At 45.4% G+C, this 72,089-nt stretch overlaps 2 protein-coding genes and 2 pseudogenes across 2 annotated transcripts in view; 2 read left to right on the top strand and 2 right to left on the bottom strand.

Moving 5' to 3' along the window:
- Positions 1 to 112, top strand: part of LOC136489021 (nuclear transport factor 2-like) — a 6,172-nt gene extending 6,060 nt beyond the window's left edge. Inside the window, exon 2 of the mRNA XM_066485771.1 lies at positions 1 to 112. This exon is cut by the window's left edge and continues 206 nt beyond it. Within this exon, the coding sequence (XP_066341868.1) occupies positions 1 to 112 (112 nt within the window).
- Positions 113 to 33,477: 33,365 nt separating this feature from the next.
- Positions 33,478 to 34,932, top strand: LOC136485081 (protein ALP1-like; annotated as a pseudogene).
- A 343-nt stretch (positions 34,933 to 35,275) lies between these two features.
- LOC136485080 (glutathione S-transferase T3-like) lies at positions 35,276 to 37,187 on the bottom strand. The gene is made up of 3 exons (XM_066482023.1): positions 36,972 to 37,187; positions 36,013 to 36,529; positions 35,276 to 35,939 (listed from the first exon to the last, which is right to left on the bottom strand). The coding sequence occupies exons 2-3, from the start codon at positions 36,517 to 36,519 to the stop codon at positions 35,358 to 35,360; spliced, it is 1,089 nt and encodes a 362-aa protein (XP_066338120.1). The 5' UTR covers positions 36,520 to 36,529; positions 36,972 to 37,187; the 3' UTR covers positions 35,276 to 35,357.
- A 2,031-nt stretch (positions 37,188 to 39,218) lies between these two features.
- Positions 39,219 to 46,082, bottom strand: LOC136489020 (coniferyl alcohol acyltransferase-like; annotated as a pseudogene).
- Between the last annotated feature and the right edge of the window lie 26,007 nt (positions 46,083 to 72,089).

Genomic DNA, 72,089 nt, shown 5'->3' with positions numbered 1-72,089 from the left:
CTTCTCCCAGTCCTTCATCCTCGCCCCACAGGTGCGTGGCTACTTCGTGCTCGAGGACACGCTCCGCTACGTCGGGGAGAGTTGCGCTGCCCCAGGTGCCGTGGCTGTGTGAGGCGAAGGCAATATGGCGTCGCTCTGATGTCAAATTAAAGTTGCAGAGATACCAAGCGTGTGTCATAACCGTAATTGTTTTTAAAATAATTTTTTGTACAAGGATTGCAGAATATATAATTTGAACCAATGCGCTCCTCCTATACAGTGAACAGGGTGTTGCTCAAGCCCAGACATGATGCTTAATTGCAAAGCACTTCACGAGGGCAGCCATATACGTGGATCTTGATTTGATTAGAAAATTGTGGTGCAACAAAGGGATGGACGATTGGGGCTATCAAGCTAGCTAGGGAGGGGGGTAACGAGTGGTCTAGATTGGATCTTGAAAGCACCAAGCAATGGTAAGGGACTTGTTGAAGGAGGATGAAACCGATCATCTTATTAGCGTGGTGGCGGCAACCTAATATGGTACGAGATCATCCTATTAGCGTGATAGCAATGGTAAGAGACTAGTTGAAAGAGGATGAAAATGACCATCTTATTAGTGTGATGGTGGCAACCTAATACCAGTGGCGGAGCTTGACCCCAGGATTAGAGGGGGCCAATCTATATAATTGAGCATTAAACACAAATGAACAATATAAAAATTATTGTTTAGACGATGGAGATTACATTGAGCAGGGGTGGCCATGGCCCAGCTTGGTCTTAACCAAGCTCTGCCCCTACTTGCTAATATGGTATGAGATGAGATGGATGTGAGAGGAGTGGGCCAGTGTTTGGAGGAAAGAAACAGGTTGTGGCCGCTCAGAAGTTTTTTGTGCATGCCTGACCAATTAAGTTCTTGTTAGTCCTACTTATGGTATGAGATCATCTTATTAGCGTGACTAGATAGCGTGCCCGTGCGTTGCTACGGGACAACTACTTTTGCACTAAAAACACATAGATCGTACGATTGTGGGGGTATTAACCGCTATACCCTTACGGCTAGGATTGGGCCGGCCCGGACCAGGGGGTCCGGCCCACTAGAAGACGACGTGCGGCCCAGCCGATCTGCTCGGAGTCTCGCGCAAGGAATCAAGGCAGACTCGGAGATCAAGCAAGATCCTGGTCGGTTGGAATAGGAATCCTTATCCGGCCACCTATGGCAATTATAACTGGTTAGGATTAGTTTCCAGATCTGTAACCCTGCCCCCCAGACTATATAAGGTGGGCAGGGGACCCCCTCAAAAATCATCTCATTGACATACAGCAATACAATCAGACGCAGGACGTAGGTATTACGCCTTCACGGCGGCTGAACCTGAATAAAACCTCATGTCTGTCTTGCGTCACCATCTCGTTCGTAGCTTGCGCACCTGTCGGCCGATAATCTACTACCTTGGGCATACCCCTAGGTAGACTGCCGACCATATTTCGTCGACAGTGACGTGCCAGGTAGGGGGTGTGCGTACTGCTCCTCAGACGAACAAGATGGTCATCATCCCCGGTTCCATGGCTACGCCGAACGGCCTCACATTCACCATCGGCCAGATCACCTGGACCACTGGCTCCGACAACTTCATCGCCATGACCATGGAGGAGGCGCGGATCCAATCTGCGTCGACCACTGCTTCACCAGCATTAGCTACGGCTCCAACCACGTTGGATCTGGCTCTGGCCACACCAGCATCGTCTTCAGCCGCGCCGACAACCCGTCGTTCGCTTCCTCGCTACAAAGGGAACCAGATCGACAACACCGACATGCTCAACTCCATCAATCGGGTCGGCACCAAGCTTGCTGAAACCGTAGCTCTGGTAGATTTGATTCAAAATCAACCTACCGAGCAGGTAACCACTACCCACAACAGATCTACCCAACCAGCTCAGGCCAGTCGTCCTGCACGACTCGGTACGGATCTCGTGGTCACGTCTACTCCTGAAGGGCGCTCCGTTCGTCGCCGACCAGCCCCCGCAACGGGTCTCCGGCTCTTCGAGTGCGAAGCCTTGATGGAGAATTACCAGGCTCAGCCCTACGGCCTGCGAAACACTGCTTCCAACTACGCGTACAATATACAACGCTGCTCGGATCTGTGTTTTATACATCGACCTCGGCCAAAGCCACGCAACTTCGTCAACATGGTTCAGATTGAGGAGTATCAAGAAGGATCGGTCCACACAGTTCAAGAGGGCGGTTCAAGCTCCCCGTACAGCATCGCATCTATTGGCTCCGTCCACACTGAGCTTCAGCATCGTGACAATGAAGAAGTTGAATACGATCTGGATATCCTAGACCACTCCCCGGGTTTCCCACGATTCCCATCCTTTCCACCAAGGCGAGGAGACTTGATCAATGTCGTTAGTAATGACGAGCCACCGGCAGTTGGCGAAACAGAACAAGAAAGGCTAGCACGCGAAGCACGCAATATTGACCGGTTTAATCGCAGACAAGCTGAAGCCAAGGCAGAAGAGGAGGCACGATGCATAAGGTTCCAGCCACGCGATCTCAACAATGCCTTTGATAGGGTAGGGAAAAAGCAGGTCTTCAGGACTCCAAGCGCCAACGTAGCTGTTGCTATGGCGACAATGCAACGACTACCCAATACCCCGGAAATCCAGGCAATTCGTGATGATGTACAAGCTTACCTGACGGCTGCTATAGCCCAAACCACAGAGATTGCAAACCAAGCCCGGGCTCCGTCCGTCTCAGTCGAATCAAGCCACAGCCGCCAGTACTTAAGTCGCTCACAGCCACCCAACCAACGTGGCTCACGCAACAACGACCCATCAGACAACCATCAAGGCGGAAACGGTGGTCATAATGGTGGTTGGGACGACAACCACCGCGACTATCGGGATGACAACCGCCGAGACAACCGCGACAATCGCCGTGATAACCGCGGTCGCGGGGTCAACCAGGGTGGCAATCGGGATCGCCGTGATGGCAATAATGATCTCCGCCATTACCTCGGAGAATGCGATCTGCGCGATCGCATTAATCAAAGAGCCAACGATCGTGCATCCCACGAAAGCTATCGCCGTATGGAATATGATACTACCCACGGCCCTCTGGGTTTGAAGCAGTTTACTCGTCACCTTCGCCAAGTCGTGTGGCCTCGTGCATCCCACGAAAGCTATCGCCGTATGGAATATGATATTACCCACGGCCGTCTGGGTTTGAAGCAGTTTACTCCTCACCTTCGCCAAGTCGTGTGGCCAAAAAACTTCAAGCTCGAAAAACTCCAGAAGTACGACGGCAAGGAGAACCTCGAGTTATGGGTCATGCTCTACGAAACCGTATGTAGATCAGCCATGGCTGATGAGCACGTCATGTCTAATTACTTCCCAGTCGCCGTCGGCCATGCAGGCCACCAATGGCTGGTCAGCTTGCCGGCAAACTACTTTGATTCTTGGCAAGAGCTCAAGCAAGCATTCATCGATAACTTCATTGCTACTTGCGAACAACCCGGCAACAAATATGATCTGCAGCGGATTCGAGATCGCAAAGATGAGCCACTGCGCGAATACGTCCGACGCTTCTTGGAGATGCGCATCAAGGTCCCATCAATCTCCTACAACGAGGCAATCGAGTCTTTCATCACTGGTCTCCGCTTCCACGATGCCCTAAGGGACAAGCTCCTCCGCAAAAGACCTGAATCGGTCACGGCGCTCCTAGCTACTACTAAAAAAATATGCGGACGCCGATGATGCTAAAAAGATAATCATCGAAGAAGCAGCAAGGGTTCCACGCTCCGACCACCCCCACACCGCGACGACCACCGCGGCAACCATGGTCGGAACGACAATTTTGATCGCCGCAACCAGTGCAACGATTTTCGCGACCACCACGACCAGCGTAATCAGCGACGTAATCGCCGTGACGATTACAGGGGCAAGCGTGCTCGGGAAGATGACGGTGAAGTCAACATCGTTAAAAAAGGTGGCGGACGTCGCAACTACGAAGAAGACTACGCCAAAGCATTGAAAGGACCCTGCCAGCTCCATCCCTAGTCAAACCATACCATGGAGAATTGTCGTGTTCTCAAATCCATCTACATGTGCCAAAAGGCTCCGAATAAATCCGACAAGCCTAACGACGCAGGGGAGCAGCGTAACGAGGACAATGATGATGAGGACGTAGATCCCCGTCACAAGTACGTCAAGCCAACCGACCGCATCCACACCATCATTGGGGGCAGAGTGTCCTTCGAGACCAAACGAGAGCGTAAGCTGCTCGCCCGCGCTTGCTTGAACGTGGCCAATCCCGACAACCTCATCGCCGATCCGCGGCTCCCTCCTTGGTCTCACCGCGAGATCTCCTTCAGCAGAAAGGACCAATGGGCTACAATACCTGAGCCAAGGCGTTTTCCTCTGGTTCTCGATCCTTGTATCAACAAGGTTCAGTTCGATAGAGTGCTGATTGACGGCGGCAGTTCCATCGATATACTGTTCAAGAACAGTTTGCCAGCCCTGAAGATAACCCTGGCTGATCTCAAGCCATACGAGGCACAGTTCTGGGGTGTTCTCCCCAGACAGAGCTCCACACCTCTCAGGCAGATCACGCTACCTGTGCAATTTGGTACCCTAGACCACTTCCGCACCGACTACGTCAACTTCGTGGTCGCCAACTTCGAAGGCACCTACCATGCTATCCTTGGCCGACCAGCGCTCACCAAGTTCATGGCCATACCTCACTATAGGTATTTGGTGCTCAAGATGCCTACTGAGAAGGGGGTTCTAACTCTCAGGGGCAACGTATATGCAGCTTACACCTACGAGGATGACAGCTTCAAAATAGCAGAGGCTCACGACCTCTCTATTCGCATGGTCGAGACCACACTTGATGCCAAGAAGACCCTAGCCGATCACCTAGAGATCCTAGAGCTCGAGGCCCCACGCAAGAACATCAAGTCCAAAGAGCACAAAGAGATCCAGCTGGTCGACGGTGATCCTAGCAAAATGGCCCTTATCGGGGCCAACCTGGATCCTAAATAGGAAGACGCGCTCGTCAGGTTCTTGAGAAGCAACGTGAGTGTGTTCGCATGGAAACCCGCTGACATGCCCGGTGTACCTCGGAACTTGATCGAGCACTCCTTAAATGTCGATGACAAGGCCAAACCCATCAAGCAGAAGCTACGACGGTTCGCTCACGACAAAAAGGAGGCTATTAGGGTAGAAGTTACATGGCTTTTTTCAGCTGGATTTATCAAAGAAGTGTATCATCCAGAGTGGTTAGCCAACCCGGTTCTTGTACGCAAAAAGAATAAGGAATGGAGAATGTGCGTTGATTACACTGATCTCAACAAACACTGCCCTAAAGACCCCTTCGGCTTACCTCGCATAGACAAGGTCGTAGATTCAACTGCCAGTTGCGAGCTGCTTTCCTTTCTCGATTGCTACTCTGGTTATCACCAGATCGCTCTCAAAAAGGACGACCAGATCAAGACATCCTTCATCACGCCCTTCGGCGCCTACTGCTACACGACCATGTCATTCGGGCTCAAGAACACTGGGGCTACCTACCAATGCGCCATACAGGCCTGCCTCAAAGATGAGATAAAAGACGACCTCGTTGAGGCTTATGTTGATGATGTAGTTGTTAAAACCAAGGAAGCATACACCCTTGTCAACAACCTAGAACGTACCTTTGCAGCCCTTAACACATTCCAATGGAAATTAAACCCAAAGAAGTGCATCTTTGGTGTTCCATCTGGTATACTGCTCGGCAACGTCGTCAGTCACGATGGCATATGCCCTAACCCAGAGAAAGTAAAAGTTGTCTTGGACATGAAGCCGCCCAAAAAGGTAAAGGATGTTCAGAAGCTTACCAGATGCATGGCTGCCTCAGTCGTTTCATATCCAGATTAGGTGAAAAAGGACTACCGTTTTTCTAGCTGCTCAAAGCATCCGAGAAGTTTGAGTGGTCGGAAGAAGCAGACATTGCCTTTACACAGCTGAAACAATTCCTTACATCACCTCCGGTCCTCACTGCTCCTAGAGAAGACGAAACCCTCCTACTTTACATTGCAGCAACTAATCGAGTGGTCTCCACTACCATGGTGGTCGAGCACGAGGAGCCCGATCACGTCTACAAGGTACAACGACCAATTTATTTTGTCAGTGAGGTGCTCAATGAATCCAAGACCAGGTACCCACAGATTCAGAAACTGATCTACGCCATACTAATTACATCCTGAAAGTTGAAACACTACTTCGACGGATATCGTGTGGTGGTCATGACCGAGTACCCTCTGGGAGACATCATTCGCAACAAGGATGCAAACGGGCGCATCATCAAATGGGCAATGGAGCTATGCCCTTTCTCCTTGGAATTTGCAAGCCGTACTACAATCAAGTCTCAAGCACTTGTCGATTTCATCATCGAGTGGACAGACTTAAGCACACCTGCCTCTCAGGGGCCCACTGAATATTGGAAGATGTACTTCGACGGCTCTCTCAACATCGATGGTGCAGGAGCAGGAGTCCTTTTCGTATCACCATCTAGGGAGCAGCTCCGATATGTCCTCAGGATTTATTTCCCGGCGTCTAATAACGCCGCCGAATACGAAGCATGCCTACACGGTTTGCGCATTGCGGTCGAGCTCGGTGTCAAGCGTCTCTATGTTTACGGAGATTCGGCTCTGGTCATCAACCAACTCAACAAGGACTAGGATACGACCAGCAAAAAGATGGACGCATACTGCAAAGCTATCAGAAAGCTGGAAGGCAAGTTCTATGACATCGAGTACACACATGTGGTCCGGGACAAAACTCAAGCAGCAGATGCGCTGTCAAAGTTAGGATCATCTCGAGCCAAAGTCCCACATGGCGTATTTGTTCAAGACCTGCTCACGCCCTCCATCAAAGAAGAAGATCCCGTGGTCAACAAGCCTCCAGACCAGCCATTGGTGGCTACGGTTCCAGCGTCGAACACCACCAAACCCCTCCGACCACTAAGAAGCCCGATTGGAGAGTACCTTTCATCAAGTACATGATAGATGGTAGCGGTTACACTGATCAGACAGAAAACAAACACCTGATGCGTCGTAGTAAGCAGTATCTGCTCGTCGATGGCAAATTGTGGCGCAAGAACGCGAAGGAGGAAATCTTGATGAAGTGTATAACCCAGGAGGATGGTGAGCATCTCCTAGACAAAATCCACTCTGGCTCCTGCAGCAACCATGCGGCCTCGAGAACGCTAGTCGGCAAGGCTTTCCAAGCAGGGTTCTATTGGCCGTCAGCCGTAGCCGATGCAGAGAAGCTAGTCCGCTATTGTGAAGGTTGTCAGTTTTTTGCCAAGAGAATCCATGTACCAGCACACGAGATTCAGACTATACCAGCCTCTTGGCCCTTCGCATGCTGGGGACTGGATATGATCGGGCCTTTCAAACCGGCCCCTAGAAAATTTACATGCGTCTTTGTGTTGATCGACAAATTCTCCAAGTGGATAGAGTACATGCCCCTGGTCAAGGCATCTTCAGAAAGGCTATTGCGTTCCTCAACCAAGTCATCCACCGCTTCTGCATACCCAACAGCATCATCACTGATCTAGGTACTCAGTTCACCGAGAACGCTTTTTTGGGACTTCTGCAATGAAAGGAGCATAGTAGTAAAATACGTCTCGGTGGCACACCCTAGAGTTAATGGACAGGTCGAGCGGGCAAATGGTATGATCCTGGACGCACTTAAGAAGAGGATGTATAGAGAGAATGACCCAAGCTCCTGGAAGATGGCTCAAAGACTTACCAGCCGTGGTCTGGGGGTCTCAGAACCCAGCCCAGTCGCAATACCAGTGTATCACCGTACTTTATGGTTTATGGCACTGAGGCAGTGCTCCCAGCAGATATAGCCTTTAGATCAGCACGGGTAGAGAACTTCGACGAAGAAAAGGCAATGAAGACGTCGCAACTACGAAGAAGACTACGCCAAAGCATTGAAAGGACCCTGCCAGCTCCATCCCAAGTCAAACCATACCATGGAGAATTGTCGTGTTCTCAAATCCATCTACACGCGCCAACAGGCTCCGGATAAATCCGACAAGCCTAACGACGCAGGGGCAGCGTAACGAGGACAACGATGATGAAGACGTAGATCCCCGTCACAAGTACGTCAAGCCAACCGACCGTCCACACCATCATTGGGGGCAGAGTGTCCATCGAGACCAAACGAGAGCAAGCTGCTCGCCCGCGCTTGCTTGAACGTGGCCAATGCCGACAACCTCATCGCCGATCCGCGGCTCCCTCCTTGGTCTCACCGCGATATCTCCTTCAGCAGAAAGGACCAATGGGCTGCAATACCTGAGCCAGGGCATTTTCCTCTGGTTCTCGATCCTTGTATCAACAAGGTTCAGTTCGATAGAGTGCTGATTGACGGCGGCAGTTCCATCGATATACTGTTCAAGAACAGTTTGCCAGCCCTGAAGATAACCCAGGCTGATCTCAAGCCATACGAGGCACAGTTCTGGGGTGTTCTCCCCGACAGAGCTCCACACCTCTCGGGCAGATCACGCGTATACCTGTGCAAATTTGGTACCCTAGACCACTTCCGCACCGACTACGTCAACTTCGTGGTCGCCAACTTCGAAGGCACCTACCATGCATCCTTGGCCCGACCAGCGCTCACCAAGTTCATGGCCATACCTACTATAGGTATTTGGTGCTCAAGATGCCTACTGAGAAGGGGGTTCTAACTCTCAGGGGCAACGTATATGCAGCTTACACCTACGAGGATGACAGCTTCAAAATAGCAGAGGCTCACGACCTCTCTATTCGCATGGTCGAGACCACACTTGATGCCAAGAAGACCCTAGCCGATCACCTAGAGATCCTAGAGCTCGAGGCCCCACGCAAGAACATCAAGTCCAAAGAGCACAAAGAGATCCAGCTGGTCGACGGTGATCCTAGCAAATGGCCCTTATCGGGGCCACCTGGATCCTAAATAGGAAGACGCGCTCGTCAGGTTCTTGAGAAGCAACGTGAGTGTGTTCGCATGGAAACCCGCTGACATGCCCGGTGTACCTCGGAACTTGATCGAGCACTCCTTAAATGTCGATGACAAGGCCAAACCCATCAAGCAGAAGCTACGACGGTTCGCTCACGACAAAAAGGAGGCTATTAGGGTAGAAGTTACATGGCTTTTTTCAGCTGGATTTATCAAAGAAGTGTATCATCCAGAGTGGTTAGCCAACCCGGTTCTTGTACGCAAAAAGAATAAGGAATGGAGAATGTGCGTTGATTACACTGATCTCAACAAACACTGCCCTAAAGACCCCTTCGGCTTACCTCGCATAGACAAGGTCGTAGATTCAACTGCCAGTTGCGAGCTGCTTTCCTTTCTCGATTGCTACTCTGGTTATCACCAGATCGCTCTCAAAAAGGACGACCAGATCAAGACATCCTTCATCACGCCCTTCGGCGCCTACTGCTACACGACCATGTCATTCGGGCTCAAGAACACTGGGGCTACCTACCAATGCGCCATACAGGCCTGCCTCAAAGATGAGATAAAAGACGACCTCGTTGAGGCTTATGTTGATGATGTAGTTGTTAAAACCAAGGAAGCATACACCCTTGTCAACAACCTAGAACGTACCTTTGCAGCCCTTAACACATTCCAATGGAAATTAAACCCAAAGAAGTGCATCTTTGGTGTTCCATCTGGTATACTGCTCGGCAACGTCGTCAGTCACGATGGCATATGCCCTAACCCAGAGAAAGTAAAAGTTGTCTTGGACATGAAGCCGCCCAAAAAGGTAAAGGATGTTCAGAAGCTTACCAGATGCATGGCTGCCTCAGTCGTTTCATATCCAGATTAGGTGAAAAAGGACTACCGTTTTTCTAGCTGCTCAAAGCATCCGAGAAGTTTGAGTGGTCGGAAGAAGCAGACATTGCCTTTACACAGCTGAAACAATTCCTTACATCACCTCCGGTCCTCACTGCTCCTAGAGAAGACGAAACCCTCCTACTTTACATTGCAGCAACTAATCGAGTGGTCTCCACTACCATGGTGGTCGAGCACGAGGAGCCCGATCACGTCTACAAGGTACAACGACCAATTTATTTTGTCAGTGAGGTGCTCAATGAATCCAAGACCAGGTACCCACAGATTCAGAAACTGATCTACGCCATACTAATTACATCCTGAAAGTTGAAACACTACTTCGACGGATATCGTGTGGTGGTCATGACCGAGTACCCTCTGGGAGACATCATTCGCAACAAGGATGCAAACGGGCGCATCATCAAATGGGCAATGGAGCTATGCCCTTTCTCCTTGGAATTTGCAAGCCGTACTACAATCAAGTCTCAAGCACTTGTCGATTTCATCATCGAGTGGACAGACTTAAGCACACCTGCCTCTCAGGGGCCCACTGAATATTGGAAGATGTACTTCGACGGCTCTCTCAACATCGATGGTGCAGGAGCAGGAGTCCTTTTCGTATCACCATCTAGGGAGCAGCTCCGATATGTCCTCAGGATTTATTTCCCGGCGTCTAATAACGCCGCCGAATACGAAGCATGCCTACACGGTTTGCGCATTGCGGTCGAGCTCGGTGTCAAGCGTCTCTATGTTTACGGAGATTCGGCTCTGGTCATCAACCAACTCAACAAGGACTAGGATACGACCAGCAAAAAGATGGACGCATACTGCAAAGCTATCAGAAAGCTGGAAGGCAAGTTCTATGACATCGAGTACACACATGTGGTCCGGGACAAAACTCAAGCAGCAGATGCGCTGTCAAAGTTAGGATCATCTCGAGCCAAAGTCCCACATGGCGTATTTGTTCAAGACCTGCTCACGCCCTCCATCAAAGAAGAAGATCCCGTGGTCAACAAGCCTCCAGACCAGCCATTGGTGGCTACGGTTCCAGCGTCGAACACCACCAAACCCCTCCGACCACTAAGAAGCCCGATTGGAGAGTACCTTTCATCAAGTACATGATAGATGGTAGCGGTTACACTGATCAGACAGAAAACAAACACCTGATGCGTCGTAGTAAGCAGTATCTGCTCGTCGATGGCAAATTGTGGCGCAAGAACGCGAAGGAGGAAATCTTGATGAAGTGTATAACCCAGGAGGATGGTGAGCATCTCCTAGACAAAATCCACTCTGGCTCCTGCAGCAACCATGCGGCCTCGAGAACGCTAGTCGGCAAGGCTTTCCAAGCAGGGTTCTATTGGCCGTCAGCCGTAGCCGATGCAGAGAAGCTAGTCCGCTATTGTGAAGGTTGTCAGTTTTTTGCCAAGAGAATCCATGTACCAGCACACGAGATTCAGACTATACCAGCCTCTTGGCCCTTCGCATGCTGGGGACTGGATATGATCGGGCCTTTCAAACCGGCCCCTAGAAAATTTACATGCGTCTTTGTGTTGATCGACAAATTCTCCAAGTGGATAGAGTACATGCCCCTGGTCAAGGCATCTTCAGAAAAGGCTATTGCGTTCCTCAACCAAGTCATCCACCGCTTCTGCATACCCAACAGCATCATCACTGATCTAGGTACTCAGTTCACCGAGAACGCTTTTTTGGGACTTCTGCAATGAAAGGAGCATAGTAGTAAAATACGTCTCGGTGGCACACCCTAGAGTTAATGGACAGGTCGAGCGGGCAAATGGTATGATCCTGGACGCACTTAAGAAGAGGATGTATAGAGAGAATGACCAAGCTCCTGGAAGATGGCTCAAAGACTTACCAGCCGTGGTCTGGGGTCTCAGAACCCAGCCCAGTCGCAATACCAGTGTATCACCGTACTTTATGGTTTATGGCACTGAGGCAGTGCTCCCAGCAGATATAGCCTTTAGATCAGCACGGGTAGAGAACTTCGACGAAGACAAGGCCAATGAAGTGCGGGAGCTAGAAGTGAATAGTGCAGAAGAGAAGCGGCTCGATTCTTGCGTACGTACAGCCAAATACCTTGTTGTTTTGCGCAGGTACTACAACAAGAACGTCAAGGAGCGGTTCTTCGGGGTCGGGGACCTGGTCCTGAAGTGGAAGACGAATCAGGCTGGTGTCCACAAACTCGCAACCCCATGGGAAGGACCCTTCATGATCAAGGAGGTTACACGCCCTACATCTTACAGGTTAGCTCGCCTAGACGACACAGACGTACCCAATTCCTGGCACATCGACAAGCTTAGGCGTTTCTATGCTTAGCTACTAAGATATGTACCCCTCTTGTACTTTTGATTTATTTCAATAAAGCTATTATGATTTCTCCGATCACTCTAATGTGTCACTTCGAAGTCTATTGTTATTCTAACTTTACCGACCACCATTCCTTCTCAGGTTCTCGGAGCAGGCCCTGTCTCCGGTTCCTCCCAACACGTGCATGGGATCCGCTCTCTACGCTATGGGTGATCGGCAGGTGCTCTCTGGTTTGACTTGTGTGTTTCTACGTGTGCACAAGCTACGCACCCCACACCCTGACCGCAAGACAAACCAGGGCCATACAAACCTTTTAGGATGACGTGTCGACTAAACTGGTACAACTAAACAGAACACCAACACGTTCTAACTTAGTTACATCAACACGATATCCGAGCTTAAACACATTTTCTACCAAACAAACAAGCTTATGTTGATATACAGTTACGTTATTACAAGCTTGCCGAAAAAGGTCCAAGTTTACAATAACCCAACTACATCTTCTTCTATAGCTATAGCCTACACTATTGGCTGGTCGGGGCACGCGGCACCTGCTGCTCGCTGGGCCTGACATCGTGCAAGGGTCTCGGGGACTCTAGCATTGATCGAGCTCTACGATAGCCTCGGCGTACTCGATGCACTCGACATCGTAGTCGTATGCATGCTCGTACATGCACTCGACAGTGATGACGCCGTTGGGGCCCGGCATCTTGAGCTTGAGGTACGTGTAGTTGGGGACCGCCATGAACTTGGCGTAGCATGGCCGCCCCAACATGGCGTGGTAGGTTCCCTTGAACCCAACCACCTCGAAGGTGAGGACCTCCTTATGATAGTTGGAGGGAGTACCAAAGCAGATGGGCAAGTCGATGCGCCCGAGGGCCGCGTACGTTTCCCCGACACAATGCCATGGAAAGGCGCAGCACCACCCCGAAGCTGCGACCGGTCGAGCTCTAGAAGCTCCAGGGTGTTGGCATAGAGGATGTTGAGGCCGCTGCCTCTGTCCATCAATACCTTAGTGAGCCAGGTATTGCTGATGATGGGGTCGACGACAAGTGGGTACTGCCCGGGGTTCGGGACATAATTGGGATGGTCGTCCCGGTCAAAGGTGATTGCCTCCCGAGACTAGTTGAGGTACCGGGGAGTAGCCACCTTCACCGAGAAGACCTCCTAGCACTCCCTCTTCTGTTTTCATGCCGAGAGGCATGCCGAAGGCCCGCCGAAGATCATGAAGGCATTGTGCACCTTAGGGAATCCGTCGTCCTTATCGTCGTCCTTGTCACCGGCGTCCCTCCTCTTGGCATCGTCGTCGAGGAGCCCGAGCTTGGCGTAGTAATGCCGTAGCATGGTGCATTCTTCAAGGGCATGCTTCACCGGGCCCTGATGGTAAGGGCAGGGTTTCTTGAGCATGTCGTCGAAGAGCCCGGGGCCTCTGGGGCCTCGGGGGTTTTTGCGCTCTGCAGCCGTGACTAGGCCGGCCTCGAGGACTTCCTGCTTCCCCTGGCGACCCTTCTTCTTTTTCTTGGGGAGGTGGGGAGTCGAGGCCCCAGGGGTCTCGTCCCTCCGCTTCCCCTTGGCGTCGTCGTCGGGGAAGATGGCCCCAACGGCCTCTTCGCCTGAGGCGAAGTTGGCGGCGATGTCGAGCAGTGCGGCCACCGAGGTTGGCACGTTCCGCCCCAACTCTCGGACCAGGTCTCGGCAGGTGGTACCAGAGAGGAAGGCTTGGACAATTTCTGAGTCGCCGACGCTTGGCAACTCGATGCATTTCTTGGAGAAGCGCCGAATGAAGTCTCGGAGAGACTCATCCGGTGCCTGGCGACAACTCTTGAGGTCCCAAGAGTTCCCAGGGCGCATGTATGTGCCCTAAAAATTCCTGACGAATACCCTTACCAAGTTGCGCCAGTCGTGGATCTGCGAGGGAGGGAGATGTTCAAGCCAGGCTCATGCCGAGTCTGACAGGAACAACAGGAGATTGCGGATGATGAGCAGGTCATCGTCCACGCCGCCCAGCTGACAAGCCAGGCGGTAATCGACCAGCCAAAGTTCGGGGTTGGTTTCACCGCTGTACTTCGTGAGGTTGGCCGGTTGCCAAAACCGGGCCGGGAAATGAGCAACGCGGATAGCTCTGCTAAAAACTCGAGGGCCAGGCAGCTCAAGAAAAGGACTGCGGTCCTTCTCGCTGTCGTAGCAGCCACCCCGGTGCGGATGGTAGCCCCAGGCGGGCCCCTCATCGTCGTGGCGCCGTCGTCGGCCGACCACATCATGGTCCCCTTGCGCCTCGCATCGGTTGTCGAGGCGGTCGCGGACCGAGGGGACCTGTTGGCTGTCGATACCTGAGCAGGCTCAGGACAAACTGAGGCCCCCTATCCTACTGAGGTGGTGCCGTGGGAAGTTCTGAAGCGCCTCCGCGCTGTCGGGAGGCAGAACTCTCGGCCTGCTGCACCGCGGCGGTCTCGAGGAGATCCCGGAGCTCGCCGTGGACCCGTCGCCTCTCCGTGGTAGAGGGTTCGGGCATCGCCCGGACTAGCATCACCGCTGCCACGATGTTCTGGCTAGCGCAATTGAAGATTGGGGGTTGCTCACCCCCTTCGTCGTCGTTGATGCGGTGGTGGACGTCGCGGGCCCTCCGCCGGGCCCCTCTACCATCATCGTGAACTCGTGGCTCCTGTTCGAGAGTGTCTCGGAGCTGCTGCAGGAGGAGTCGGTCCTGTTCGACCTTGGCCTAAAGCTCTCGGAGCTGTTCCAGGTCCGGGCGTCGAAGTTGTCCGGGGGCAAGGCCCTCGTTCTGCGCTACCGGTAGGACAACGTGTGAAGGTGTGGCATCGCCGGCTCCCTAGTGAAGCGGGGAACGGTTGCCTACCCCCTCATCCTCATCGCCCATGCTTGGCATTCCGAGTCCGACATGGAAGCATTCTCGAGTGGGATCGTAAGTGCCTTCGTCGTCAGAGTCGGAGTAGCCGAAGCAATAGTCGCTCGCGGCTAGGAAGCGACGCATAGCCTCAGGGTCGCGAAGTCCAGAGAAGTCCGCTTTGGCCCGCGCCTCGTCCTCCTCCGAGGATTCAGCGTGGGTGTGAGTCGGAGTCATGGTGCCGAAGTCAAGGGTAAAGCATTGGTGGCGTCCTGAGGGCTCGGCGTGAGCAGAAGCATAGGCGGCAACATAGGTGGCGGCGGCATTCCTCAAACCGAAGGGGTACGGGGATGGTGCCATCGCCAGGCTTCGCTCCACCGAAGTCGACTCCTCAGGAGGTGGCGGGACAGAGCTTGATGACGGGGCGCCACCGCACGCTACCGGCGTCCTTCCCATGCCCAAGCTCAGGCTAGACAGGTCCCCAACTAGGGACCTTGTGCCAACAGCTGGGCGTGGGATACCGGTGGAGAGCGGCGGGTCACCCTGAGTTCGCGTGGTGTCAAGGTGGCCCCGCTCGTGTCGTGCCTGGCAAACGCAACGAGAGCGGCCGCCCGGGCGCCGCCTGCGCCTGGGCTATGGGTGCGTGACGTCATCATCCATCGGTGGGGCTTGGGGTGTGAGAAGTACCATATCGTACTCACATCCTAGAGACATGAACTCTAGGCTCCCGACCAGATCACCGTGCCGAGGCGCAGTGGTCGTACAGGATCTGCCATCCGGAACTTGTTAGGGAGATGAAGCTGACACACAGAACCCCTACCTGGCGCGCCAACTGTCGGTGTTTTGGATCGGCGGGCCCTCAGCCAACTAGTAAAAACGTGCTGCGTGCCCCTAATCCCGGATGGTGATGCAAAGAGACACAAGGTTTATACTGGTTCGGGCAATGGGTGCCCTACGTCCAGTCTGAGAGATCGATCTTGTATTCCTTGCACTGAAATGCTCGTAGTAGGGGGTGACAAGCAGGGCGAGAGAGGGAACTAGTCCTAGGTCTCTGTGCGGAGCGGCGTGGATTGCTTGAGATGTTGATCTCAGGCGGCGGATAAGCGTGCGTGTTACAGAAAGTCGAGTGTGTATTCGTCTACCTCGTGAACCCGTGAGCCTCCCCCCTCCTCCCTGAAACGGCCCAAACCCCTCCCTTTTATAGTTGAAGGGGGGGACAGGGGTGATACATGTGTTAGCTATGCAGCGCTGTGCGTACAGAGGCGGCATATCCGAGCCCTATAGCCTATTATTATGGCGGTATGGTTGATGGAGTGATCCTGCCCTTGAAGCGCTGGAGCGACGTGCCGGTCACATCCGAACTTGTGCGATGTGGGAGCTCCAGTGATGGCGGGACGCAGGGCCTAGCGAGCGACGTGCTGGTCACTGTATGTTGATCACATGAAGAGCCGAGGCTCAGTTGGTGCCGAGGCCGAGCCGTTGTGGGGGGGCTCAGTAGGCGTGAATCACGAGGTTGCCGAGACCCTGAAGTAGATTGTCGAGGCGTGGAGGGAGCAGTTGGTCCTGTACACAAATTCCGAGGCTATAGTAACCCAGACTTGACTCCGCACGCCGCATTGTTTCTGGAGCAGGGGTTAGGTAGCACAGTGCAGTATGGGCGCTGGTCGTGGGCACAGTACCGAGCACAGTGCCCGGTAACCCCTGTCCTGTCCTAGATGGCGTGGCTTCGACGTGACTGGCGTCCAGTCGGCCACGCCGCTGTGTCGAGCCATCGTTCGGCTGATATCGCGGGAGCGGTCAACCGCGCTGGTCGGACGTGACGTCTTGTCTGAGAAGTTGGTCGAGGCGGAGGCGATGGGGTTATTTTGCCGAGCCAGCCTTGAGCAAGGCGGAGAATCGGCGTCTCGTCTAGGGCTATACGCGTGGGGCCTTGGGCGAGACGGAGAATTGGTTCCTCGGCCGAGACCTTTCACGCGAGGCCTCGAGCGAGACAGAAAACTGGTAGGCCGTCCGAGGCCTTCCGCGCGAGGCCTCTAGCGAGGCAGAGATTAGCTAAACCTCGGACATGTCTGGTGGTTAGCTAATAGTTGTTCCTTGGCTTCGATTTTGATGGGTTCTAAGCGATCTTTTCTATTGTTGCTTAGGGGACCCCTTTTTGTGGTACCTGACAAGTTGTTTCCTCCTTTTTCGAGGGACAAGTTGAAAGGTGTCTGCATCTTCTCCCTCCTCTGCGTCATCGTCCGACCAAGCAAAAATTGCCTGCCGACGCTTGCTGGCCGGGTTCTCCTCTGGGCCCTCCTCGGGCTCATTGATATTTAGCGCTCCACTGGTGAGCAGGGTGGTTACTGATATCTTCTTCGACTGTTTGGGGGCAACCGGTTGCTTACCAGCAGCTTTGGCTGCTGCCTCCTCTCTAGCTCCGAGCTCCGCCCAGTCAACGTCCTCGTCCTCGATCTCGACGCTGGTCTGGGTGGTGGGATTAGCTCCTTGTGGCCACTCTACTCCAGGGGGTGGCGACACAAACACTGTCGCTCTATCCCGACCATTAACCTTGGTAACAAAAGGGAGTGAACACAGTAAGTTTCCACTTACCCTACCACAATATAAGACTACGGGTACGCGGCAAGACGAGTTACCTTTGGGGGAGGTCGGGCAAGCTTGAAAGCATGCCCGATGTCGTTCAATTTGGCATAATTTGGATTGGCTAAGTTAAATAGCTCTCCAATTCTAGCTTTGACTTCGATTTTGTCAAGCGCCCTCTGCCTTGTCCTCGTCGGGTCTGCACTCCCTTGATACTCATAGCCAGGATGTACCCTCCTCTGGCAGGGCTGGACCCGTTGGCTGATGAAACTCCCGACTACGCTCGGACCATCTAGTTTTTTCCATGGGATCATTCCAAATATTTCTGGGATCTGTCCAAGATGCTCGGGCTTCTCCGACTAGCTTGTCTTCTTCTCCGGAATGTAGCCCGCGTCGCACAGCGTGATCGTGTTCGGCTCTTCGTGGATGTAGAACCATTTTTTGTACCAGTCGTCGAGTGACATGTTCCATGGGCAGTGCAAGTACTGGGCTTTCATGCCGTCATAGAGGTTCAGGTATACACCCCCGGCTATCTTCGAACCACCGCTTCCTTTCTTCCGCAGACAGAAAAGATGGCGGAAAAATCGAAATGGGGCTGGAAGCCGCCATACGCTTTGCACAGATGAATGAAAGTGGCGACAAGGAGGATCGAGTTGGGATGCAGATTGTAAATCCCAATCTCATAGTAAAGACAGAGCCCCTGAAGAAACGGATGTATCGGAACCCCAAATCCCCGTTTAAAGAAATCCTCGAACACCACGATCTCACCTGGTTGTGGATCGGGGTACCTCTCGCCCTTCGGCGCATGCCATCCTGCGAGTTCCTTGTTGTGGAGTACCCCCATGGTGACAAGGTCTTCAATGGTCTACTCATTGCTTCTCGACTTCCACCATTCCTTCACCATGACCCATGTTTTCTTCTGCGCATCACTTTTCACCATTTCCTTTTGTTTTCCGCTTCTGACTCTGGCCTTGCTGCTGAACGGGGAGTGTTCTAATCTTCAACTGCAGCGGGGGATTAGCAGAGGTGGCAGTCAAAGCAGCGGTGGATTGATTGGTGGCGATTTCGGGTGTGTTAGGGTTGGTTGGCGAGAGGAAAATGAAAGCTGCGGTTGCGAATGGCAATGGGGTTCAGTAAATAGTAACTGGCCTATCATATACCATATTTAACCCAAGAGTTATGCCGTTTCGTCTGCCCAAGATTCTTGGGAGACATGCGCATGCGCCATAGACGGTTGTTTTCATAGCCTCGAGATCTACGCCAATATATGCACCTCTTCATTGCCAGTGTGGGAGGGCCCACGCTGACGCACCTACTGACAGGTGCCACGCAACTGTTTGCTTGACAAGACAAAAAGGTAGTATGACGTGCTATACCCGTCTACTTTTTTGACCAGACGTGTCAGACCGGACTTGTCAGAGCAAATAAATAAATAAATACATAAAATAATAGTAAAAGTGGCATATGGTTTTTTGCCACACTTTTTGTGCTTGGGGATTGTCCCGACCACCCTCGTGCTCGGGGACTGTCGCGACTATCCTTGTGCTCGGGGACTGTCCTGACCACCATCGTGCTCGGGGACTGTTTCGACCACCCTCGTGCTCGGGACTATCTCGACCACCCTCATGCTCGGGGACTGTCCTGATTACTTTTGTGCTCGGGGACTGCCCCGACCACTCTCCGACCATTGCTCGGGGACTGCTCTCCTCGGGTACATGTGATTTGTACTCACATACAGTTGAGAGGCATCTTTTTTTTCTCACTTAGACCTTGCTACAAGGCTGACACCTCACCTTCCAGCAAGCTCGGGGACTACATCGGTATGATGCACCTACCGGTGCAGCTCGTATCGCCTATACGACGATTGGATTCTCAACTTAACTAGGAATTCTTTTTAGACCCTGGCACCACGTGCCTACATCACCTACTACCAGGCTCGGGGACTAAGTGGGCACACTTCACCTTGCGGTGAACGTGCTTATTTTATCAACCCCTACGCTCTGACTGTCGGCCATAACTACTACTGCACAAGGGTCACTTAAATTTCTTATCAGAAATACAAGTGGGCACACTTGATCAGGAAAGAAATCTTTTTCTTTTTTCTTTAGAGAACCATGCATTCTTCGGACAACCGGAATCTTTGGCTATAATCGTGGTCTACTGCTCTCTGTGCTGACTGGAATACTGGCACATTTGCTTGGTCAATGTTTCAACCAGTTGGAGATGACATGAAGACAGACCGCATTAGCCGAAGGAGATCAAATGATGTGTCGCAACATAATACATGGTGCTCGGGGACTAGCTGTGGGGGTATTAACCCCTATACCCTTACGGCTAGGATTGGGCCGGCCTAGACCAGGGGGGTCTGGCCCACTAGAAGATGATGCGCGGCCCAGCCGATCTGCTCGGAGTCCCGTGCAAGGAATCAAGGCAGACTTGGAGATCAAGCAAGATCTTGGTCGGTTAGAATAGGAATCCTTATCCGGCCACCTATGGCAATTGTAACTGGTTATGATTAGTTTCCAGATCTGTAACCCTACCCCCTAGACTATATAAGGTGGGCAGGGGACCCCCTCAAAAATCATCTCATTGACATACAGCAATACAATCAGACGCAGGACGTATGTATTACGCCTTCACGGCGGCCGAACCTGGATAAAACCCTGTGTCTGTCTTGCGTCACCATCTCGTTCGTAGCTTGCGCACCTGTCTGCCAATAATCTACTACCTTGGGCATACCCCTAGGTAGACTGCCGACCATATTTCATCAACAACGATAAGATAACAATACTGTAAAATTAAATACTGACATTAAAGTGATATTTAATCCAAAAAAGCAAAGTTTATGATATTAGCAGTCTTGAAGAGCGCAGCGTCGCATGCTCACCAACTCTACATTCCGTGCATTGCAACGGCCAACGGGAACAAATAATGCAGTAGCTCACAGAGTAGGATCATGTCCGTGCAATGCAACGGGTAAAAGATAATGTCACGATAATTCAAATTGTAGTCCATATTTTGGTGCAAAGTAAAGTTATACAACAATTTTATCGTACTCTTAACTCTCTTATCACCAACTTAAAGTAACTTTTGCATTGATAGGTAATGGACAGCTGCTAGCACAATGCTATTGTATTGATACTCAATATTGTTTCGTGATTCATATTATGCCATAAAAGAAGGAACCCCGACGGATGGCAACCAAATTACGTTAGAAAGTGTTTGACACGTGCCAGTGGAATATTCCACATGGTAATAGCGGTGCATACTCTACCATTGACCATCGAGCAAAGGCATAAAAAGATTTATGATGACACAAGTAGTCATTGGCTAACATCGCGAGGCCAATCAACATTCTATCACTATACCTCAAATAAATCAAATCACTAAATAGATACTACCACAGAACCACAGCTTTCGCTTCACCCGTTGAGCTTAGTAGTCAGTATTACATGTAGACAATGATAACAAAAAGATTCAGGGAAATTTCATCAAACATATTACCTGTAGAAAAGAAAAATCGATCTGCAAGGTGGAGCTGCAAGGGCATAATATATCAGATCAAAAAATTTAATACAAAAAAATGGTTAAAGAGCAATGTCTGTCGATATTGTCATCACTTATGTTGCCAACACACTACATGAGCTTGGTTTTGTTCTCTATTATTGAATCCAACTTACCCCCACTTATTGTCAATGTTTGTAAGATCAGTACCAAATGCCCAATCATTGGGCATTGCCTTCCTAGGTGGAGTTACGGCAACAATATTGACATTGTTCTGAGACAACGAAGATAGCACACTGGCAATGCCATATAGTCAAACTTTGGCTACAATGTTAGTAGCAGAATTAGTATAAGCTGTACTTGTATAGGAAAATATTTGCTAGAAGCATGCAACTATAAAAAAATAAGAAATACATGTACTAACTTCCCATGTTGCTCTCTGCACCGTCCATCTCCAAGAGTCCAAGGAGAAACCTTGAAGCTTCATAAAGTGATATCGTCTCAACCTACACCAGATATAAATCCCATTACCTCTTTTGACCAAATTGTGGAAGGTATTCTGCACATTCATTAAGAAGGAAGCAAATGATATAATGTACAAAGAAAGAGAGAACTAACAAAGAAAATTTGTTCTAGGAACAACAACATGCATCCCTCTATAGCACCCGGTTTTAAGAACAAAACTAGATACACACCATATGTGAGCCCAGGAAGTCAAATCTCACATATAGCTACAAATAAGGGTAATATCATAACACAATGCTCAAAATATAACGTACTTAGTATAAAGGATATAACCTTAGACAGCAAACAACGGAAAGACAACTCCAATCTTCGGGTGAAGTCTCTAATTCCTCAGGGACAACTGACTGGTTGATCACAAGCCTAATTCCTCCAAACTCTAGCAATCTGGTACCCATCCAGGATTTTTATCCAAATAATTAAAAAATAAAGCAAGCGTAAGTACATATCGTACTCAACAAATATAACATGGGGTTCATGAGGCTCAAAAGGCTGACACTGGTTTAACTGCGATTAGCATTTAATGAGTCATCTTTTACCAATTGGGTGGCAACAAGTTTATTCACAAGCCCATATAAACACATGATTAGGTAAACATGAATAATGAATAGCATAAACAGTAATCAATAGTGAGCATCTTCATTATCAGTATCATCAGTGTTCATCATCTATTCCGTAAGGATCCAAGGCCACTCGTGACCGTGAGCACGGCTGATAAACTAGTTTTACACTCTGCAGAGGTTGTATAGTTTCACTGTGAGTCATGATTTACCCTTTCGCCCGAGGTAGCTAATCTCTTGACCCACTTCCAAGGAAGATCGGCAGGGTTCACTATAAAACCTTTCAAAGGTTCATCTAACAAGTTAGGGCCACTAGATTCACTCAACAAACAGATGTAGAGCCCCCTTCCCGATGGCACAATGACGCGTAGCCTATACTCAAGGGGACAGAGGCCGCACTATACCTGATTCGTCAAGCCATTCTTACGCCAATAAAGGTAACCACTAATAAGCTAGAAAAGGTCCTCATACTAAGCTAAAGCCAGAGCCATATAGCCCTCATAGTTGTACTGTAAGTTCCGGATGTTCGCTTACAGATAAGTCCTTAGGGAGAGGAATCTAGAGCACCATAAAAATAGTCCAATGCTCTAGCCCCCTTATTCCATGTTGCTAAAAAGCATATTTTAGTGTTTATTGCATATACCATTAGTCAAGTTACAAGATCATGATTGTAGTTGAGCACTAGCATCATACTACCCAATGCAATACCCCATAGGTATCAAGGCACAAGGTACAAAAGACTAGAAAATCCTTAGTGGTAGTCAAGGTAGACACATGCAATATGAATTAAATGATTAACGGTATATAGGACAACAAGGAAGATCCCATGCTATACTTGCCTTTTACACTTGATCAAACTTCCTCATAATTTGCTTCGGGTTATCACCTTATGATCTTCAGCGCTCACAGACGGTTCTCGTTCTACTCATAGCAAGCACCACGCATGGGCAAACATACAAGCAACAAATGAAAGCAACTAAGAACAATTCACCACACGAGAGAAAACAACATACTAAAAGAGAGCTAGATACTATGGTCGAGAAAATGCAAGAAACACCGATAACGAAACTACGGTGCAAAAGAAATGACTACCGGAGTTCTATATTATAAAAGAAAAGCCTAAATGCTTGATTTATTTTAATTAAGAAAAACCATGTGAAGGTGTTATTAATTTGGATTAGTTAAAACATAATTTAATCTGAAGCCCAAGTTGAAACTACCCATGTTTTGTTCATAAACAATGTCATATAATTTAATCAAGTTAAGCTATATCTTTGCAAAATAAAGTATATGTGAAAGCAACTAAATGAGTTTATCACATATGCAACGTGTTTAACTAATCAAATTTTATTTATAAATATCTCGACACCATTTATGCTAACTCAATTTTAACTTGCAAATACAAGTTGACATGTGAGAGCACCTAGTCGAATTGTATATGACATGTTAAACTAAGCAAATTATATTTTAGAAACATATTAATTTCAACAATTAATCATATTGATATTATACATAAATTGCCGAGATATAAAACATATATACTTAATTATAAAACTATTTGCACGCATATTTAATCATTTCAATATTTAGCTACATATGGAAAAACATGTGACATGAAAAACATTGCCACTAACATATAGATCACGTCAGCACGAATCAAACACAACTTAAACGGTGCAAAACGGAATTAAAACTTAAATTGCTTTTAATTAAAAAGTTATTGAATAATCATTAATCAAATTACTCTTTAACTTATAAATTTCCAAGATGTGAGATATGTTAAACATCGCTGCTAACACGTATCACACATTGCGATGAAACTCGCGCAATCGAATCGAAATCAAAAACCTAAATCGATTGTTCTTAAACAGTGATTAATTAATTATAACACAATTAATATTTTAATAAGATAAATTCATAAACATGTGACATATAAACTAATAACTCTACTGCGTAGATCTTGGCGACACGAATCTAACACAACTTAAACCACTTAAAACGTCGTACCAGTGGCAATTTCATAAATATCATCATCTTCTACCTCCATCCACGTTCTTCCTGTACGTTAACTGCTGACTGCTGCTGCCTGCTGAACAGCACGCCTGGAGTGGAAGGCCTCGGCTAGGGGAGGGAGGGACTCGGCTGCGGGGCCTGCTGGCCGGCCGGCAGCGGCACAGCGCCGGGCTAGGCGACGGCACAGCAGCAGGCGGCTGCTGCTCGTGGCTGCGCAGGCACACGCGCACAAGGGGCCGGGCCAGGGCTGGGCGCGAGAGCAAGGGCCTAGGTGGTGGCACATGCCCGAGGGAAGGGCGGTGGTCGGCTATAGTCACGGGGTGGCCGGAGAACACGAAGAAGAAGCTCCGTCCATGGAAGTTCGTCAGAAAACGTCAACGAAAAAAGAAATACAATGGAGAAACGGTCAAACGGTGATGTATTGATACAAACAAGGATGCTAAGATATAGAGAACGAAGAGAGGTACCTTGTGATGGTGGGAACTCGCTGGAAGAGTCGTTGGAGTCAGCCGACGGTGACATGATAGGAAGAGAGAAAATTCTAATTTACTACACGAGGGATTTCCTAAATTAGGGGCTTTCCTTACGGTAGTTTTGGTGTGCTTTGCCCAAGGGGTTGGTACATATTTATAGGGAGAAAAGCTCCCCACATCTACGTTAACTAGCGATATGGTACTAATTGACGTTGCACCATCCACCTGCACTAATGGGCCTAAATAAACATTAAAGCCCATTAGTAAATAAAGACATGTGTCTTTATGATTTATTAGGATTATTGCACATGGGCTTTGAGCGTTAGAAAAAATGAGAGATTTATTATTTTTGAAATTAATTAATTTCGTGGATAAAAGAATTCTAGTAAAGTCTAAAATTATTATTTAAGCCGTGAAAATATTCCGAAAGCTCTGAAAATTCAGAGAAAATTCTTAGAGACATTATGGAACATGAGGAACCCAAATAAAGTATTTGGAGCTCATGATAAGATAATTTGGAGCATCTATAAATTAAATTATGCTCATAGACAAGTAGGAATAAATTCTAGAAAAAGCTGGAAAAATTCCTGTGAAGTTTGTAGAGATTGATTGATGGACGAGGAACTGAAAGGAGTGATTTGCGTTACAAAGAAAAGATTTTAGGAAGCTCCCAATGAAAACATGAGCTGAGAAATAAGGAATTTGATTGTAGAAAAAGATAAAGGCGTATCGGTGAAGGAAAATCGACCTACTAAACGTATTTTAAAGACTTTGCTCACTCACAGCACACAAAGAAGCAACAAGCAAACATCACATCAAGCAATAGCCCATCAAATTAGTTCAGAAAAGTTTAAAGATTCACATTCCTCCTATAACTACTTGACGCTAACTTAAACTAAACTTGGGGAATTTTATCCAAATATCAAAACATTTATTTTAATTAGTGTTTTCTATGCACAACCCAAAATCAGAAATTTTGGGGTGACACCCTCCTTTCAAAAAGTCTCTTCAGGCGCATTGGTTCCCCTGTATGTGACTATGTTCTGCCTGAGGATGGTGGACAAATTTTATGGTTTGAACACTTTGTTATCAAAAACTATAAATCCCATTTCAGTTAACTTGAGAGGAAACTAATCACCACAATACAGGGACAAATAATGAGGCTCACCTCCATGTAGTGAAACCACAACATATGCAAATCTGCAGTAGATATAATTCTGAAAAAAATCAGTGAGGACCTATTCAGTGTGCAGATACATTTCCTTCAATAAGCTTGCATTGTATGGTATTCTGGATCCTGTTCTTTTCAATCTTAATTGAAAGGCAGAGCTCTAGCCGCTTACATCATAAATGGTATTCTAGAGCCTGTTTTGCAAAGTAGTACAACAACACAAATCAGAAAGTAATTAATACTCACTCCTCAACATTTTTTTCTAGTTTGTGATCCATAGTAAGCAAAGAAACATCCCCACCCTGAGCATCGAAAATACAGAGAGAATCGCCAACAGAGGTAATAGTGATAGCCCATCCATCAATTATCACAAATGTAGTGGTTGAGCCAGAAGTTTGCCCTCGTAAACATAAAAAAGGAGACATGTACATTCGTGATTGCTTGTAGCACGGTAGTAATTGCAAAACACTGAATGCAGAATCATGCCTTGGCTCTGGAACTCCTTGTCAGTAACAACCACTCCTTGGATAGACCCCATGATATCGCACAAAGACATGGTTGAGAAAATTGTTCCTTATGTATATCGCGGTAGCATTGTCAGTATGACCATAAAAGCACCTGAAGATGGGAAGCTTCAATAGCACTTGGCACCACTCCAGTCTACCCATGGTAATTATTGCATCATGCATTCCCTAGGCTAGTATAGCAACCGAGCAACCCCAAGACCTGCAGTGGGGCACACAAACAAACTTATTGAGAAAGACCTGGTAAACATACATACAATATTACCTCTTCCACGAGTTGTACAATGTTCAAACCAGACAGTCTATGTTACCATGAACACAACAATTTAATATGAAATAAAAGGAGACTGAAAAGTTCCACTAATTCTATTTCGACAGCAAATGAGACTGCTATTTTCATTATTCGGAGATGAACCTGCACTTAAAGCAACTGTGCCTTGAACTAAATAATTGGAAAACTTAAAGCAACTATGCCTTCATGATGAACCTGCACTTATGAAGCTCTTCAAAAACTAAATCACAAAACTAACAGTTACACATGTAGTAAATTGTTGTTGTCCCCCTCAACCATTTCTTTCATAAAAAATTCATTACCTGAATGACGAACAATCATAACATTGCTTTGACGATAAGAGAAAAAATAAAATTGGCAGCTTAACCTCATTTTTAGCACTTTTTTAAAGAAAAAAGTTGCAAGTCAAGCTCTGCGGTTTATTTGCAAAAAATTAGGTCAATTTCCAGGTTTCCACTTTAAATATCCATGACCACTTCCCACCAAAGCACAATGGTCTTGGACACAAATAATTAATACCTTGGAGAAAGTTTGTAAAATTTTACTACATGCATGAACATTTATATACATAATAATCCTTCGCTCCTAGGCCTTAACTATAGAAAGAAAATTACATGCATTGCACATTCATACATAATCATACCTCGAAATTAGGAAACAGGGAGGACAACATCATCCTGCAAGGAGAGATTGCACACGACTGGAATCTAAGCAAGCCTTCGCAGACTCTTCAGTGAGGTTGATTTGGTCGTATAGCGAGGACGTATTCCTGCTCACACCCGCATCCCAAACAAATCAGATAAAATCAAGGACCAACAACCACAAGAAAATAAGAACATCGACAACTCACATCTCCTCGGTCTAACAGGAAGCCGGTATGTACCTGAGCCATGCGCACCGGCTCCAAGGCAAGGGTGAGGACGATGCGTGACTTCGAGGGCGACGGCGGTGGGCGATGGTGATGGGCGTCTGACGTAGCCCCTCGCGGAGGTCGTCCTCGCCGAGCCACACCAGCAGCACGCGCACCGTCGGCTCTAGGGTGAGGCTGAGGGCGGCGCGTGACTGCGAAGGCAAGGCAGGGGCAGGGGTAGGAGCAGGGGCGGGCGAGGAGTCCGGCTGGGGGGTGGCGGCGGCGAGGGCGGCACACGATTTGATTTGCAGCCAAGATTGGGGGACCTTCCTTATTTTACAGGCGCGAGCGGAAACAACGTGCAGGAGAGATATGTAAAATAAGGAAGGTATCGCACAGGCAGAGGGTTGTCTTAGTTACAGAGCACACACCTTGGCGTGACGCGATCCCGGCCCGGCAAGAGATGGAGAAACTCTCCTGTAAACAAAGTCAATTTTAAGCCAGAGATGCATATATGTGAATAACATGAACAACTCATATTAGACAATGCTAAGCTCGATGGTAAATACAGACCAGAGTCATGTTGGTTCAGTCATATGTATTAATTAAACATTTTTAAGAACATGCACTGTAAAAGAACCTGAGCACTGTAACACGGATTTCCTGATAGTGTGGAACTATTTCCACCGAGTGGCAGGCACTAATAGAAGGCCTATTCTTAGGCATCTCAAAGGCAGCAGGCAGGGAGCCAGGGAAATTAGAAGAATCATCTCATTCTATGTTTCTGTATTAGAATTTCTCATCAGACGCTTAGTCTGCACATATGTAATAGAAAAAAAAACAATGAAAATAGATAGACTGACATGCAGAACCGCACTACAACAAAAATCGAAAAAACGCCCTGCCTTGATATCAGCGGCAAGGCATCAGAGAGCAATGAACGAACAAAATCGACTTGGTGTCCAGGATACCAAATCGGTATTATTATATTATCTTTATATAAGAAGCAGCCTAAAAAAACAACCACCATCTCCATTGAGGCTCAACAACACAATGCTCACACTGCAAAATAGGAGGGCATGAGCTAGTTAACAAATAGCAATAGAATGATAATTTGTGTACACATACACATATCAAAGAAGTATTACAATCTTATCTTTCTCATGTAACCCTTTTTTAAGTAAAGCGCCATAGACTGAACCATAAGACCATAAATTGAACCACGAGAAAAAAAGCAACAGCAAGATAGCAGATGTAGTGAAGCACATAAGGTCTGAACATGATAGTTGATAAAGACATGATTTTGCGGCCTAGTTAACAGAATTCATGATTTTACTGAGAGGCTAAGCATCAAATGCATGTGGATCACACAGAGAACCATGTGTCAAATGCATTAGTACTAAAAATGTGGACTGGTAGGAAAAATGGATATTATTGACAATAGATGCAGGCAACTGTTATAGTAGTACTAAGAACTAATCAGCAATACCAAAATCAAGAGATCCGCCACCAAGTCTGTTGTGGAACCTGTCAAAAGCACAAGACTTTGGGATCCACTTAAGCAATATGATGCTCCTATTTACCTATAGGCATCCTATGCTGATTCTTTCACATAACCATGCATGTCAATGAGATAAAAAAAACATATTAACTTGAGCAATCTAGAACTATAAACTACCCGTTGAGCATAAAGAAGAAACTCTGCTTGTCACTCTGTCTCACCAAACTGAATGCTTGTGTTAGTATCTGAAACTAAATTAGCATTTATTTTTGTTATGTCCTGAAACTAAGTAAGCGATCCTTGTGTCCAATTATTCTCTATACTTAGTCCACAGAGTTTGGTCATTTAGATTTCCACTGGTGCATTTCATAGTGGAAGGTATTTGCAGACTCATAAGTGTAACTTTCAGTCCATGTGGACAGGAACTGGATAGAGGATAATTTCATCCACCAGCGGCCATATAAGAGGACTTAAATCACAGGTTCAGTAGAAAACAAAGGGACAAAAAGGGAGGGGTGCTAGAGTCATGCTAATCGACTGTAGTAAAACCACCACTAATGGACACCCAAAATAATCCAAGGATTGTTGCATCTTTGGATGAAGAACTCTTGAGCACATGACCACGCACCGGAGCACATGACCTAGCGAAGCAACGCACCATCCCATTATGACTATGGTGTGCCAAATGGATAAAAAGCAGGTGCAATGGCCATGGAAAAAACAAGAGAATGCAAGACAACACCTATATCATGACATCCATCGGTTTGGCTGGCAAATAAACAGAGAGCAGTGATGCTAGTAAATCTAAACTATAAATTACCCGCTGCTACATTTGCCAAATGACAAGCATTAATATTATTTTGGTTATACAATGCCTTGTTTGTTCAGCCCGCCTGCAGCATCAAGCATAGAAAGATACATACTGCATATGACCAAAATGGACTACAGTTACAAGCCTACAACCGAACATTCAGAGGAAAGAAGATCAAAGCACACAGAACCGCAGGCGTGGATCCAGTAAAGGACATTGGGTTCGTAGGCATAATACTTGCATACACTTGCAATTAGATCAGATAAGACTCGAATACCAAATGCTCGGGTCCGCAATGGGTGGGCATACCTATTGGGTTCTCATCATAGGTGAAGGGCCTCATGAAGATCTAGCAAAGTGACCGACGAAGACAGGAGCTTTTGGCGTGTGGCGGCGGCGGCGCGAGGACAAGGAGGCGCGAGCAGGAGACGACGGTCCTGGCGACGGCGGCGTGAGGGAGAGGGCGAGGTCTCGCGGTGGCGGCACTAGAGAGCGAGGGCGGATGCTGGCGCCACAGACCGCATGCCATAGAATCCGGGATTGGAGGGGGAGATTGCGTGATTGGAGGAGGAGTTTTGCGCGCGGCGGGGAAAGCGAGCAGGATGAGATCACGCGCGCACATCGGGGGAAGCCAGGTTTCTTCCTTCCTTTTTCACAAGACACGGGCGGAGGAGCATGGGGTGTGGGAGCGCACCAGACAGGACGATGGACCGACGGTGAAATGTCGCACTAAAACGGTGTCTACTCTTTAGTCTTTTTAGTTGTGAGAGATGAGAAGATAGCAATGACAAGGGACCAGTTGAAGGAGGATGAAATCGATCATCTTATTAGCGTGATAAATGGCAAGGGACTAGTTGAAGGAGGATGAAATCGATCATCTTATTAGCGTGATAGCAATGGTAAGGGACTATATGAAGGAGGATGAAGTCAAATCATCTAATTAGTGTCTTTTTGAGAAAGCTCGGCAATAGTTTGTAGGTTAGAGAATACATCATCATATCTCACATCAAATATGCAAAGGCCAAGTTGGTGGCTAAGGTCCCTCAAATTCTCATAATCAAAATCATGTGGATAAAGCTTTGCCTAGCTTAACTAGTTATCCACAATGAAACCATGAAAGTAGGCTCTTGGATTAAAAGCAGCCAAGCAAACGAGCAATTGAGAGTTTGTCTCATTGAAGCGGCTGTCAATAATATCGTTGAAACAATATACTTGATAGTAATGCTTGTTGGTAATTTCTAGATTTGTGTCTCTGCTTCTTTGGAAAAATATATCATTCATCTTCCATTTTCAATTTGGAAATATCATTCTTCTCACAAAATCCATACACGTCATCTAATAGTTTTTCCTATTTTTCTCTTCTATAAGCTCATCTAAGTGGCATCTAGTGGTCTCACACATTTAATAGCATCACTATATGTCCTTATCCTTCCATTGTAGTGCTAATGGTAAGGTATTTGTGATTCTTTATATATAGTCAACATCAGATGCAAATAGAAGACAGAGTCAAAAGACTGGAAATACAATATAATATTTTATGCTTGATCTCTAATTTTCCAAACCTTTTTATCATTTCCCACAATTTCTAGTACCTTGACTATTGTAGAAAAACATGTCAACTAAACTCTTGAGACGTAATGAGAACTCCAACGAGTATCTCCAGGCCTTTGAATACTTTGCTCTTGATTTAGCCCTGCCCCAATTTGAAGTTGCCCACACCCAAGTGCCTTACTTATTTCTTTAAGGTTAATATCTCTAATCATTTCCCTTCTCTTAGATGATCCACCAGCAACATTTAGTAACATGGAAACCTTAGTAAAAATCACTAACCCCTTTATGCTTTCTCACAATAGACACAAGCACATCTCTAATAAAAAACTTTTCAACTACAAAGTTTTAGGTCTCGTTGAGCTCTATAATATCAATAAATAGTGTCTCTATCTGAGATTGCTTTAAAATTTTTAAAATTTAAATAACAAAATATATGAGTTTAAAATAAATATTTCAGATGAGACAAAAAAACTCTGAAAATTTTTATCAATAGCAAGCATGTGGATCATGTCAGCCACTACAACTTTATTATTAACTATATGAACATTCAAGGTCAGTTAGAAATTCTAAATTTTGAATCTTAAAATTTATAACTTAAGCCACATATTTGGTGGTGTCCTAAATGACCTCTAATTAAAAAAAAATTCAACTACAAAGTTGTAGATTCTATTGAGAACTATAATTTTGTTAATACTATGTCAACATCCGAGGTTGTTCAAAAATTTCAAATTTCAAAGTCCTTTAACTTAAAACAATATTTTAGGACTATAAAAAATTTCAAACAAAACTTCTCAACTACTCTGCGACTATTCATATGAAAATGTATGAATTAATTTTAGATGCAACTATTTATATAGATGGACATTTTAAGATAATTGCTCTAAAATTTTATTTATAGAGACAGACACTTAGAATAGATGCCTCTTACAACGATTTTCAAAGAAAGGGGATCTCTCTGAAAATCTGAAAATTGATTTACCGAGATGGATGTCCTATAAGGCAGTGGCGGATGCACGATGCGGGATAAGGGGGGGCTAAAACAATGGAGATGTTGATTTGCATGAAGATTTAATGGTGAAATCAAGCTTTTGCTACAGTAATTAGCTTGAAATCAAGAAATTAGGGGGGCTGGAGCCCCCCAGCCCCCCCCCTTTGGATCCGCCGCTGCTATAAGGCGACCTCCTTTGCAAGGCGGCTGCACCCACCTCTGTAAATAATTTTCAGAGACGAGTATTTGATTGGAGGCCGCATGGCCATTTATAGAGGCAATTTCTAGATGTGTCTGTGTTAGAGCATCTCCAAGAGTTTCCTACATTTTTCTCCTAAAAAGTTGTAGTTTGGCAACTCCTAAAAAGATATTAGGAGAAAAAAAAATAGTCATCTCCAAGAGTTTCTAATAAATGACATCTAAAAAATCAAATTGAGGCCCACATCAACTTTTTCTGGCTTTTTTTATTTTTTGTCATGGGAAACATATCGGCTGCCGTACCCTGAGGCCACGATCTCCCTGCCGCCGCCGCAAGGTCCCAGCCAAGGCATCCACCACCCAGCCGGCTGCCGCCTCCTTCCAGCCAGCGACACGAGTACTACTACTGCTTCTACGCTCCAGCCAGCGACGCGAGTACTACTACTGCTTGTACGCTCCAGCCAGCGATGTGAGTACTATTCTGCTTCTACGCGACGTGAGTACTATTCAGGGCAACACCTCTCGCTGGCTATGCTGACAAAAACGTCACAGGAAAACAAGTACAGACCATAGTTTTGTGCCAAGCTAAACGACGAAGAGAAATATTTTAGCCATAATCAACTATCTTAAAGAGCTTTCTGGGTGCCGAATCTATGCCAGTTTGTTTGCAGGTGAGCTGGTAGTATGCTCCTTGACACCTATTATATATCTTTTAGTTTCATCTTATATTGGGATCTCATCCTTGGTAATTTGATAGCCCTTTCTAACCTATCAAGGTTCAACTGTTCGTGTGGTGGGTGGCACACCACATTTTGTATAAAAAACTTCAAGAACATCAACTGCAGTATTAACTTTATTACTTGACAGAGTGGTCTGAGACTGTTTGTTTATGTTTCTCAATGCAGAATCAAACAGAGTCAGAGAGTTTTGTCAAAAGAGAGAGAGAGAGAGAGTCAGAGAGGCACACCTTAAATTGAAAACAATTGTGCACACTATTCTACTATTCTGCCTCGGTAGAATCATGACGTTTGGCAAATCTCTGTTGCAAAGAGAATTAGAAGATTCCTCATCAGACGACGATGATTGTCTCATCATGTCAGCAGCTGCAATTGTTGAAACATATTCAAATAAAAAAGGAAGACATGGTGGTTCTGTTCTAGGGCATAAAGTTATTTATCGAGATAGAGAAGGCGGGCACCAAAGGATGTTTCAAGATTACTTGGCTGATGATCCGACATATGGCCCAGATTTATTCCGTCGGAGGTTTGTGCGCATTCACTTGTGATATGATCACTAGTACGCTAAGTAATTATTCTTACATTTATTTTATTTTTTAATTTCAGGTATAGGATGAGTCGGGACCTTTTCGTACGCATAATGAATGCTGTAGAATCATACGATGACTACTTTGTCCAAAAAAGAAGTGCAGCCAATGTTCTTGGATTAAGTTGCTTTCAGAAAGTCACAGCAGCATTTCGTATGCTAACATATGGAGTTCCAGCTGATGCTACGGATGAGTATGTTCGCATTGGAGAAAGTACCGCAATTGAGAGCCTACGTAGGTTCGTTGCTGCAGTTGTTGATTTATTTGAAGAAGAATACCTGAGATATCCTAATGAGGCTGACACAACACGCTTACTGGCACTCGGTGAGCAAAATGGTTTTCCTGGTATGTTAGGGTCCATCGATTGTATGCATTGGGCGTGGAAGAATTGTCCTGTAGAGTGGCAGGGTCAGTACAAGGGGCATATGGAGGAGCCCACTATTATTTTGGAGGCTGTTGCTTCCAACAATCTTTGGATATGGCATGCCTTTTTTGGAATGCCTGGGTCTCATAATGACATCAATGTGCTTCACCGGTCTCCTTTATTTGCTAAGCTGGCTGAGGGCAGAGCTCCTGAGGTGAATTATACCATAAATGGTCATGATTATACGATGGGTTATTATCTAGCCGATGGTATATACCCATCATGGGCTACTTAGTGAAGTCCATCTCTCAACCTATGGGGAACAAGAACAAATATTTTGCCAAAGCACAGGAAGCAGCGAGGAAGGATGTCGAAAGAGCTTTTGGGGTTCTGCAATCAAGGTTCGCCATTGTTCGAGGAGCAGCTCGTTTATGGGATACGGAGACACTGGGCAACATCATGAAAGCTTGTGTCATTATGCACAATATGATTATCGAGGATGAGGGAGTCGTTGACCCTACTGAGTGGTTCGATTACGGTGGCCAAAATGTGGAACCTTGTCATGAGAGTAATCGCACCCTCGATGAATTCATTGAAGCGCATAAAAGGACCAGAGACAAGGAAATACACCACCAGTTAAAAGCAGACCTCATCGAGCACCTCTGGCAGTATTTTCCTGATAAATATTAAGTTCATAGGACTTCTATGTATTTATTAGCATGAGTACTTTTTCTCCTTCAAATTGCAATCAGTACTTTGTTTGTCCTAAGTTTGATTATAAACAATTTTCCATTCTCTCAAAATCAGATTTGTGCACTTGTGTCATATAATTTAAAATTTTCTTCTTTCTCAAAATACCATGCAGCCGGCCAGTACCAATCAACATCAGCTACAGTACCATGCACTTGTGTATATACGAACACATATGGCCATCTATAATTCACCCGCAGACGCCCAGCTAGCACCAGTACCAATCAATTTCATGGCCACATATACAAAGGTTCACTGAATATAAATAATACATATTAAAAAGCACTTGACCATATATGATAAAGCAAAGGTTCACTGAATTCTAAAATTAAATGGCTATATGGAAAAAATCACATGAACTAGTTTTAATTCGCCAAACGACGATCAACAATCTTCTGCTGCATAACTGTGTAGTACTGCTGCTGCTGCGGGGTCAAGGCGCTAATGTCCATTGCCATTATTTTTTCTTCCTTTTCGATTGTGTCATTTTCCACCTTCCGCAATTCAGCTTCTACCTTTTTTTCTTCTAATGCCAGGCGCCTTTTCTCTAGCTCAAGTGAAGCCATGTGCCTCTCCTCTTTCTTCTTCTCTTTCTCCATGTCAAATGCCTCCTTCTTCGCCCACATTTTGTCCAAAGCCTCCATGCAAGCTTCACCTCCTCCTCGCCTTAGAGCATCTTTTGCCTTCTTCTGTCCCTGTGGCCTCTTTCGGGCTTCGGACTCTGGAGGTGCAATCTCAGTGACATCTTCAGTGATGTTGACTTGTACATTCGTGGGAGTGGAGTCTGGGCGAACCTTCTTTTTCTTGTTACCGGCTTGCTTCAGCTCTGCCAGTTCCCTTCTCTTGGCCTTCCACTTCTCTTCATCCTTCAAAATGTTCCAGCACTGCATGAGAGTGAATGTCTTCTCACCGTTCATTCCTTGGAACATAGTTAATGCTTCAGAAACCTGGAAACATATGTGTTTATTAAATATCAACGTGTATGTCTTCTAAGATTACTGAAATAAGAAAAAGAATTACCTTGTCATGAATGGTTTTTCCACTTTGATTTCTACGCTCAATCGCATCATAGCAAGCACAATACTTGTTGACATTCTCCAAAATATACATCCATCTATGCATTAGTGAACTCTCTGTTCGGCTTGCAAATGACTTCCTGTGGGTCTCATAGTAATCATAAATTCTACGCCAAAAGGAGGAATGAGACTGATTAGCACCTTGCACGGGATCTTTGCTGACGTTCAACCAAGCTGAGACAACAATTACATCCTCGTCCGGAATGAAATTTTTTTGCCTCTTGGCGTTTGGCCTTGGAACGCGTGGGCGTTTATTACCACCAGCACTGGACTGTACTTCTACAACTTCAACACCTGCTACTGCCTGCACTTCATGTTCTTCAACACCAGCTCCTACCTGCACGTCCTCATATGTGTGCGTTTCCTGTGTCATGGGAAAGCTGAACTCGTCCAAAGAACGAACACCCTCAAATCCTGTGACCAAATCAGTCCAATATCCACCACCGGACATTGCGACGAGCCTGCAAATATGGACAAAGAAATCATTACCAAAGTATTTCCCTTTCTTAATCATGCAAAATCATTACGAAATGACCCATGACTCATGGTGCTTGGGTTCTGGATGGCAAACACAGTCATTGGAAACACAGTCAGTCAGATACAGCGGCAAACACATTGGAAACTCATATGTGTCACGCGTCAGTCAGATACAGCAGCAAACACAGTCATTGGAAGGAGGACCGAGCAGATCAAAAAGGAGGACCGAGTCAGTCATCGGAAGGAGGACCGAGCAGATACGCTGCACTGCCACTGCATGTAACACGTCAGTCAGATACAGTGGCAAACACTGCCACGGCGACGGCGACGACACGACGGAGCACACGAGAATACCGTGAAGATCCAAAAGCAGATCGGAGGGAGAGGAGACCAATACCGCGAAGACGAAAAACCGATCATACGTACCTCAGCACCTCACAGTAGCAGCATCGAACCTCTTCTGGATGCCGACGGAGGAGCGGCTTCCTTCGTATGTCTCCGAGATCCGATGCAACTGCGATGAACGAGCGCGCCAAGGACCGATTCGCGGCAAAAGGAGGGGCGCCAAATTGATGCCGCGTGGGAAGCCGCCGATTCGCGCTAGGCTGCGAGCGCGGAAAGATACTCGCGCCTGGGGTCAGTTTACCAAGTGCCTAAAAATTAGGAGAAGATATTAGAAACTGTTGGAGAGAGATTTTTTCTCTTGTTTCTAAAAACCAAGGATTAGGAGTGGGTTTAAGGAACTCTTGGAGATGCTCTTAATTGGAGATGCTTACTTCTAAAATTCTTTTTATGGTAGCGTGCTGTCTATTACTACGATTTTTATGGTAGTGTTGTTTACCACTAAAAAAATAGCTCATCGTAAATACTAGCAAGCATTCACTCCTGAAGCCACTTCCAACATTGACTATCCAGTATCCACTAAACAGGTTTGCTGATTCTGAATCGATTAGCCTGCTGTCGCGCATATTTGATCGCTCCATTGTCTGCCCTCATCACTATTCATTCCCATTCATTAGGTAATAATGTGATATAGGAATATAAACATTTTTTTGCGAATTTGAAATACAAACATTTAAAATAGCGGAAATGCTTGATTTCCTACGGAATGCGCATCACTCTCTGCTGCTCGTATACGATCCAAGGGCTACCGCAGAGATCTTATCCGCACAGCCTCAGCTAGACGCACCCCTCATCTAGTCACGCGCCGCGTCTCCTTCCTCAGACGCACAATCTCTCTCTCGCTCTTATCGGTGACAACGACGGCGACCGGCGACGGCGACGGCGACGGTGACGGGGAGCTCCTCCAGGCTCTGGTATAAGCTAGTTATCGACTCTTGTTTAATTCAAGTATGGCCTTTGTGATTCTGCCTCACACCCCACTGCTGGAATTAGATCAAGGTTAAGTTATCTGCTCTACCTTAGAATTGCAGTCTTTGGTAGATTCATTAAGTTACCGATATTGCTTATTGCTTTCATTATTTATCTAATTATAGCAATATCACTCTGCCCGATTGAGATTGATTTAGATCGGCCTTATATCTTATTTGACCCATCGTTTGCTAACCTAAAACCGATCTAATCTACACCTTAAATGATGAGTTATGTTTTATCGGCTGTTTTACATCAATCTTAATCGTGCATAACGTACGGTTAAGGCATGTTGTGTCTCGAGTAGATATATTGGCTAGCAAGAACCGTTCCACGGCCCGTTATCACGGCCTGTGTGATTCTGCCTCACACCCTACTATTAGCACCGTGGAGTGGGGATCGTTATTCAGTAGATCTATTCCTGGTAAGGCATGACTTTAACTGTGCGTTATGCTTGAATCGGCTGCTTTAGCCGATATCGAGCGCTTTCACGAACAGTTCGCATCACGAGACCGTTGAAGTAAAGATAGGTTGAAAGATATGTTAGCCCCATGATCTTATTATTGTATTACGGCCTGCATGATTCTGCCCCATGCTCCACTGATATTACGGCATGCATGATTCCAGCCGCGCCGAGCTCGCCGGCCATGGCGGAACCAGCCCCGGCCATGGCGGATCTGACGGATCCTGCCCCGGCCATGGCAGATCTGCCAAGGTAGGCCTCCTCCTTCCCTCTCTTCTCTCCTCACTCCTCCTCCTCCTCCAACTCCGGCAAGCTAGGGTTCCGGCGAGCTCTCCCTTCTTCTCCCCCAACTCCGGTGGACTATAGAATGGCCGGCCGGGGGGAGGCAGGTAGGGCAGGCAGTGGGGATGGTCGATGGGCGGCTTAGTGAAGCTGGTAGCGGCAGGGGCTGTCGGGCCAGGTCGGGGCGGGCGAGCTCGCCGGAGCTGGAGAAGGTAACGGCGGTGGCCGGCGGCGGGGGCGAGGGCATTGGAGCCGGCCAGGTCTGGTTTGTTTTTTTCTCTTTTTTTACCAACCAAAATAAATCTTTCCAAAATTAGAGTGTGCAGCCAGAAATTGGTTTTCCTGCACGCGCGCTCTCCACGTGCAGTTCCAAGTATTATATAGACCACACACAGAGTAGACTAACGTACGTACACACTTTTACACAGATGGAGACGAACAGAACGAGCGTTAACCACGAATCACACAAGTCACGTAGGGATGAAGGATGATACGGCACAATGGCGCCATCACAATCCAGCAGCAGCTTCCCACACGCCGGCCAGCGTCCAGGCGCTTCACCCGAAGACGTAGCTACTCTCCAGCGCTCCGAACACCGTCGGCTCCGCCTCCACCACCTCCGGCGCCGCGTGCACGTACACCACCCAGTCGCCGTCCCCGCGCGCGCTCGGCATCGGCATGACGTAGCCGGTGCTCCCGGGGCAGGGGAAGTGGTACGACGCGAACGCAGGGCGGCCCCACCCGAAGTCCACCTCGCCGACGGGGAGCCGCATCCCCGACGACACGACGCACGCCATCTTGCCGCTTTTGCCGCCGCCTTCCAGGTACACTGTCAGCACTGCTACCTCTGCTTCTTTGAACGGGTCCCCTGAAGATGACGCGGCACCAGGAAGGATCCCAAGCGGGCCTCCAAGAGAGCAGGCCAGGCTGGTCCGTGTACGACGGCCCAACAACAAGTTCGCTGGCTCCGAGTGGGAGGCGTAGGTAGTATAAAGTCCTAGCCGGTGAGAGAGAGAGCATGAGAAATCTGTAACAGAAATCCCCCTTATTAATCCTAAGCACTCCTCAGTATTATAAGCACTTATCGTTATTTCGCTCTGTTCCTCGTTTCTGTACTTCAATTTCTGTTCTTCAATTCGTTGGATTCGTTTTTCCTCCTAGCCTAGCGTTCCCCAGCTCACATACACCCTCGCCACCATGGGCTCCGGCCGGTGGCCCTCCACCCAGTCCACAAGCTCACAGAAGTGCTCGCCGGTCGCGGCATCCGCCACCCACCGGTGCACGTCGCCCGCCACGTCGGCGAGGGACATGATGATGTCGTCGCGCCGCAGAGCGTCGGAGGCGAGCGCGCCCGTCCACGACCACGCCCATGCAGCACGACGACCGCTGGCGCGCCGCCGCCCTGGCGTGGAGCCGCCACAGGTGCGCCGTGAACGCCTCCAGCTTCGTGCGCCCGGGCCCCGCCCTCGCATGCAGCGCCGCGACGTCGGCGGCGGCCACGCGGTAGATACGGTTGGTGGTGGCTGTGTCCGGTAGAGCCGGCGCGCGGCTGATGGCGTGGTAGAGGCGGTCCGCGAGGGTGGTGCCGGTGCACGGTGGCGCTGGTTGACGCGGCGCCAGGAGCGACCGGTGGAAGGACGGGTCCGGTGGCGCGGGCTGCCCCGGGCGGCTGCGGCCCACGCGACCAGGAACATGTTGAATGAGTATGCGTCGCAGGCGCGATGGTCGAAGGTGCAGCCAACGACGGCGCCGCCGCACCTGAACTTGGTCACCTGCGTGCATCGGTAGCAGTGATGAATGTTGACGTCAGTAACTCAGTATTACGTATCAAGTTCATGTATCCATCCATATCTTCTTTTTTCCGAATGAAACAGGAGAGGTTGCCCTCTGCTGGGATTTATTAATCTATACTTAATATTAAAGAGGCAAAATTTCTCTCCACCTATTTTTTAGTCCGTGTCCTCCTAACTACCGGATAATAGAGAGTTTCTTCGTATGAGTTCGAATAGTTCACGTCTAGCCGTGATCGATACGGAATATGATTCCAAGATATATTAGGTCTATATCTCATATACGTGACCCAGACTCGTGTAGTGATATACGAGTCTAATTCTAATATACATTAGATTTTATCATTGCAACAAGTCAAAATTCCATTCCTATTTTTTCATCTAGCCCTCTTATTTCTTTTTCACAAATCCGATTCTACTTGGCTTCGTTCCTTTTTCTCCATCTCACCGTGCTCTCGTCCAGAATTCCGTTTTAATTTTTCTTTTCGTGTTCTCGTCGATAACTCCGTTTTTATTTTCCTTTTTCGTCCGTGGTTTTGGTCCGCAATTCTGTTTCTCTTTCTTTTCATGTACGTGTTTTTTTTCCTTTTCCGTTTTTTTTTCAGCCAGCTCCTGCTTTTGTTTCTCTTTTTCTCTACCGTAGCCCTTTTTTTCCGCTAGCTCCTGCTTTTGTTTCTCTTTTTCTCTACCGTAGCCCGTTTTCTTTTCCTTCCAGTTTCGTGTATCTCTGATCCAGGGTTTTTTTATTATAAAAGTTAAAACAAATAATAAATACAACATTACATGTTTTTGAACCATTTACTTTTGCCAAAAAAACTAGATTTCTACCATCAAGTTGTCGATGTAGTTTTAGTTAGACAATAATACCTATTCTTTTAGAACTGAGATGAGCCGATGGTCTAGCTAATCAAACTGTGGATTGAAATCATTAGACAATAATACCTATTCTTTTAGAACTGAGATCAGCCGATGGTCTAGCTAATCAAACCGTGGATTGAAATCATGAGCACTTTGTTATCTAATCCAGTCTAAATAACTCTATTTCTATAATCCTCTATAAGGGTTCACATACGACATTAACTTTTGTGAAAAAAACAAACTTAGTCTCACTCAGTGCGACTGTGCATAAAGAGAGGCATATTTGTTGTATGACTAAGAAAATCAACAAACATCGAGCCGCTGTTGATGACTCCGCTAGCGCGTGCAATGGAAAACCACCCGTAGCCTATGCATGACTATTCTTGTGAAGATGGATGACTAACCCGTGTGATTGTAATATGCTTTAAGGGTGTCAATACATATTGTGGTTGAGGGGGTGGATGCGTATTATTATTTACAGATTCAAAGATGGAGAAAGGTGTCAACTACTTAATAATAGTGAAAATAATGACCCGTTGCAACGCACGGGCATTTTTTGTAGTAACTAAAAAGTGAGATGAAGTACAACAGTAGCAGATCATGAGACAAAGAAGGAAACAAAGAGAATAAACAAGATTACACAAAGTTGTGAAGGTATCCATCCATATGCTTTCATATCATGAAGTCAAATCGTAACTCAGATAACCGCAAATCTCTTTGTTAAGTTTATGTTAACTGTGTTATAACCAGTTTATATATATAGTACTAAATTTGTTCTAAATAAATTGTAAGCATATAACTAGATGCATAACAAAAACTGCGTAACAGCTAAAAAAGAATAACTTACAATTTACAATGGAGGGAGTTGGAACAATTAGGTTATCGTCGCATGCATTTTTATGGGAAAAAACAATCTATTGTAAATAAGCTCAATTTTTCTAGTTACCTAGACGATAATAAAATTTGTAACACTACAACACGTCTCTTAATTAAAGGCGTCTTGTTAAAGGCATTTTTATAAAATTGCATTAATTTTCTTTTACTTAAAGACATTCTTACGAAAAGGCCTTTAAAACCACTTTTGTAGAGGCAAATATAAAAAAATACCTTTAATTATCTATAGCATTGGAGGCGTTTTTCAAAACACCTTTAAAACATGTAGCATTGCAGGCGTTTTTCAAAACACCATGGTTGATACAGTCATAGACACTAGTAGAGAACAGACCTTTGATCCTCGGCCAAAATGGGCTCTAGTCCCGGAATTTTTTGCGCCCGGGACTAGAGATACCTTTAGTCCCGGTTGGTGGCTCCAACCGGGACTAAAGGTCCCTGCCCAACGGCTACTGCGCCAGACAGAGGTGGCAGGGACCTTTAGTCCCGGTTGGAGCCACCAACCGGGACTAAAGGTATACTTTTACTCCCGGTTGGTGGCTCCAACCGGGAGTAAAGGTCTACTCCCGGGCCGTGGCTGCGCCCGGGGTTGGAAAGTTACCTTTAGTCCCGGTTGGATCCATCAACCGGGACTAAATGTTCTCCCTTTATAAATCGGCCGTCTCCTCCTTCCTCCCCGAGCCCAAGCTCAGCACATTTTGAAGCTCACTGCAGTAGTGTTCTTGCTTCCTCCCTCCCTCCATTGTTCCTCCATCCATTCTTCGATTCCTCCATCGATTTCTTCGATTCCTCCATCGATTCTTCAGTTGTAAAGGTTACCAATCTCATACTCTCATTTTTCACCATTTTCTTATGCCATTTTGTTCACTATATATATTTATGGTTCTTTATTATGGTTTTTTTCATTTGTAAGCAATTTGAGCTCAAAATCACTTCAAGCTTGCATATTTACATGAAAGAAGGTTAAAGTATATATAAATATAAACTTAGAAAATAGTTAGAAAATTATAGCAAATCCGTACTAGTTGAACTTGCGGACCGTGTTCAGCTCGGCGAGCATGTTCTCTGCCGAGCGGTAACGGACGTCAAGGAGGAGCTTTGATTCTACGAGGGAGAGCGACAACGGTCGTGGAAGACCGTGTTCCCTTCCTCGTAGAATCGGAGCTCTTCCTTGACCAAGTACGGTGCCATCCGGTGGAGAAATGCTCGCCGAGATGATCACGTAAGCAAGGTCAACTAGTACGGATGGTTATTTATTCACATGTCCCGATATCGTCGCAGTAGTCTGTCAATCACCGTACCTAAACGTAGTATATATAAATAAAAACTTAGAAAATTATAGAAAATCCGTACTAGTTGAACTAGCGGACCGTGTTCATTTCGGCGAGCATGTTCTCTGCCGAGCGGTAACGGACGTCAAGGAGGAGCTTTGATTCTACGAGGGAGAGCGGCAACGGTCGTGGAAGACCGTGTTCCCTTCCTCGTAGAATTGGAGCTCTTCCGTGGCCAAGTACGGTGCCGTCCAGTGGAGAAATGCTCGCCGAGATGATCACGTAAGCAAGGTCAACTAGTACGGATGGTTATTTATTCACACGTCCCGATATCGTCGTAGTAGTCTGTTATGTGTGTACACTCCCATTCTTCTGTTAATTTGCGGAAATATCATGTGAATTACTTACCTGCCGCAGTAAAAGACGAGAACACAATGACCATTAAAAATATCATTGTTTAGAGATCTAGATAATTTTATAGTTTGTTAATTTTATTTGTTTATAAAAGGAGAAATTTATAGTGTATTAAAAAATGAGTATAGAGAGTAGATGGCAACTGCTTCCGGGTCCTCGGCCTCTCATGGGTTTCCAAAGCGACTTAGGCCGGGCCTTCCTCTCATTCCATGCGGCAAGTGTCGTGATGAGACGAAGATTGTGATGGAGTACCGAGTGAAGAAGGAGGGTCCCAACAAGGATCGTATCTTCTACAAGTATCCGGATCGCAATGTGAGTTATTTTATCGTATTTAATGATTATGGTTAGTTTATACCTATTTTCATGATGGTTGTGCTTAAAGTTCTAATTTTTTGTTTTAATTTCAGTGGGATGGCAGTGGACGATGTTCAGGCTTCTACTAGGAGGAAGAGTATGTTGAACTCGTGCAAAAATATCTTGCACAATAGGCAGATACGGCGGCTAATGAGGCAGTGATCCAGCCGAAGAAGCCCAAAGATGTTGCACAATCGGGGGATCTGTCTGTTTTAGTTGAGATTAGTCGCGAAATCCTTGTGCTCCTGAAATGTATTTTAGCTTTAGTTCTTTTAGTGGTAGTTGGGATTGTCTACATTGTAGCGATGCTTTCATAAATTTGTATCTTTTGTGGTGGCACGCATGTTGTATAAATAATTAATTATGATCTAGGTTTTAATATGATATTTATGTCATGTAATGCAGATGAGCCGTCATTGGATGTATAATGCTGATCGCCGCTCCCAAGAGTTCATTGACGGCGTGCATTCTTTGTTACGTGCGGCCGAGGCAAACAAACGCGACGGTTTCATGTGCTGCCCATGTGCCATATGTAAGAATACGGTGGAATATCCTTGCTCAAGGACTCTTCATTCACACTTGTTCAAGTCGGGTTTCATGCCAAACTATATTTGTTGGACAAAGCACGGAGAAACCGGTGTTGTAATGAAAGAAGGTGAAGAAGAACAATGGGACGACAATGATATTATTCCTGATGGTGCGTGCTTCAATGATACTGCAATGGGAGAAGCTGAAGAAGAGGTAGCCGTAGAAGATGAGCCGGCTGATGATCTTTGTCAGGTCATTCGTGACACACAAAGAGAATGTGAAAGTGAAAAGGAGAAGATCAAGTTCGAGCGGATGCTAGAAGATCACAAGAAATTGTTGTACCCAACTTGTGATGCAGGGCAGAAAAAGTTGGGAACCACACTAGAATTGCTGCAATGGAAGGCAAAGAATGGTGTATCTGACAAGGGATTTGGAGAGTTACTAAAAATCCAAAAGAAGATGCTTCCGAAGTACAATGAATTGCCCGCCACTACCTACGAAGCAAAACAAGTTGTCTGTCCTATGGGGCTAGAAATAGAGAAGATACATGCATGTCCTAATGACTGCATCCTATACCGTGGCAAAGAGTACGAGAAATTGGATGCATGCCCGGTATGCCATGCGTCGCGGTATAAGATCAGGCGCGATGACCCTGGTGATGTTGAGGGCGAACGTCCGCGTAAGAAAATCCCTGCCAAGGTTATGTGGTATGCTCCTATAATACCACGCTTGAAACATCTGTTCAGAAACAAAGAACATGCAAAATTGTTACGATGGCACAAAGAAGATCGTAAGGTAGACAATATGTTGAGACACCCTGCTGATGGGTCCCAGTGGAGAGCAATCGACAGAGAATTCCCGGAGTTTGCAAATGACGCAAAAAACTTAAGGTTTGCTTTAAGTACAGATGGTATCAATCCTTTTGGAGAGCAGAACAGTAGTCATAGCACTTGGCCTGTTACTCTAAGTATCTACAACATTCCTCCTTGGTTATGCATGAAGCAGAAATTCATTATGATGCCTATGCTCATCCAAGGCCCGAAGCAACCTGGCAATGACATCGATGTGTACTTGAGACCACTTATTGACGAACTTCTCATTTTGTGGAATAAAGAAGGTGTACGTGTGTGGGATGAGTACAAACAGGAACACTTTGATCTGCGAGCATTGTTATTCGTAACAATCAATGATTGGCCTGCTCTAAGTAATCTTTCAGGACAATCAAACAACGGATATAATGCATGCACACACTGCTTTGGTGATATTAGAGGTGTATTCTTGAAAAAAATGTCGAAATGTCATGTACCTTGGCCATCGTCGATTTCTTCCTACAAATCATCCCGTAAGAAAGAAAGGCAAGCATTTTAAAGGGAAGGCAGACCACCTGACCAAGCCTTGCAACCGAACCGGTGAGGATGTACTCGATATGGTCAATGATGTGAAAGTTGTCTTTGGAAAAGGACATGGAAGCCAACCTATTCCGAAAGACGCTAACGGTCACGCACCCATGTGGAAGAAGAAGTCCATATTTTGGGACCTACCCTATTGGCAAGTCCTGGAGGTCCGTAGCTCGATCGACGTGATGCACCTAACGAAGAATCTTTGTGTGAACCTGCTAGGCTTTATGGGTGTGTATGGAAAGCCTAAGGACACATTTGAAGCACGACAGGACCTGTGTTGTTTGAAAGAAAGAGACAACCTACATCCAGAGAAGACAGATGATGGACGCCATTACTTACGTCCTGCTAGCTACACTCTAAGCAAAGAGGAGAAGGAAATCATGTTTGAATGCTTAAACAACATCAAGGTACCATCTGGATTCTCCTCGAATATAAAGGGTATTATAAATGTGCCAGAGAAGAAATTTTGTAACTTAAAGTCCCATGACTGTCACATTCTCATAACACAATTACTTCCAGTTGCATTAAGAGGAATTCTACCTCCAAATGTACGTCTAGCCACCGTGAAGCTATGTGCATTCCTCAATGCAATTTCTCAGAAGGCAATTGATCCAACTGATCTAGCTAAACTACAGAATGATGTGGTTCAATGTCTCATCAGCTTTGAGTTGGTGTTCCCTCCTTCCTTCTTTGATATTATGACACACCTCCTAGTTCACCTAGTCAAGGAGATTTTCACTCTCGGTCCTGTGTTCCTACACAACATGTTCCCCTTAGAGAGATTCATGGGAGTCCTAAAGAAATATGTTCACAACCGTGCTCGCCCAGAAGAAAGCATCGCCAAGGGCTATGGAACAGAAAAGGTCATTGAGTCCTGTGTTGACTTTATTCCCGACCTTGACTCGATTGGTGTTCCTGAATCGAGACTTGAGGAGAGACTAAGTGGAAAGGGGACACTAGGGAGGAAAACATATATTGGTACGGATGATGATTATTTCAATAAATCGCACTACACAGTTCTACAGAACTCCTCTTTGGTAGATCCGTATATTGAGACACACAAGGATCTCTTACGATCCGAGTTTCTAGGGAAGACTGAAGCTTAGATTACGCATAAGCACATGGAAACTTTCGGCGGTTGGTTGCGAAAAAAATGTCAAGGTGATGAGAGCATCCATGAGCAACTGTATTTATTGGCTATGCAACCATCATGGCATATCGTCACATACAAAGGGTATGAGATAAATAGGAACATATTCTACACAGTAGCCCAAGATAAAAGGAGTACCAACCAAAACAGTGGTGTCCGCATAGATGCCACAGACCCGAATGGGAATAAGCAGACATATTATGGATGCATAGATGAAATATGGGAACTAGAATATGCACCTACTTTGAAGATCCCATTGTTCAAGTGCCAATGGGTCAAGGTGACCGGAGGCGGGGGTAACAGTAGACAACGAGTATGGAATGACAACAGTAGACCTTAGTAATATTGGGTACAAAGACGAACCATTCGTCCTTGCCAAGGATGTGAATCAGGTGTTCTATGTCAATGATATGTCTACCAAACCAAAAAGAGGGAAAAACGATAATGACTCAACCAAAGAGCCAAAGCGCCACATAGTTCTTTCAGGGAAAAGAGTCATCGTGGAAATTGAGGACAAGTCAGACATGTCAGAAGAATATGAAAAGAATGACCGAATTCCGCCCTTCAAAGTGAACAAAGACCCTAGCATCTTGGTAAATGATGAGGACACTCCATGGTTACGAAGCGATCATAACCAAGGGACATACGTAAAGAAGAAGTTCACTGCTGTGCCCACTTGATGATATAGTGATTTAATATAGTATGTGTTTGAGATATTATGTAATAATTGTGAATTCAGATGTTTATTATGTCATGTTTCAAATTAAATCAATGTTTGATTTGGTGGGATTTCTCTCTCAAAAAGGTAAATTAGGATACTGAGTGATGAAAAATTAAAATATTAACGTTAAAATGATGTGAAAACAAATTTCCTATCCAAAACCAATAGTTTTAATAATTTTAATTAAACACTATATTTTTGCATTAACAAAATAATAAATATTAGTTACATTATGTTTTATAATTCTAACAAAAAATAAAAAAAGTTAGGTTATAGATTTTTCCTATGTGCAATAAACAAAAAGAAAATTCATATTTTTAACAAAATAATTTTATGCCTTTTATTTATTTTACTATGTATTTAACAAAAACTATTGCATTTCTATTGTATTTAGCAAGACTATTGCTTAAAACAGGCGGGAAACAAAACTGCAGGCCACCTTTACTCCCGGGTGGGAAGCCCACCCGGGAGTAAAGGTGGGCTGCAGTTTCGTGGCCCACCAAAAAAATCCTTTACTCCCGGTGCGTGTTACCAACCGGGAGTAAAGGTATACCTTTACTCTCGGTTGGTAACACGCACCGGGAGTAAAGGTACCTTTACTCCCGGTTGGTAATACGCACCAGGAGTAAAGGGTTTTTACTCCCGGTTGGTGGCTGGCACCGGGAGTAATTCTCTCTGGTATATAACCTCCAGCGCCTGGCGCAGATCGATCCGCTCGTCTTCTTCCTCGTCGAACACCGCCGCCCTCTTCTTCCTCGCGTCGCGTCCGTTCGCCTTCCGTGACACCGGCGCTGCCCTCTTCTTCCTCCGCGCGTGCCCGTGGCCCTCCACCGCGCCCTCCTCCGCGCCGAGGCCCTCCACCGCGCGCCTGTGTTGCCCCACCGCGCCCGAGGCCCTCCACTGCCGAGCTTGAGGTGATATGTTCGTCGATCTCTTTGTACATTCGACCGAGCCCTCCACTGCCGAGTTATAGATCACGTCGAAAACTACAACTTTGGTGTAAGCCCTGTCAACGCTCGAGGTCGATTGAAAATTCCAAATTTTGAATCACAAAATCTAGGAACTGAAAATGAATATTTGGAACTCTAAATGATTTTAAATAAAAAACATATCTTAACGCAAGTTTTGAATATTTGGATATTATATGGATAAATTAGCAAGTTTAATTAGAGTGTCAAAAACTGCATTTTATGGTACTAAAATATTATTTGGAAACACGCTACGAACCATCCGCTAATGAACTTTCGTACAAACTCCTCAGGATGGCAACCATTGTCGTTGTCACTAAAGCTGAAAATGATCCAGCCCATCAACCGCCATATATTCATCACTATATGATATTGTCGTTGTAGGATATATAATGGTCAAATAGGAACTCAATTTTGATACCCAGTTTGTAAACTAAGCGTTTTTTAGTTTATAAAAAATATCACATGTGATGATGTAAGCAGTTTTGGTTGGACTTGCATGCATGGCTACAGACAAATGAAGGAAAACTTCAACGTTTCTTCATTTGTGAACTTTGAATATACAGATATAATATATTAATGTTGCTAAAGTAATATGAGCATTACATATTTTTTCCGGGAAGACTATCTTCAAACTTTATATCATAGCATCAGAGATCGCCTGTAGAAGAAGAAAATAAATTCTTATCATTTCGGAAATAGTAATGGTTATATTAGCAATAAGACACATATACTTACATTTCATAATGACTTATACTTACATTATTAACATAGAATTTTCTCATATGATGAATGACTACATGGTTCACATGGTACATAGGATCACAACATCACGCACCGACACCGCCCGGCCCGCCTCACGTCGTCGTCGTCGTCAGCACGCCGGCCCGCCTCACGTCGTCGTCGTTAGCACACCGGCCACCGCGCCGACACATATATATACGTCATTTGTATTCATATGCATGTATATATATACGTCGCGGAGCACCGCCGCCATCGTTCGTCCATGCGTTTCTATGTATACGGCGGAGCACCGCCGCCCTCGTTCACCCATGTGTACAGACATATATACGGCGGAGTGGAGCACTGCCACTCTTGTCACACCGCCCTTTCTCATGGCCTAGTTGATCAACATTCGTATTATCGTTATCGTTAATGCTAAACAATCACACCAGGGCGAACCGCGCTGTTGATGTCACCGACGTGGTTCGCCCTAGTCACCGACGCAATTTGCCCTCGGCCGTTTATGTATAGCCCTAATTCGCCCTAGTACTGACGTAGTTCGTCCTAGTGTGGCGAATTGCGTCCGTGACCGAGGGGCAAGATTTAATAATGCATATTGTTCGTAGATTTTACGCATGTAAGCAAAGATTTGACGTACTATATATTGGTTTTATTTTTTGAAGCTAGATGGCCGACCCGAGAAACATGGATGAGGAGGAGTTGATGATGAATTTGATCAACACTGGCACTCAAGTTGCCGGCGATGATGGTGCTAAAAATAACGTGCAAGAGGATGCAGATGACGGGAGTCAGTACTTAGCTCTTGAACAAAATGAGCAACAACATATTGGCCAAGTATATATTTTTTATTATTAGCTATATATATTATCATATGTCTTATGTGTGCTCATGACATTAAAAATAATGTTTATGTTTTGTAGCCCTCTGGATCGACATCAACAACTACAACGAAGAGTAAAAATGTTCGAGGTCCCAAAAAGCCATTGGAGGGTCGCTTCATCATCTCGGAGTTCAATGTGGATACAGGAGAACCGGGGGGCCGAATAAAATGAAATTTGTGCACCACTGTGGTTACCTTGTACGGGACCGGCTCCCGATTAGTACCCGTGAATGGAAGAAGAAGACCAATGCTCCTCATATCAGTTTTGTCTCCGATCATGACAAGGTGTTAATTTGGAATGATGTCTTGGTACATTTCACGCTCCAAACAGATGGTTATGATGATATAATAGATGGTGATGAATTGAAGGAGCGAGTTAGGGATTGGGCAATGAAGAAGATGGCCACTTAGTTTCAGACTTGGAAGAAACACCTATACACGACGTATGTCAAGAAGAACATAGCACCAGATTTTACTGTCCCAGGCCCGATCTCAAAGCAGAGGCCCTATTGGGATGAGTTTGTACAGTACAAGACTTCGGAAGAGGGTGTGAGTCGGGTGATAAAGAACCAATATAATGCCCAACAGAAGACATACCACCATACCTTGGGATCAGGTGGCTACCCGACTGCCATTAAGAAGTGGAACAAAATGGAAGCAGACCTTCTTGCCAAGGGTATCAGACCAGAATCACTCGAGTGGGGAGAACGTGCAAAGAATTGGTTTTTCGCTCATGGGGGAACACTAGACCAGGAGACAGGGAAGTGCGTTTATGGCGCAAGACTGCAAGAAGCAGCAAAAAGATTGTTTTATGCTCAGAGAGCTACTGCTAGTGGTGCGTTCATGCCCAATAGAGAGAAGGATGAGCTGACATACGCCATCGGGACTATTGAACATGGTGGCCGAACTAGAGGCAAAGGAAGTGTCTCGTGGGAGCATGGATTCCCTCAGGACAGACCTTCCTACAGAAGTCGCCAGAGAAAGAAGGAAGAAGAGGCACAGCGGCTCCAGAGGTTGGAGGAAGCGGTGCGTGAAGCACAGGAGCGGGAAAAAAACCTTGAAGCGAGAATGCAGGAGGAAATCAGAAGGCAAGTGCAAATAGCAATGAGTGCAAGCAAGCAGGCATCAGAGCCAGGAATCAACATTAGCCAATCTGTTCAGTTGAAAAGCAGCTGCGCTTCCACGGAGATACCAAATCAAGGGGACACAGGACTGCGCTTCCCAGTGGATGACGTCACTGAACCTTGTACAACGTGTGAGCTACACATTCCGAAGGAGAATTCCACAATCAAGGTGGCTATCGGTCTTGTTAATCCTATCGACCGAACCAAGACACCAAGGATTCATGGGAATATAATCCAAGAAGGATATGCTACCATCTCAGTAGATAAAGCTGAAAAAGGTTTTAGTGATTTGCCTCTTGACATTCCTGGAGGTGATGGCGAGAAGACTCTAGGAGAAGCGGAGAAGACATTCATTCTATGGCGCAAGCGCTACATCATCATTCCAGGGATGTCGGCTCCACCTCCTCCTGAACTACCTCACCATAGGTACGTGCGGATGAAAACACTACATCATTAATTTGTATTAGCTTAAATAATTAACAATCTGCTCATAATAATATGTCATTCCTTTTTTTGTAGCAGATCATCCCCCAACCTAAATCCAATTGTTCAATCGCCAGATCATCATAGTGCTCTGTACGATGACATTGTGTTGGAAGACGAGGCTGCATCCACACCATCTCCAAGGAGGTCTCCAACGCCGCAGCCGCCACCTCCAAGGAGGTCTCCAACGCCGCTGCCAACACCTCCAAGGAGGTCTCCAACGCCTCCCCCGCCCCCGCCTACCAAGAAGCCTAGCAAGAGGCCAGCCCCTCAAATGAAGAACCAGTCCCCGCCTGCAAAGAAAGCCACCGTGAAATCAAGGGCTATTCCCAAAATAATATCTGAAGAGAAGGAAGAAGGAACTGATGCATATAAAAAAGACATGTCTAGATTCTATGACAAACTTAAAATGAATCAAGAAGCAAGGAGAAACTCGGAGAAACCGTACTTCTTCGTAGCTCTAGATATTCTAAGAAAAAAGGTGACTTCTTACCAGCAACAACAGCGGGAATCTCGTAAGCCGTCCAAATCAACGTTATCAGACTATGACCGCACTCTCACCAAGTCAATTGAGGCGGCACAGAAAAAGAAGCGGGCAGGGAAAGGAGTTGCCCAACTCGGACAACAAGCGCACTAATCAATCCCCCCGCTAGTTGTTGGTAATGAATATGGTTCGAATTTAGGATTAATGCATCAGGCAAACATACCTCCGGATGTCGATTTGGATCACCTTGGTGAATTTCTTGATGAGACTGGTCTCGACCTTTACCAGATGTTTGGTGATGGAAACATTGAGAGTACGGCGGAGGTTGATATTTGGAAGAAAAAATTTATACTAGGCCAGAGTCTATACAACCCTCAAGCCTTATCTGATCTGGGGACGCAAATGTACCTGCTAAACAAGTGGTACATGCAGGCGTCTACCAGTGGAGACTTCTGCGTTGGTGTCAGAATTAGAGACGAATATTGGTTCCGTGGCGATGATGTTATGTATGTTGACTTTGCAGAATTTCATCAACTATGCCACCTGACCTCTCTGGACAAAGTTATCATTAGCTGCTATTGCCTGTAAGTAATAATTCTTTCGATCTATTATTAAACTCATCATATGTGTGTATATGCATATAAATTATCCTAACAAGTACTATATATATGCAGATTTACAATGACAGAGCTCAGAAAGGAAGGCTACAATGAAATTGGTTTTGTTGATCCCCATATAGTATTCAAAGACCCAATTACTCCAAAGACTAATTGGAAGTCTGAGTTAGAGAGTAACCTCATGAACTTCTTAGTGAACCAACGCCACAAGAAGGATATACTCTTTCCCTATAACTTCAAGTGAGTGTTAATCATGTCGATCATATCCTTAATGGCTCATATGTTGATTCTAGTTAATTAATGAGTGTTATGCGTTATATCCTATAAACACATGCAGCAATCACTGGATATTGATGGACATCGATCTGGTGAAAAGTCACTTGGTAATCTATGACTCGATGAGAAAACCACAACAAGACTACCAAGATATAATAGATATTATCCAGAGGTAATTTTGGGATCTCTAGCAACTATATATACACACAAACATGATGATTAACTATATCTAATGACGTGGCAAATTTTTTATTGGGCAGTGTTTGGAAAACCTTTATTGAGAAGCAACACATGGAAAAATGCAAAGCGCCACTGAATGTAATCCCTTTGAAAGTAAGTCCCCTGAATCGCATCATCTTTATTAATTAAACATATAGCTTTCACCGGATCACCAGATTGGATGACAAATCTTTTTCTCGTAAAGTGGTGTCTGAGGCAGGAACAGGGGAACAACTACTGTGGTTACTATGTTTGCAAGTTTATCAAGGTGCTCTCCCAAAGAACTCCTACAGAGAGACTCAAAGTACGTTAAAAATACACTATATATTCATTTAATTATTATTATTTATTGTGTTACTATGTCTTTATATATATATATATACATATATTAATTTATTTTCCTTTAATTCAAACATGTAGACTCGATGGTTGGAGGAAAAGGTCATACGGCAAGACCAAATCAAAGCAATTCAAGAGTCTATAGCCGGATTTTTTAATGAGCAGGTCATCGATTCCAAGGGCAAGTTCTACTTCGACCCAACACTGCCATTGAAGCCAAGCTAGAGGATAAGAGGAAACTTGTTATGTCACAACAACTATAATGCAATCTTTTGTAATATATGCACATGAAATAATATAATGTAAAATACACATATGCATGCATGCATGTAAATATATATATGATGCATATATATATATATATATATATATATATATATATATATATATATATATATATATATATATATATATATATATATATATATATATATATACACACATATATATATATATATATATTTCTATGCTTGAATTGTGTGATTTAATACGTTCATTGTGCTTGAACCGAAACATACTATATGCGCGTATAAATGTATAATTAGCAGCGTACAATACGACTTCGAAAACCTATTTTGAAAAGAAAAAAAATGAAAAGAAAAAAAAAGAAAAAAACCTTTAGTCCCGGTTCATATTACCAACCGGGACTAAAGGTGCCGGCCATCGTGGCATGTTAGGAGGCACCTTTAGTCCCGGTTGGTGTTACCCACCAGGACTAAAGGTCCTCCTTTAGTCCCGGTTCCTGACCCGGGACTAAAGGACCCCCCTTTAGTCCCGGATGCTTGCTCCCGGGTGGGGAACCGGGACTAGAGGGGGTTTCCCACCGGGAGTAAAGCTCGGTTCTCTACCAGTGAGAAGAACGACCATTTGAGCCTTATTATCCTTTGTTACTCAGGCACGGAGAGGCAGCAGTCATGCACACAGACCCTTGAATCGCTCATTGGCATGCTGACACTCCATATTTTGCAAAAAAAAGAAAAAAAAAACCCTCAAATTTTTAGAAACTAACCGGCAGTCCTGATTCATTCCAACAGCCTCGTTCCTTACTTCCCGTCGACACTTCTCGTTCCTCTTCCTCCCCTCTCTACCTCGCGGGAGCGGCTTGCCAAAACCCTAGCCACCTCGCCTCTTCCCTCCTCTCCTGTCCTATTTGCCTCGCCATGTCGCCGTTCTCGCATGGATCTCGGTGTCGACCGTCAGATCCGTGATGGGCTCCACCAGATCCATGCCGAGAGATGATACGACCCCTCTCTCATTTCACAGATCACTAGTCGCTGCTGGACTCTCTCTCCCTCCCTACCGCAACTCGCATGAGGTGAGTCGCCCGCGACCGCGCCTCCGTCGCCCGCCGCCTGGGTGTGCGCTATCCGTCAGCCGGAGCCAGCAGCCCACGACCGCCTCTGCGTCGGCTCGTCGCCCGACGGGTGCCTCGTCACCGCCGACGCCTGCTCGGAGCTGAGCCTCTTGAACCCAGTCACGGGCACGCAGCTCCGTCTCCTTGCCCGCCACCATGCTCCCGTTCGTCGATGCCCGCCAAGGCGTGGAAGGCCACGTAGAGAGCTACGACCTGCGACGCTCGCGCCCGACGGGCTCCGGTACGAGGTCTATGAGAAGGCCGTCGTCGTGTCGGCGCCACGGAGGGTACGCCGTGCTGCTCATCTGCCATCCCCTGTTTTGTCCCGCCTCGCCGTTGCGCGGGCCTAGGACGCGGGGCATGGTTTCCTTTTTCGGCCAAAATCTCCTGATATTTCCGATATATCATTTTTATCGTAGGTGCCGATAAGAGAAATATCTATCTTTTTCATACAAATTTTGTTTAAATTTATTTAAATTTACTTAAATTCAAATTAAATTTTATTTGAATTTGGTCCGATATTTCCTGTTTATCCTCTTTATCTGTGACCCCCTATAAATTTTAATTTCCGAAAATGAAAACCTTGACGCGGAGTGGGCGCTGTTCGATGCCGACGCGCCCGGGCGGTGCTGCGTGGACGCCCTATGCTCGTCGTCCTCCTCCGGCGAAGACGGGAGCCGGCGTGACCGCCTCGGCCACGCCGGTGGTGCCCGGTCCTTGGTGCCGGAAAGGCCTGGGCGGGCGGCGGCGGCTCACGGCCTCCGCGTAGCGCGCGCTTGCGGGGCGGATGGTCTGGCTGGTGCTGGGTCGGGAGGAGCCGGTCAGAGGTCGGGAGGAGCAGGAGTAGCAGGCGGCAGGACTAAGCCGGCAGAGGGCGGCGACGCTGGCAAGGAAGTTTGCTCGGGCGCCAGCGCTTCCCAGGTCGCGCGGAAGCCTGACTCGTGAGACTCGCGATAGAGAGAAAGAGCGCCAAACAGTTTGGAGGAGGGGTATTTTTGTCTTTTCCCATGTCCCAAACAGTGAAAAGTGACCCTAAAATTTACTAAAAGAGAGAAAAACTCGAAAATCCTAAATATCAAATTAATTCGCGTGTGCAGGGTTATATTTCAAAAGGCCTACAGATTAGGGGTAAAATGTTGAGGGGCGTGCGAATTCGTGGTTAAATATCAAAATTTCTCAACGCAAGGTATGCAAAATTGCAAATCCTAGTAGCTTGCTCTGGTCTGCTCAATCGAATGTACTAGGGTTTGTGCAAATTCTGACATAAATAAACATTGTTTCGTCTAGATAATTATTTAGGAGTTGTATACAAATATATACATTTGTTTTTCTTATCTGCACAAATGAATTAGACAGAATATACAAGGGTTTATACAATTTCTGAGATAAATAAACATTGTTTTCCATTGGTGTAGGAGAGTTATCTAGGGACCGTACAATAACTTGTACACATCTATATATACTTGTAACCAAACTTTTTTCTTATCTGCACAAATGAACTAGAAATAATATACTACGGTTTATGGAAATTCTGAGATAAATAAACATTTTTTTGCATTGGTGTAGAGAGTTATCTAGGAATTGTACAGTAACTTGTATAGATCGGTACTTTTTTTTTTGCCAATTGTCCAAACCAAACTTTTCTTATATGCACAAATTTAGAGGAGCATGATTTATTTGGAGTTTCGACCTGTTTTACTGGTACAAGCTTGCTGTTGAGTCAATTGGAATCAGGGGGAGCCTTGAAGAAAGCTAAGGCCCTCTTTGGCACGGCTCATCTAGCGGCTTCTCGAGCGGCTTTTGATGAAGCCGTGCCAAACGGCACTCTGCAAAATGGCTTGCGCCTAGAAGCCGGAGAGAAGTCGTTCGGTGGCTTACACAGGGGAGGGCAAGCCAAAAAATGTGGCTTCCCCCGGCTTCTTCCTCACTTGCGCATTGCTTTTCCATCCTTGTCCCCAGGCCTGCTCTCCTCCCCGGCGCCCGCGCGCCAACGGCCGCCTCCCTGCGCCGTCGGCCTCCTCCTCCCCCGCCGTCGGCCTCCTGCTCCTCCCCGCGCGCCTCCGTCTCCTCCACCACGGCCGTCGGTCTCCTGCTCCGCCCCGCCACCGGCCTCCTGCTCCGTGCCGCCGGCCTCCAGCTCCGCCCCACTGCCGGCCTCCAGCTTTGCCCCACCGCCAGCTTCCAGCTCCGCCCCACCGCCGGCGTCCTGCTCCGGCCAGCGCGCCCCGCCTCCGCCCCTGGTTCCTCCCCCGCGGCCAGCCTCATGCTCCGCTGCGCCGCGCCCCGCCAAGATAAGGCCGGGAGGGAGAGGCCGATTGGATAAGGAGAGAGGAGGGGAAAAGAAAAGAAGGGGAGAAGGAAAGATAAATAAAAAGTGAAAGAAAAAAAAAGGAAAATGAAGAGAAAAAAGAAAAAGAAAAGAGAGAAAAAAAATATAAGGGTATTTTGGACATTTGACATCTTCTTTATATTCTAAAAAGCTAGGAGAAGCCGTTTTGCCAAACGTTTTCGTACAAAATAAGCCAGAGCCAGAAAAAGCTGCTTTTCCATAGGAGCCAGAGCCAGAGCTGTTTTTTCACGAGCCAGAGCCGTGCCAAACGGACCCTAAAATGATAAAATGTAATTGCAAATACGAGATGAGGATCCATGCTTGATTTTTCTGGAAGTGATGGTTTTACTGAAATTTGACGTTGCAAACAGAAATTGCTTAGATGAGTTGTCCTGGAGGTCATGAAAAGGATGAGTTATCCCCGGTAGCAGATATACTGGCTCAGGATATTCATTAGCTTCCCACGAAGTAAAGCGATATACCAATATATTATCGATTATGTGTGCCACATAGAATGTATAGCTTTTGACAAGTCTGTGTAACATGTGCCTGAGCTTACGAGATCCACAAGCTTATGGATTATCTTGTGATAACCAGATCCCTTGGGTATTTAAATTGGATATTTTTTATGCTTTTGAGAAATAGCTTGGCCTCATATTGAACTTTTTGGGACTTTTAAAATGCAGTGACAGTGAGTAAGCTACCAGCTAGCCCTTCGTTCATCTTCTTCCTACCTACATACTCCTACTATATAAGTAATCCTCTAGCTACTAGCTGCTTATCAGCTTGCTATACCTCGGGCCCTCTGCCAAATACTTAGATGGGTTTATATTTTTTCCCTTGAATCTTCCTGTACAATAACCAGAGTCATGATCGTACCATCAAACCATTTGCAGAGGAGGGCAAGGGAGCACATCTGCAGAAAGAAGCCATGATAGTTTGTGTTTCGCTGTTGAACCAACATCTACAGGAACAAGGATGGCAAGGTGAGTAGCCAATTTGCCTTTTCTTGGTGTTGCTTGTATTCCTACTTAACTGAAAACAGAATTAGAAATTGTTTAATTGATTTGAGTAGTGACAGAGACTATTGTAATTGCTGAATTTGTTTGGTGCTGAACTAGTCTTTGGTCATTTTCGAAAATCAGAAAGTCAGGTAGACTGACTAGTAAGTGCTGAGCTTCTGAATTTTAGCTAGGAAATAAGTATTTTTGGAGCACTCACTAGTCGTAGATTTGTTCATGAAGGCTGAAGAAAGAAGACCTTTCTAATGTTAGCTAGGAAAAATGAATTCTGGTGCACTAAAATCAGCCTTTCTAATGTCTCCCTCGCAGTGGCTACCTGGTCGGTGTCGTCACACTTCGCAGTGGCTACCTGGTCACTGGCGGTTTGACCTCGCGACTACCTGGTCGCTTGAGGCTTTCTACGACGTCTCCCTCGCAGTGGCTACCTGGTCACTGGTACGACGTCTCCTTCGCAGTGGCTACCTGGTCACTGGCGGTTTGACCTCGCGACTACCTGGTCACTGGAGGCTCTGGAGCTCGTTGTCTCCTTCGCAGTGGCTACCTGGTCACTGGCGGTTCTACCTCGCGACTTCCTGGTTGCTTGAGGTTTGCCACCGCGGCTGGACCCTCCCGGTTGGCGACCATTGTGCGGATGTATCTCTTGTGGCAGGCATAGCTTAGTTTCTGGCTTTTTTTCTCTTGTTTTCTTGCTGTGTTCGTCGTTGTCTTGGGTTCGCGTCGGTAATCTTGGGATTACTTGCGACTCCTCTGTGTCAACTATGTGTTGCTCCGTGGTTTGTAACCTGTGCTATGAGGGTTCTCTCGTAGCTGCGTCGTGTATTTGTTTGGATGTTCTCTGCTTCCTCTTAATGAAATACGTGCTATAGTGCACGTTCGAGAAAAAATCAGCCTTTGTACAACTAATTTCAGGTTCTGTTCATTTCTGGAAATTCGAAATTCACAAGCATAGCACTCTAATAATTTTGGTGCTGCAGCCTAATAGGTGAATACATAGTCCTCTGATGTATCTAACTGTTTATAATTGTTTTTAATGACTTGACTTAGGAGTATTTCCCTATCTTTGTTGCTAGTAAGCAGTATACGTTCTGCATAGTTTTGTTTGCTTGGTAGTTAGTACATATTTGCACTTCATCACGTGAACAATGATTTGCAAGCCTATTGTTTCAGTTTATTGTCTCAACTTGAGCCATGTCAGTTGGATGTATGAAGGCTGGAATGAGATTTGTGACTGAAATCAGCATTACTTTTTCTTTCAGGATTCAATCGATGAGATAGTGAATCGTACAGTATGTGACTGATCCACTATTTCAAGAAATTAAGAACCCATTTCCACCTGAAACCATTACCTTTTGTACAATGTTTTAATGGAGTTGGTTCCTTTGTTGCAACTGAAATATATAAACTCATGGAAACATCAACCCAACCTACCTGAGGAAGTTCACTGTTATGTTAAATTGTTCAGATTTCAGCTGATTAGCACCACTTGGAATTCAGGAACATATGTATGTGTGGCTTGAAGCTAATTTCTTTGCGTCTTAATTGACAACTAATCTACATAGACATGTTCTGATATATTATTCTCGCCGCGGGGGGACTGCCTAGCAGAAGGCCAGAAGGCGTCGCGTGCCTAGTTGTTCTTTGCAATGAGGAATCGTGCTCATCTGCAGCAGTTCTGTAAGTTGCGTCTTGAAATTCAGTTTGGTTTCAGTTTCTAGTTTTTGAAGTCATTTCTGAAAATTCAGGGTAATGTCCCTATTAGTAATACATTTACACACTACTCTATATATACCTTCACTCATTGAAACATGTTTGGTTTCAAGCAGGAGCAATTGCCAAGTGGGGACAGTAGGAAGGCTGGCAGTGAGGCAACACATAGTCAGTTGGATTTACACATGCGTATGTATATACCTGTAATGTGAATATGTCAAGCTTTTTATCTCTCTTAAAGGGAGCAATCTGGTTACAAATGTAACTATGTATGTCTTCAAGATTAAAATGTTTGAAGTACATTCCCCAGACCCCGCATAGAGTGGGAGCTCTCTGCACTGGGTACGCCCTTTAGTGTTAACATGTGCTCTTATTAGTTCATTCTTGAATGGAATTTTATATTGCTAGCAGTTTCATATGGATAGCTTGATTTTGGAGACAGTTCTAATAATGCCTCCATTAATGTTTGAAGGCATTATACAGAACGCCTCTAAAATAGTATTTTAGGCAGTCAGAAAATGCCTTTAAATGTTGATATTAGAAGGCATTATGGAAAAACGCCACAAAAGACCTTTTACTTCCATATTTTAGTCGGCGTTTTACTAAATGTATCAAAAGGTCTTTGGGGGCGTTGTGACCATTTTGGGAGGCATTTGTAAACGCCTTGTACAATGAGTCATTTTTGTAGTGTAACACCGCCTCAAATGTTACTTTACATTTTAGTTTAAAAAATATGAAACCCTCAAATGTTACTTTGACTTTGAGATTACCCCAAAAGGATCACACCCATATCTACTATCCTCCCGTGCATCACACTCAGCCAATGCAAATACGCCTGTTTTTACCAATATAGAGCTAGTAGTATATACTACTCCTAGTCACTGTTCGCCTACACGGCCGTGTAGCCCGTGTACACGCCGTGTACACGCTACACGGTGGTGCGCCGTTTCCGTCCGTTTCCGTTTAATCGTCCGTTTACCCCGTTTAATTGACCGTTTAGCCCGTTTAATTGACCGTTTAGCCCGAATAATAGCTAAACGGTAGGTGACCGACTGTTTACCGTTTAGCGTTTAGGAAAACATTGCTCCTAGTATTGTCAAAAAAAGGAACTAAATTTGCCTATTTTCACCAATATAGAGCTACTTATGTAGACCTTTGAAAAGTAGGACACTTTGTACTTTTGAACGCGTCCGTCCAGCAATAAAAATTTAATAAGATGATTACACCGGATTTCGCATGCACAGAATCGTTAAGTGCAAATAAGACGGTCTTATTTGAGTGGGCCGACCAAGAGACATTATATTAGAAAACAAGTTGTATATATATAGAGAGAGAGAGAGAGACGGTGGACTGTTATAGCGTCCATTTGGTCTTAAGCTATTGGCGCGATGAGAATCGAGTGAACCGTCTTGACCACGTGCGTCTCAATTGCTGGGGCGGCTCTTCTACCCCGTGCTTTTGCATGCTATGATATCAACGCTGACATAGGTAAAATAAAGCAAAACATTTATTTTAAATTGCTATAACTTCGGAGTGAAGTATCCGTTTTTAATTCCGTCTGCACCGGTGTGTTCTGTGTGACGATGCGAACAAAACTAGACCCCACTTACATATATTTCGGAGAATTTTTTCTAATCATAATTCACTACCGGAATGAGAAAGTTTGCCGTGCGGCGTCGGGAGAGGGAGAGGGAGGGGAGGGTGGGAGGGAGGGGGCGGCGGTCAGGTACTTTTATAATGTGCCGAGTTTGCCGAGTGTCGGATCGCACTCGGCAAATCTGGCTTTGCCGAGTGTCAGATCATAGCACTCGGCAAACTAATCTTTACTGAGTGTTTAGCGTTTAGGGCACTCGGCAAATATATTATTTATTATTTATTTTCTTGTTTTCCATAACGTGTTTTTCCTTTTTTGTTCGATATACTCTGAAATACCTTGTCAAATTGACTCAACAATATATATATGATTTTTCTACGAATATGATTCCATTATTTTATGCAGTTACAACTCAAATTTAATTTATCAATTAAAATTCTATAATTGCACTTAATAAATTAAAATTATCAAACGGGTCCAAAAACTTACCAAAATTTCACATGAAACAATCTATGTTCTCTATTGCCTATACAAAAAGTTTTGAAGTCAAACCCCAATTCGACCGTCACTTTGACTCCAAATCTTACCGATTCCTTCTCAACGCTACGATTCTTCTTCTGAGATGCTTCGGTTTGTAAACATCGTACGTGACAAATTGTGCAAAACCTTCTCAATTTTTTTACCATGGCCTCCACGTATGATATCATCACATCATGACAAATCTCATGATTTTCAGACTTCGTTTGCTTTTTTTTAGAATTTAAAAATCATTCGGCCACACGTTCAAGGTCGTGTTTCCTGAACAAGATGTTCAAAATTTCATTTCATTTCCCGGGTAAGGCCTCACACTGGACTCAATAACATGAATATCATTTTTCTACTCATTTTATTCTATTATTTGAATCACTTACGGTTCAAATTTGACTTATACAAAAAAAATCATAGAAATACAATAAATTAATTAAATATAGCAAACAGATCCACAAATATACCAAATTTTAACATGGAATACCACATGTTGTATGTTGAGAGTAGAAAAAGTTTCAAGGTCAAAAGAGAGAAAAAAATATTTGCCAATTGTTAAATAGTTACACTCGGCAAACATATTTCTTTGCCGAGTGCCAGACAGTTACACTCGGCAAACATATTTCTTTGCCAAGTGCCTAGTTTTGCCGAGTGTTTTTTTTTCTAGTTTGTTGAGTGTCGAACTTTGCCGAATGTTTTTTGCATCGTTTGTCGATTCTATTCATTTTACCGAGTGTTTTTTTCGCAGCACTCGACAAAGGGCTTGTTTGCCGAGTGCCCGAGGAAATGCACTCGGCAAACATAAAAACACTCGGCAAATAGCTGGTTTTCGGTAGTGATTTATGTATATTTACTTATAAACCATATAACTTATAACTTACCACTTATGCACACAAGTTGTATTGAATAACTTATAATTTATAACTTATGCACACAAGTTGTATTGAATAACTTATTTATATAAGTCGTATAGAATAACTTATATACACAAGTTGTGTTTGATAACTTTTGTACATAAGTTGTCTTTCATAACTTTTGTGTTTCTAAGTTTTGGTATAAGTTATAAGTTAATTTGTTTCTTTGTGTGTTAATAACTTTTGTGTTTGCAGTTTTGGCACAAGTTATAAGTAATTCGTTCATTTGTGTTTAATGACTTTCTATACAAAAGTTGTGTTTCATAACTCTTCAGGTTTTAAGTTTTTCACATAAGTTATATGTTATAACTTTTATGGCATAAGTTATATAGCAGAAAAAAAATTCTTCGAAATATATGCAAGTGGGGTTTAGTTTTGTTTGTTTCGTCGTATAGAATACATCGGTGCAGACAGAATTAAAAACGGATACACCGTTCAGAAGTTATAATATTTTAAAATTAATATTTCTCTTTTTTTTATGACATGAGCCGTCCTCAAAAAGCGCGCATGGAGGTGGAGGCGCGGTGTGCGGGAGGTGCTGTGCGTGTGCGCTGTTGGCTGGCGTTCCGCTGAATGGTTGCCAAAAGGGAAAGAGGTGGGATTTTTTTTCTAAATAAGGTATGTCTGGAAATTGTTTGCTCGATTTGTTATGGGTGGGCGTTCGCCATTCAGTGAGGCCGCACACGTACTTACTGTGTAATGCTTCGTAAAACGGCCATGTCATTGACCTGTTCTTTCGTAGTTACGTACGGAATAATTTTGAAACAAGAACAGGCGCCAGATTAAACCCCCAAGACGTATACCTAACATGTCACATGTGGTGACAATATTTAGCACGTTATATTCTTTTCAATATAAAGAGATACGAAAAAGTGGCTCGGTCAAAAATTTGGTTAACTTAGGATATCCGGTGACCCCCCAACGAATATATTGTTTTGGTTCCTTGTTTTGGTTCCAAGATTATTAGAGACGATGATGGTTCCATCTCTATTTTCTCGACGGTTTTAGTAGTTTGATATTGGTTGGAGGGACATGCAACCTGTTCGTTTTGGCTAGATTGGCTTATAAGCCATGGCTCAAAGTACTGCCGGCTAGTTTGGTGTGAGAGAAAAATACTGTTCGTTGACTGATAAACCAAAGCTTATAAGCCAGATATGAGCTGCCGAACAGGCTGATGGTCATCCTTGTTTTTCGTTTAGTTGATGGCACCACAGGAGTTGGTATGACTCTATTTTACAATTGTTTGCATCAGGCATCCGTGATCATCCACTCTGTCTTCTTATTAGCAAGGAGAACTTCATTTATAATTGACTTTAAAAAAAGAAGGTGAACTTCATTTATAATTGGAGAAAAATGATCGAGGACAACTCGTTTATAATTAGAAAAAATTAACAAGGACGGCTACCACGGATTCACAACACGTGTCTAAGCACAGTCAACTAACACATAATTGTTAGATTGATCTCCACCAGTTGGTCCAACGGCCAATTGGGCCATTGATCCGCGCCCTGATCAGGGGGGTCCAGCTGTTCTCCTGGCTGATGGCCCCCCGTCGCGCAGCGCTATAAAGAGGAATGTGGGGGTCAGGGCGCAAGACACGAGGTTCACTGCAGCCGCCTGTTCCCCACCGACGTCTTAACCCTAGACCGATCGAGAGGGTGCGCCGTGAGCGATGGGAAGCGCCTTCGCCTTCGCCGCCGCTACTGGACCGCGCGCTCCACGTCGCTGCTACCTCGTCGGCGGTGCTATGGACGTGACACTGTGCTGGATGAGGTACATCAACAAGTTCTTTGTCTAGTTAAGTTTTACCCCTTAGATCTACGCCTAGATGATCCTATCAGCCCTATCAATGGTATCAGAGCCGAGGTTTTCTTCTAGTGTGTACATCTAGTTTAGGGTAGACCAGAACGAGATAGGAAAAGAAGGGATTTTCCTACCAGGAAACCGCCAACACCATCACCACCGCCGCCCGTCGCCTCGACGCCGCGCGGAAAGTCACCCCGAGCCACCGCGGGTGCGAGGAGAAACTGTCTAACCCTAACCCTAACCCTAACCCGAAGTGAGAGTAGAAAGAGGGCCGGTAGGACCTACCGTTCTCACCTGTTGGCCGCCACCGTCGGCTGCCGGATGGCGCCACGCGGGAAGCAAACGCCGAGCCACCGCACGACGTTGTTTCATCGACGCACGGACCGAGGCTTAGGGCACCGCCCTATGGACAATCGACGGTGGCGCACTCACACTCAGGCGAGCGCGCGCGTCGACGAGGGGGCTTGCAGCGGCGCTGTCCTTCTCTTCTCCGACGTCTGCTGCGCTGAGGGCTGAGAAAGGAGAAAAGGGAGAAAGGAAAGAGCTAGGGTTTAGGGCGAGCCCCACCGCAGCGCGTGTGGGAGACTAGGGCACCGTCGCCTAGACCGCTTGACGGCGACGCACTTAGCCTAGGGCGAGCGCACGCGCCGGCAAGAGGATCGGTGGCGGCGCCATCACCACTACTCCCTATTTTCCAGCTGCGGCTGTGAGAGAGAAAAGGAAAGGGAAGAAATGACCTAGGGTTTCCACGGGAGCGCCCGCAGCAGGGTTTCACTCGGGCGGGACGCGCGAACAATCGTCCGATGAAATCTGACGGATAATGTTGATCGGGCCAACATTCAGCCCAAGCGGGTGAATGAATTCCCGGCTCAGACCTAGGTTGCGGCCTGGGCGTGGGGGAGCGCGGTGCGAGCAGATGCCACGGGCCGTTTGCCTTGCTAGGCCACGGCAGAGCGTGGGAGCGCGCTGGGCCGCGCGCGTGGGCGCGCTGGCGGATGGGCCATTGGGCCGATTTTCGCTGAGGGCCACAGAAGAGTAGCAAAGTTTTGTTTTATTTTTTAAAGCACATTTTAATGAATTTTGTCAAGTTTTGATGTTAAATCTTTATCAAAATTTGAACCAACGGGTTAATTTTTTCAGAGAGTATGCTTCTGTAAAGTAGATAAATTACTTTTTCATATTTCCGCTGCAAAGTTTATTGCTAATTATCTTCTAATTAAATTCAAACCAACGGAAGAATTTAATTTGAAGAGCAGATATTTTTAGTAAATTATGATTTTATTTATCCTCTAATTAAATTAGAACCGACGGGAAAATTTAAATTAGAGGAGTAGTCTGATTTGTTTATGTTAAATTATGGTATTGTTTTTTCTGACCAACGTTGATGATAACAATATTATAATGAGTTTAAGGTTGAAGTTTAAATCTCTGATAAATTTTACACTAACATGATCAATTTTTTAGAGTGTAGATAAAGACCAAGAAATGCTCCTGAACTAATAGAATATATTTTATTATCGTGTTTCGCTGCAATGATGTTGATTATCTTCTAATTAAATTTGAATCAACGGGAGAATTTAATTTTGAAGAGTAGTTATATGTCTTTCAAGTTAATTTATGAGTTTTATGCATTAATTCTATTTTTTGCTCAACGGTGATGTAGAATTGATATAGAAGCATCTTGTAAGTTTTATTTTTTAACCAACGAGATCACTCGACTGCATGCCAATGGGCTGCAATGTTGGGGTATGTGAATGAAAAGGCTTGAGTCAAGCCAGTTCATGACAGTTTTTTTTGTTAGTTTACTAATTTGCTGATTAAATTGGAACCAACGGGAAGATTTAATTGGAAAATAAAGTATAAGTAAATGTTTTAGTCATCATGACTAAATTTTTCGTTACGGTAATTTGTATATAAATTTATCCCGTATGGGGAGAAGTTTGGCACAGTATTTATGCTAGTCAATCCTGCATGGCAGGAGAAGTTTTGTGATGACTCATATATTTTTATATCCCGCATAGCGAGAGAAGTTTCGGTAGCTCTTATGCTATCTTAGTATTGACCATGGCACAATAGAAATGCACCATCATGGTCAATACTAATCAAAGGACAAGAAAAAGATGCAAGCGTGACTTGCAAAAGTACAATTAATAAAAGACCTCATCGAGTTCTTAAAGTGGAATGAAGAAAGTGTACTCCTATAAGGATCAAGGAATAACTTTAGTTGCATGGCATAATCATGTGAATGAAGTAAGTCATAAGTGTCTCCTCGTTCACAGTTTTCGAAATAGTTCTCAAAATTATGGCAGTATAGTTCATGCCATATTTCGAGGAGGAGAATTGTGAGATGAAGTAAGAGTAAGAATTAAGATCAATTAAGAAACTACTCTTCATTAAGAGTGAGATAAAGATGTTGATAAATGTGTACTCTTCATTAAGAGTGAGATACAGATTTTGTAAGAAACTAAGTGAGATAAAGATTTTGATGAATGTGACCGTCGGTCATAACAATGATACCCCTAAGCAGAGAAACAACTAAATTCCTGGATTTTTTAAAGTTCCAAGAGGAAGATAGCATAGTTACCATCAAAGATATTAAAGCGGGGCTTAAAGCGCCATATGTGGTTTTAAAAGATTAAATCCAAATAAGAAATTAGAAGATACACTATCATTATAAAAGATGGGACGATCTGGGGGAGCATGGTATGTAGAGACCTATGACTTGAAGAGAAGCGGGACTACGTGCCCACTTCAGTGATTCAAAGCAATGAATTTCTTGATACCTGTTGATGTTGTATGATTTATACAACACCTGTTGGTGGCTCTTTAAAGAAGATGAATAATGTAAACTAGGATCTTGTGATACAGGAGCTTGTAGAATCAATTGTCTTTTGGCAATGAAGAGCAACAACAGCCCCACATAAAAAGTGCCAGTAGCTGAGGCCCCGGAAGGTCTCAAAGAATTAGTAAATCAGTTTTTTGATGACTATGAAGTCTATGTTGGTGAAGAAATTCAAATGGAGGGTGATCCCACCTCATTTGAAGAATCCATGAGAAGCGTTTACTCGTTTGAATGGCAAGAAGCTATGGAAGTTGAAATGAATTCGATGAATACCAACGATGTTTGGGACTTAGAAGAAATTTCTAATGGAGCCAAAACAGTAGGCTATGAAAGGGTATACAAGACAAAATGTGACTTCAAAGAGAATGTGGAAAGATATAAAGCATGACTTGTAGCAAAAGGCTTTACGTAAAGAGAATGAATAGATTACGATGAGAGTTTTCTCTCTAGTCTCACACAAGGATTCTTTTAGAATCATAATGGTGTTATTGGCACATTACGATTTAGAGTTACATCAGATGGATGTAAAGACGGCATTCCTCAACGAGGATTTGTATGAAAATGTTTACATGGCACAACCCAAAGGGTTTGTCGTGGAAGAAAAAGAACGTATGAGATGCCGCGTGTAGAAATATATTTATGGGTTAAAACAAGTCTCTAGACAATAGTATTTGAAGTTGATGAATCGATAAGAAAGTTTGGGTTTAAAGAAATGAGAAGGACAATAGCGTTTATGCGAAGTTCAAGAATGGAAAAATCTTTTTCCACATCCTGTGTATAGATGACATCCTACTCACTAGTAGTAATGTTAATCTGCCATTGGAGAAGAAGTCTTTGTCCTCAAATTTCAATATGAATGATTTTGGTGAAGCCTCATTGGTTCTAGGAATTAAAATTCACCGAGATAGATGAAAAGGGGTATTAGGACTATCGCAAAGACATACTTAGAAAAGATTCTAAAGAAATAAAGTATGCATGCGAGTAAACCTACGCCTGCTCCTATAGTCAAGGGTAATAGATTTAAAAACTTTCAGTGTTCCAGGAACTGATATGAGATCGATCAAATGAACATGGTTCCATATGCTTCAGCTGTTGGACGCTTAATGAATGTACAAGTAAGAACTTACCCTGACGTAGCTTACGTATTTAGGATATTTTGGCAGAAGTCTAGTCCAGATATAGATCACTAGAATGGAGTTAAGAATGTCTTGCAATTTTTGCAAAGTATCATAGGCCTCATGCTGAGTAAGAAAGAACAAGTACTCTCAAATAGTTGTGGGTATAAACGTTAAGTTTTAGCGAGATGTGTAGTGAAATCCACAGTAGTTGCTAACACTCGTAGTTGGAGTATTATTGTGGAAAAGCATCAATGAAACAGTTGTGGTGTCATCAATGATGCATACCATAGTATAGCTTGTCATGAGGCCTCAGGAATAGGCAAAAGTGGTTAAGGGAATATGTACCCGGATTTAACAATGGTAGTCAATAGCAATAACCATTTAAATTAGTTAACTCCTAAGACAACATGTCAAGTGTGCTGCCAAACACATTGACATTAAGTTATATGTTGTAAAGGAGAAAATCCAGAATCATTTTGACAGCATTGAGCATATAAGTACCAAGCAAGTACTTGCGAATCTGCTTACCAAAGGCTAACCACTCAGTGCGTTCAGAGAACACACAGTCGATATAGGTTTACGGGAAAGCCTATGATTTTTTATACTAAGGGCCTAGTTGAGAATCTGTTTCAAAACAGAAAGGTGCATTGTAGCTGTTTAATTTAATGGCAACTGACCGTGACGATGATGCACGTTCTATGCACTGATCTGCGATGGAATGAAAAAATGATAAAGTAAGTTAAGTTTCAGTCATAAGGTGAGATCAAGGGGGAGAATATTAGATTGATCTCCATCAGTTGGCCCAACGTTCAATTAGGCCCTTGATCCACGCCATGATCGGGGCCGCCCAGCCGTTCTCCTGGCTGATGGACCCCGTCGCGCAGAGCTATAAAGAGGAATGTGGGGGCTGGGGCGCAAGAAACGAGGTTCACTGTAGCTGCCTCTTCCCCACCGACATCCTAACCCTAGACCGATCGAGAGGGTGCGCTGTGAGCGACGGAAAGCGCCATCGCCTTCGCCGCCGCCACTGGACCGTGCCTCCACGTCGCTGCTACCTCATCGTCGTCGTCGTCATCGCTATGGCCGCGACACTGCACTGGATGAGGTACATCAACAAGTTTTTTTGTCTAGTTAAGTTTTACCCCCTTAAATCTACGCCTAGATGATGCTACGAGTGCTATCAATAATTAGCTAGGACAACCCCAACGACGTATACCTAACCTGTAGGGACAAATATTTAGACCGTTGTATTCTCAATATAAAGAGCGGAGATCCAATATGTTGATAGTAAAAAGTGGCTCGGGCAAATATATTTTGTTAACATATATAGGATATTCGGTGACCCTCCATGAGCAACAACGAATGTTGTTTTGGTTCCGAGATTACTAGAGGCGATCCGATGGTTCCATCTGGACAGTTCTAGTTTGATGTTTGGTGGAGGGACATGGTCCTCCTTGCTTTTCGTTTGGTTGATGACACCACTGGAGCTGGCATGACTCTTTTTTTACATGTGTATCAGGCATCCGTAATGCACTCCTATCATTTTTCCTGACTTCTTGTTTTTCATCTTGTTATCTTTTCCACACCGCCTACTATCCTCAAGCGTCGCTGTCTCTCCGCTCCGCCACTATCAAAAAAAGATTTTGGGAGACAGGCCTTTTGATTAACCGAGGCGAACCAAAAGTGTTCCTGTCTCAAAAACACTGAGTAATTTTCAGAGGCATCGGACCATTTACAGACAAAAAAAAAAACAGCCGTCTTGTAAATCAATTTTCAGAGGTACGCCCCTTAAGAGATCTCCCTTAGAAATGTACCTCTTAGGGCTCCTTTGGATCGAAGGTGAAACGTAGAAAAAACATAGGATTCGAGATCCAAAGGATTCGGGCACTGTTCACCCCTTTGGATCGCAGGAAACGGACGTAGGAGAAACGGAGGAAACCTTCCTATATTAGCCATTCCAGAGGAAAAATGGAGGAAAACTAACATCCACGCTGACCTCTTTTTTTCCATTCCTTCGCGCTGGACCGAGGATAACCACATCGCTCGATTGAGCGCATCGCAGTTCCTCAAGCACGACATAGACGAAGCCAAAAGAAACAGCAAACGGAGCTTGTCGCGTTGGTCCGGCCGCCTGCCGCCGCCCGCCGCCGCAACTCGTCATCGTCGCCCGCCCGCCCGCCCAGTGCGAGGTCGAGGTCGTTGTCGCGCCCGCCGCTGCAACTCGTCGTCGCCTGTCCGTCAGCTTGAGGCACCACCGGGCCGTGTTTGCCACTCGAGCTTGCAGCTTCGCGCGGTCGCGTGCGCGTCCTGCCTGCTGCTGGCAACGACGCTGAGAGACAGGGCATAAAGTGAAATGAGTGGATAAAAAACGACGGGGAAGGGATAAGATCGAGTTGTATAGTAGGATCGCACAGCTAGCTCAGGCTATGGTCATGAAGTACTAGTGGCCCCACTTGTAAGTGGCTTCGTTCTAACTACTTTTGCATTTCTTTCTAATGACATTACCAACCAAATATATAGTTGGCTAATATGAATCGAGTAGGTGATAGTTTCCTAAGTTTCCATTCCTACGACTTCCTGTGCCCATCCAAACAACAAGCATCCAAAGTTTTCTACAGTTTTTAATCCTCTATTTCTCACCTGCAATCCTATCCTATCCCTGCGTTTCTCCTGTTCCTCTGTTTTTCGAATCATGCATTCCAAATA

Source organism: Miscanthus floridulus, chromosome 10, assembly GCF_019320115.1.
Source record: "Miscanthus floridulus cultivar M001 chromosome 10, ASM1932011v1, whole genome shotgun sequence".
Lineage (NCBI taxonomy): Eukaryota > Viridiplantae > Streptophyta > Magnoliopsida > Poales > Poaceae > Miscanthus > Miscanthus floridulus.
This window is presented reverse-complemented; position numbering and strand designations above follow the sequence as displayed.

What these genes read in the sequence shown, in the direction of transcription:
- LOC136485080 (XM_066482023.1), bottom strand. Translation starts at nt 36,519, where the DNA reads ATGTCCGGTGGTGGATATTGGACTGATTTGGTCACAGGATTTGAGGGT. An exon ending in GAAAAACCATTCATGACAAG is followed by an intron (nt 35,940 to 36,012) that starts GTAATTCTTTTT and finishes ATATGTTTCCAG; the next exon opens with GTTTCTGAAGCATTAACTAT.